The 72,089-nt window shown below is 40.7% G+C and overlaps 4 protein-coding genes across 5 annotated transcripts; all 4 read right to left on the minus strand.

Moving 5' to 3' along the window:
• Positions 1-13,145: 13,145 nt before the first annotated feature.
• LOC131020089 (uncharacterized) lies at positions 13,146-15,218 on the minus strand. Its single transcript, XM_057948745.1, has 3 exons — positions 14,588-15,218; positions 13,645-13,963; positions 13,146-13,563 (listed from the first exon to the last, which is right to left on the minus strand). The coding sequence occupies exons 1-3, from the start codon at positions 15,007-15,009 to the stop codon at positions 13,357-13,359; spliced, it is 948 nt and encodes a 315-aa protein (XP_057804728.1). The 5' UTR covers positions 15,010-15,218; the 3' UTR covers positions 13,146-13,356.
• A 244-nt stretch (positions 15,219-15,462) lies between these two features.
• On the minus strand, positions 15,463-21,269 carry LOC131020091 (probable serine/threonine-protein kinase WNK5). Its single transcript, XM_057948746.1, has 6 exons — positions 20,533-21,269; positions 17,421-17,686; positions 16,965-17,346; positions 16,576-16,897; positions 16,161-16,505; positions 15,463-16,089 (listed from the first exon to the last, which is right to left on the minus strand). Exons 1-6 carry the CDS (start codon positions 20,614-20,616, stop codon positions 15,716-15,718), a joined length of 1,773 nt encoding a protein of 590 aa, XP_057804729.1. The 5' UTR covers positions 20,617-21,269; the 3' UTR covers positions 15,463-15,715.
• Positions 21,270-30,891: 9,622 nt separating this feature from the next.
• On the minus strand, positions 30,892-37,766 carry LOC131021175 (uncharacterized). Of its 2 annotated transcripts, none has more exons than XM_057950265.1 (9): positions 36,923-37,766; positions 34,558-34,743; positions 33,794-33,886; positions 33,481-33,663; positions 33,298-33,400; positions 33,018-33,203; positions 31,876-32,876; positions 31,421-31,797; positions 30,892-31,338 (listed from the first exon to the last, which is right to left on the minus strand). In XM_057950265.1, the coding sequence occupies exons 1-9, from the start codon at positions 37,154-37,156 to the stop codon at positions 31,275-31,277; spliced, it is 2,427 nt and encodes an 808-aa protein (XP_057806248.1). In that variant the 5' UTR covers positions 37,157-37,766; the 3' UTR covers positions 30,892-31,274. The 2 variants fall into 2 exon arrangements, with proteins under 2 accessions (XP_057806248.1, XP_057806249.1); XM_057950266.1 differs by lacking the exon at positions 36,923-37,766 and adding an exon at positions 35,103-36,900.
• Positions 37,767-50,052: 12,286 nt separating this feature from the next.
• On the minus strand, positions 50,053-51,291 carry LOC131023030 (uncharacterized). The gene has a single exon (XM_057952567.1). The coding sequence runs from the start codon at positions 51,289-51,291 to the stop codon at positions 50,053-50,055; it is 1,239 nt and encodes a 412-aa protein (XP_057808550.1).
• Positions 51,292-72,089: the final 20,798 nt, after the last annotated feature.

A 72,089-nucleotide genomic window follows, 5' to 3' on the forward strand; every position in this document is an offset into this window, starting at 1 on the left:
AAGAAGAAACGTGGGTTGCCTCCCACGAAGCGCTCTAGTTAAGGTCGAGAGCTCGACGGTATTAAGCTTGTCAAAACAAAGGGTCGTGGAGTGCTTGGGACTCCACTACGGCGGCAACCACTTCATGCTCCAAGTAGGGCTTCACTCTATGCCCGTTGACGGTAAACGTCTCTTCGTTGTTCTCCTTGCTTAAAATCACAGCGCCATGAGGGAGAATCTCCTTAAGAATGAAAGGGCCACTCCAACGAGACTTGAGCTTGCCTGGGAAAATTTTCAACCTTGAGTTGAACAAAAGAACTTTCATTCCGGGTTGGAGATTCTTTGGCACAACACGGCTATCATGCAACCTCTTGACCTTGTCTTTGTAGATCCTTGCATTCTCGTACGCCTCGTTGCGCAATTCATCGAGTTCTTCCATTTGCAAGGCTCTGTGCTTCCCCGCGGTAGTAATGTCGCAATTGGTGGCCTTGATTGCCCAATAAGCTCGGTGCTCAACCTCCACCAGCAGGTGGCACGCTTTACCGTAGACAAGGCGGTAGGGGCTCATTCCCAGGACTCCCTTGAAGGCGGTGCGGTACGCCCACAAGGCATCATTGAGCTTAAGAGACCAATCCTTCCGGGAAGGTTGGACCGTCTTTTCCAGTATGCCTTTGATTTGCCGATTACTAGTTTCGGCTTGGCCCGAGGTCTGAGGATGATAAGGTGTGGCCACTTTGTGAGTAATGCCGTTTTTCCTCATAAGCTTCTCAAAAAGCTTGTTGCAGAAGTGTTTGCCTCCATCACTGATTATGGCCTTGGGAAATCCAAACCTACATAATATGTTCTCCTGCACAAACTTCAAGACGACATTAGCATCACATGTCCTTGTGGGGATGGCCTCAACCCACTTGGACACATAATCAACGGCAAGCAAGATATATTCATAACCGTAAGACATAGGGAAGGGGCCCATGAAATCTATGCCCCACACATCAAAAATCTCAACCACAAGAATGCTTGTGAGAGGCATTTCATTCCTACGCCCGATGTTACCAACTCTTTGGCACCGATCACAAGCAAGATAAAAAGAATGAGCATCTTTGAAAAGAGTTGGCCAAAACAAACCGGATTGGAGGACCTTATGAGCCGTCTTTTGTCCACCAAAATGCCCACCACAATGGGCTTCATGGCAAAGCTTCAACACTTGTTGTTGCTCCACATCCGGGATGCATCTCCGAATCACCTCGTCCTTTCCCAACTTGAAAAGGTAGGGATCTTCCCAATAGTATTGCCTGCAAGTAGCCAAAAACATTTTCCTCTCTTGGGATGTTAGATCGGGTCTTAATTCCCCACACGCAAGGTAATTGACAATATCAGCAAACCAAGGCACAGAGGCAATTTCATACGTATGCTCAAACGGGAAAGACTCATGTATGACATCTTGACTCGAGTCAACCACATTATTCTCAAGTCTAGACAAGTGATCGGCAACAGAGTTTTCACTCCCCTTCCTATCCTTAATCTCAAGATCAAACTCTTGCAATAATAAAATCCAACGGATAAGGCGTGGCTTAGCTTGGGACTTAGTCAACAAATACCTTAGAGCCGCATGATCACTATGGACAATTACTTTAGAGCCTATGATATAAGCACGAAACTTGTCTAAAGCAAAAACCACAGCAAGCAACTCTTTTTCAGTGGTGGTGTAATTCACTTGTGCACTATTCAAAGTCAAACTAGCATAGTAAATCACACGCAACATTTTGTCAACACGTTGACCAAGAACGGCCCCCACAGCAGAGTTTGAAGCATCGCACATAATTTCAAAAGGCAAAGACCAATCAGGTGCAACAACAACAGGTGCAGTGCTTAACTTGAGCTTCAGCAATTCAAAAGCATGCATACAAGTATCATTAAAATCAAAATCCACATCTTGAGCAAGCAGACGACATAAAGGTTGGGTAATCTTAGAGAAATCCTTAATGAAACGCCGGTAAAACCCGGCATGACCTAGGAAACTCCTAATGCCTTTTACATCAATTGGTGGGGGTAATTTTTCAATCACCTCCACCTTAGCCCTATCAACCTCTATACCATCTTTTGACACCACGTGGCCAAGAACGATGCCACTAGTCACCATGAAGTGACTCTTCTCCCAACTAAGAGTTAACCCACTCTCTATACACCTTTTCAAAACCAAATTAATTTTACCCAAGCAATCACTATACGAATTTCCAAACACGGAAAAGTCATCCATGAAAATTTCAACAAAATCACCTATCATTTCCGCGAAGATCGACATCATGCACCGTTGGAAGGTCCCCGGTGCATTGCACAGCCCAAAAGGCATCCTCTTCCACGCAAAGGTACCAAAAGGGGTTGTGAAAGCCGTCTTGTCCTGGTCCTCCGGCGCGATTGCTATTTGGTAATAACCTGACAAACCATCAAGGAAACAGTAAAAATCATGGCCAGCTAAACGATCCAACATTTGATCAATGAAAGGAAGCGGAAAATGATCCTTCTTTGTGACGGCGTTTAGCTTCCTGTAGTCAATACACATACGCCAACCCGTGACCGGGCGGGTCGGCACCAGCTCCTTGTTGTCATTCAGGACAACCGTGATTCCCCCCTTCTTGGGCACCACATGCACCGGGCTTACCCACTCACTATCGGCGATAGGGTAAATGATCCCTTCCGCTAATAGTTTGAGTACCTCCTTGCGTACTACCTCCATGAGGACGGGGTTGAGTCTTCGTTGACCATCTCTCTTAGGTGTTGCTCCATCCTCGAGGTGAATCCGATGCATGCATGTGGCTGGGCTAATACCACTAATGTCGGCAAGGCCCCAGCCAAATGCCAACTTGTTGCTCCTTAGCACTCCCATCAATGCCATTTCTTGCTCATGCGTGAGCTCGGCGGATATGATCACGGGCTTCTCCTCTCCTTCTTCCAAGTACACGTATTTGAGGTGTTTAGGGAGATCCTTGAGTTCCAACTTGGGCTTTTTGCACTTCGTGGCATCTTCAAGCACCACAGGCTCATCAATGGGGAGTTTGTCTCTTCGTTCTCTCTCTCTTTCCTCGGCTTCCCGAGCAAACTCCTCCATGTCCGCCGATCCTGCAAAGATCTCCACTATTTCTTGTTCCTGCGCAAAAACCATCTCGGCAAGGCCATCAATAGCATCTATATAGGAGCATTCATTAGTGAAAGAAGATGATGGCAAAGCGCGACTATGATGCACAGAAAAAGACACGGACTCTCCTAACACGGTCATTTTTATTGTTCCATTTTTCACATCAATCAACGTGTTAGTGGTGGCCATGAATGGTCTTCCTAGCAGTAAAGTGTGTTCCTTGCCATTCTCATGGACTTCTCCTATCTCAAGCACAACAAAATCGACAGGCACAATCAAACCTCCCACTTTAACTAGGATATCCTCGATAACCCCGCGAGGATACCTAACTGATCTATCTGCCAATTGTAAGCACATTCTAGTGGGTTTTAAATCGCCTAACTCTAATTGCTTAAAAATAGAGTACGGCATCAAATTAATCCCAGCCCCCAAATCAAGCATACCCGAGGCCTCTTTACCGTTCCCCAAAGCAATATTGATAACAAAACTACCTGGATCTCGCTGCTTGGGTGGCAAGGGCTGCTGCATGATGGAATTGGCAACCTCGGACACAAGGATCTTCTCGTTGTCAACAAACTTTCTCTTCTTGGACGCCAGCTCCTTGAAGAACTTCACGTAAGCCGGGACATTTCTGATCACGTCCAGAAGTGGCAGGTTCACGTTCACCTTTGCCAACATGTTGTAGAAATCGGTGAACTGTTGGTCCAGCTTTTCATTCTTCAACCGGCTTGGGTAAGGAACCGGTGGCTTGTATGGCTTGGCAGCCTTGTGGAGCTTCACCTCGGGCTCCTTCTCCTTCTCCTTTTCCTCCTCTCTTGGCTGCAACGGCTCCTTTACTTGCTCTTCCATGCGAGCTTCTTTGGGTGGTTCTTCCACAGGGGCTTCCACTTTGTTATTCACCACCTTTCCATTGCGTAAAACCGTAACTGCTTGGGCTTGGTGGGGCTGCAATCCTTGTCCATGGAGCTTCCCTGGTTGTTGTTGTTGCTGCATCTGATTCAATGTCCCGGAGAGCTGCCCAACGGTTGTCTCGAGACGCTTGATTGTAGCCGACTGGGACTCCATGCTCTGCTTGGTCATCTCCATAAAAGATTGCATTGTGTCCTCGAGAGTCGGCTTCTGTGGTTGGGCTTGCTTCTGAAACTGCTGAGGAGCAGTCTGAAATTGCTGCTGCTGCTGCTGAAAATTCCCCTGCTGCATAGGGAGTTGTTGGTACTGCTGATACTGCGGGGGTTGTTGCTGGTAAGCTTGAGGGTAGTTCTGCTGCTGAGGAAAGGGGAACTGCTGTTGAGGTGGGTAGAACTGCTGCTGGTTCTGATACCCAAATTGCTGAGGAGGACGGCGGAATTGATTTCCTTGATTTGATCCCGACCCTTGGCCAGGCGCTTGGTTCCTCCATCCAGAATTCTGCTGAGTTCTCCACCCCGAGTTGTAATTCTGTTGCCCTTGATTAATCATGGGCCTCTGCTCAAATTGAGGTCTCCCCTGGTATCCTTGGGCAGCGTAGACCTCTGCCTCCCCTTCAGGTGTGAACTCCCCCATTCGGTGGCACTCGTTGGTTCCGTGGCTAAAATCGCCACATATGCCACATCCTTCTGCTGGCGGTGCCTGAGCTGGCGGTGCTTGAGCGGGCGGTGCTTGAACGGTTTGAGGCTCCACCTGATTCATTCTTAGATGCTGAACTTGCCTCATCAGGTCCGCTACTTGCTTCTGCAGCTCGTTGTTTGGGGCTACAGCATTGGCTTCGATCCTCCTTCCTCTGACTGATTTTTGTTGAGAACTCGCGGCAAGAGTGTTGAAGATCTCCTTGAGCTGATCGGCTGTCTTTCGGGCAATGTTGCCCCCAGCGGTACTATCCACCATAAACTGTGCCGTCTGAATCAATCCGTCATAGAAGAACTGCATTAACATGACGGGAGCCAACTGGTGCTGCGGGCACTGGCGGAGAAGCTCTTGGAATCTCTCCCAAGCCTCGTGAAGGGGCTCGTCAGCTCCTTGCATGAAGTTCATTATCTGAGTCCTAATCTCCTGCGTCTTGTGATTAGGGTAGTATTTGAGCATGAACTTCTCACTCGCCTCCGCCCATGTGGTGATGGAGTTTGGCGGCAAGGACAGTAACCACGTTCTAGCCCGGTCCTTGAGTGCATAAGGTAAGCACTTGAGTCTCAACTGATCCTCGGTCAGCTCCAGTAGTGGGAAGGTCTGCACTTGAGTGCAGAAGTCACGGATGAACTGTAAGGCGTCCTCACTCGGCATCCCATAAAAGAGCGGCAGCAGGTTTGAATCGTTGGGCTTCAGATTATAATTCCGGACCGCCGTGGGAAGCACTATCGCTGACGTGCTAGTGGCCCCAATAACTGGCCTGGAAAAATCTCCCATGTACTGGACGTTCTGCTCCGCCATGGTTTCTTGGTCAGGGTTGGGCCGAGCTTCTTCTTCTTCGTCAGAGTGCACGGAAGGTGTATCCTCAATGGCTTCCAGAATGGGGTTGGCAGCGATTCTCTCTTCACGGTCTCCCTCTCGAGACTGTGATTCCTCAAGAATTCTCGAACTGGACTCGGACTCCTCCTCCAGGCTTAGAAGGACCTCCCTAGGTCGATGAATGTTGTCGTAGTAAGGTGCAAGCTTTCTTTTCAAGCTGCGGCGACCTTGCATACACAACACTAGCAAACCAAATCAAACGCACCGGAGGGAGAAAATAACCAAGTCAAAAGAAATAAACAAAAATAAACACGGAAAACAATGCAACACAATCAAATGCCTAAAGCCTTCCCCGGCAACGGCGCCAAAATTTGACTCATCCAAAAACACCTAGCGGATGGACTCGAATTTACACGAGGTCGTCCTAGGGTGGTAATGTGACTCAAGTCGTCTCTCAAGGAAGACTTAGCAGGGCTTCAATTGTGCTACTCACAAGTACAGAAATAAAACCTAAACACTCTAATCGGAAAGTTGGGTCTGGCACTATCTCGCACTCTAATCACCAAAACATAAACGGAAGAAAGCAATAAATATTAACTAATGCAGTAGACATGTAATAACTAAGGACATAGAGATTAAACATTAAGGCAATCAACTAGGGTTTCAATCTAGTACTCTAAACCAAACGATCATAAACTCATGAACATCAACGATTAATTACTACCTAGGCAAGAAACTAAATCAAGCATCCAATTCAAACTTAAGAAAACTTCAAGACCATTAAAAAGATTATTAAACATCCACCAATAAGATATTCTGAAAGCAACAATAATAAACCAACGATTCTAACAATTTAAACGAGATCAAACGTCATCAATCACAAAACATAACATTCACCATCATCACAATCATCAAAGCATTAACTAAGAATTCAAATAAAACCAACGATTCAATTAACTAAGGAAAATGGAGAAGTTCTTACACAACGTAACGATCCAATGAAAAGTAATCCGATGAAGTGATAGTATGAATCACAAACAATCCGATGAATCCGAAAGCGAAAATCAAAGTTTAGAAACTCTAAAAATAATGGGAAATACTGGAAAATCGCCCTAGAGGCTCTGCTGATCGGGAGCCCCTAGAAAAACCCTAAAAATGGGTTTTTATACGAAAATCCGTAACTGCCGGATTTGAACAGGCACGGCGGCGGCCGTGAGACGGCGGCGCCGTGGACGGCGGCCGCCGTGGGACGGCGCCGCCGTGATGGCCTTTCGCAGACTCTCCAAAAAATTGCACGGCTCGCGCCGTGGGGCTGCGGCGCCGTCTAGACGGCGGCCGCCGTGGGACGGCGGCGCCGTATACGGCGGCGGCCGTGGGACGGCGGCGGCCGTGAGCTTTTCCTCTGAAACTGCTCCAAACGAAGCCAACACGCACGGTAACTCCTAATTCCTGCATACGACAGTAACATACCCAAAAGATCATCGAGCACGTGAAATAGAAGGCACAAGTCATGAAAACACGCTCGAAAGCACAGCAGAACATACGCAAAAACTGCCCAAATACGAGGTAAACAATGTCCTGTCTCCTGCTCTTCAAAGTAGCCGTTCTCACCAAATAAGGAACCTCGAAGATTGAAGCATCAGCCCAAGTTCAAATTACTCTCTAATGGAAGAAATCTTGAAGACCATCTCCGCCAACGGATCTATTCAAGACGTCTCCTATAAATTGCGCTCGATGATCACTTCAATCTTCACCGATTCAACAACATAAGCTGAAATGCTACCGAATTCGTTAATCAGCAAAACCAAGCTTCCTCAAAGTTTGAATCGAAGAAGAGAATCACAAAGCCAAAAATCATTCACTGCTGATTACATACATTCTCTTAGAACTTAGACAAATATTGTATATCCAAAGCTTATGTAAAACTGATTGCAAAAAACTTGTTATTTGTGGTTTAGTTGGCAAGTTTTCAAACCTCTTTTCAACGGACCGAATTGAGAGTTTTTGTCGAAAAGGAGTTCAGACCAGTGTTCTGTCTCCGTGAGATCTTAGTGCCCAGTGTGCGCTAAGAGTGAGAAATCCAACCCAGTGTGTTGGTACTGAAGATCCTATCTGAATTGTTTCAGTTTGTTGCGCACCCGCAAGCACACGTTCAGGTTTGATGTGCACCCGTAAGCACATGCATCCGTTTGTTGTGCATCTGTAAGCACATGCCCAGTGAAGTTGTTGGTCTGATCAACCGATCGTGAATGTAGGAAGTGTTTTTCGAACCACGTAAAAATCTCTGTGTTATTTACAGCTTTCAGTATTTACCTTCTTACTTGTACTCTCACTTTCTTAAACTGAAAACTGATTAATTGCAAAGAGAAACTTAACTGCTGACAACTTGATTAAAATCACAGGCTATTTCGAAACAAAAGTTTTCCGTTGCGTGTGTTATCAGTCTAACTGATCTATGTTCAGATACTCAGTAAGATTCATAACATCTCTCTATTTAACAAACTCGACTGAAGCCTTACGTGTATCAGTTAAGGTCTTTGACCTAACTGATAACTCTTTACTTAAGAGTATTCAGTATCAGTCGTCAACCTGTTTTGACAAAACTCTTTCACTAAAAAGGTTGAGTCAGTTTGTATTTAAAGTTTCATTTTCGAAAAATAGCCTATAGGTGTATTCCCCCCCCTATACACCTATTCGAGACCCTCCGGACCTAACATTTGTACATACTGAAATATCTTGCCTCGAACGTGGCCTGGCTCCTATGGTGTTTCTCTTGTTCGCATTACTTGTTTTATCAAGTTCACATTTTTTAATTTGTTCGTCTCTTGCTTTGTAATAGACGAGTAATCTTTTTCCTTAGCCGGTGTTTTCCCACAGGGTTTTCGCTGGTAAGGTTTTGATAAGGCTCGGCCCCTCGTTGGCTTTTCTCGCTTCGTTGGGTTTTTAGGTTTTTTTTCTTTCCTCAATAGAAGTTTAATTCAGCAGTAAAATATCAAACTTAAGATATATCAAATTTTTCAGTAAGGTATGATACCGTACTGAAGATTTACGGTAAGTTAAAGGTATTAGTTTTCCAGATATCGAGGTATACAAATATATACCGATATCGCGATATATATCGAAAAAATCAATAAATACCATATTAAAGGTATATACTAGAAGAATGTATGATATGTTATTACCGGTAAACCAGTGTACACCGGATGTTGCGGTATACCATAATAGGGTGTTATATCATATTAGTGGTATGTACTGCATAACGTTATATACCGCATAACGATATATACCAGTGATGCGGTATCATACCTTATTATAGCATACCGTAATATCTAGTATATACCGGTAATAAGGTATCATATCTTGTTCTGGTATATATTGTTGTCGGTATGTATCGGTATACCAAAACTCATGGTATATACCGTATTAAAATCTATATTTTAAAAATATTGATTAATATTATAGAATGATGTATATAATCTATATGGAGATCATTATATATAAATTACTATAGTTATATACTTATATTGTATATAATCTCTATTAGGATTATTGTATATTTTTTATGTATATATTTTTAAAAGTACTGATCAATATTTATACTATAGTTATATTGTATAATAATTGTTCTACAATAAATTAAATATAATTTATAACATCTACGAAGTTTATTATTCCCCCCGTCCCAACTTTTAGCATCCATTTGAGAGTGACACGAGTTTAATTAAAGTGGTGTGGTGTGGTGTGTTGTGAGTGGAATAAGGGTCTCACTTTTTATGTGAGTGTTAAAATAATTAAAGTGGAGCAAGAGCCCCACTTACTTTATTAAAAATAGAAATGAATACTAAAATATGGGACGATCAAAAAATAAAAATTGGATACTAAAAGTTGGGACAAATGGAGTATATGAATATACAAGTTTGAGAAATATAAATATCATCAAACAATATAAAAAAGAGCTCCCTCTGTCCCAACTAACTTGATCAATATTCATTTTTGAACCGTCCCAACTAATTGATCAATTTTTTTATATGAAACAAATATAAGCAAAGGAAACATCTAATCACTTATTCATTTTATTATCAAAAACACTTAATTTTGTAATTATATTGATTAATTTTTAAAATCTAGTACCGAAAAGAAGTTGATCAAATTAACTGGGACAGATGAAGTATTTTTTAATTATTCAAACTTATATTTGGTTAGATATTACTCCCTCCGTCCCAATAGTAGTGTCCCATAGCTTTTGAGCACGAAGATTAAGAAATGTGTCAAAAGGTAGATAAAGTGGATTGATGAAAATTATTTAAATATTAGGTATAGAGAGAGAATATATTGCCTAAAAGGGAATGTGACATTTGTATTGGGACGTCCATTAAGGAAAGTGAAACATTACTATTGGGATAAAGGGAGTACGAATTAGTTCTAAATTTTGCAGGTCGTGAGATGTTGGAATTTGAAGTTAAAATGGTTGATTATTTGAATTTGCTTTTGTTGAAGTTTAATTATTGAGACTTATGATGTAGACAATGTCAATTTTGTTATGTTGTAGACTTGTACTAGTTTGAAATTGTTGAGACATGAACGAAACTTTGTAGTTTATTTATTTTAGGGTTAATTACGTAAAAAATCATGAACTTTGGACCGATTTCCAAGTTTGCCATGAACTTTTTTTTTATCAAATTTTCCCTGAACTTAAGGGGTTGAACAATTTTTCCATGCTTTTTTGCTCCGGTGAAGCTCCGAGCTGACGTGTCGCTTACGTGGTAATACCAAGCTGACCTGTCGCCTACGTGGTAATACCGAGCTGATGTGGCACGTAGTGGGGGAGTCGGCAGAGCAGAGCAGAGTCTGCAGAGCAGAGCAGAGTTGTAGAGTCGGGCAGAGCTGAGTCGGGCATAGTTGGCAGAGCTGCCTCTGGCAAGGCTTAGTCAGCTCTGAAATTGAAGAATACTTTGCTCTGGAATTGAAGAATACTTAGTCAGCTCTAGAATTGAAGAATTCTGCCGCCGCCCCCTTCGCTCCTCCACCCCCATCACCAGAGCTCCGCCATCGTTGACCACCATCTCCTCCTGCATCGCTATCATCTTCTTCGATGAGCCTGGGGCCTCCATTGAAGGAATCGGTTGGGTGAATTGAAAATTTGTCGATTTGGGGAATGAGTTTCCTTTAATTGTTGGGAAATTTTCGATTTTGATCTTGTGTGTGTATGTGTTAGCGTTGCTAGTGTTGAAAATCAAGCAAATAGACAGAAAATTAGGGCTCTGCGTTGGGGGTGGACCGGATGTAGCCGCTGCCCTCCGATGTAGTCTCTCCGGATTTTTTTTCGACGACGATGGTGGTTGCGTCTTTGGAGGTGGACGAAGAAAGAGCAGTAGACAGAAAATTAGGGCTCTGCAAGACTGAGGGCAGGGGTGGTCCGGTGGGCGGCTCCTCGCTGGAGTTCAGAGAGGAAAAGACGAGGGCTGGAATTTGAGGTAAAATGACGTCGTTTTACCCCCAACTAAACGACATCGTTTTGGTTTCCATCCGGCGGAGTCATGTCATATTTCAGGTGACTGAAAAGTGCCATGTCAGCACTCTATTTGGGGTTTTCTCAAAACCATGGCAAAATTGATCAATTGGTTAAGTTCTGGGAAAATTTGATAAAAAAAAAAAAAAGTTCATGGAAAACTTAGAAATCGGCCCAAAGTTCATGATTTTTCGCATAATTAACCCTTTATTTTGTTGTATTTGAGTTTGATTGTTGACGTTATATATTAATTTGTTAGATATTGCTCATTAGGTAAGCAGATTTAAAAAAAATAATAATAAGTTACCGGTATATCGTACTGAAATTTATCAATTTCAATATATCGATTATTTTGGTATACCGTGAAAGTGCGGTATACCAAAACATGATACGGTATACCGAGATAAAGGTACCGTAATAATAAGATCAATGTATGCGATTTCTTCATATTGGAGACAAGGTACAATATAGTATATTCTCCATATCGTAATTAAGGTATACCATAAGTAAATACTCCCTCCATCCCAATAATGAAGTCCCCTTTCTTTTGGGCACGAGTATTTAGGAGAGTTAAAATAGATGTAAAAACAGTAGGGACCACATAATTAGTGCTTTAATTAATATTATTTTATTTCTTAATTAACACCCACACACATACAATCAATGAGAGAGCAGACGCCTCCTCCGGCAACTCCGCCGCCAGCCTCCCTCTGAAATCCGGCAGCCGCAGCGGTTAGCAAGGCCAACCACCACCGCACGCCCAAAGCCGCCAATCGCCTCCCCATTTCTCCTAACCTTCATCTCTCTAAATCACACTGAAACCCTAGATCTCTAAATCTGCCCCTCCTTCGATTTCCGGCGTCCGCACCTCCGTTCCCTAGCTCCCCCTCCCTCTTCCCATTGTTCGGCCGGACAGCAGCAGCTAATAGCCACCGCCATTGCCGCCCTGACTCCCGACTCTCACCTCTCTCCCCCGACTGACGCTCACACATCAACACCAACAGCACAAGCCAACACAACAACACCTCTCTCCGCGAACCGCCGCTGCTGTGCTCGATTTCCGGCGAGGCAGCAGGACTTCCACCTTCGTCACTCTATCTGGAATTCGCCGCCGCCGCTGCTGAGGGGCCGGCGAGTCGCCGCCCTTATTCCTGCTGAGAGGCGGTGGAGGCAATGGAGAGATTGGAGGCGGCGGCGCCTTGTTGTCACCAGGAGAGGGCAGAGCCCTGGTCGCCAGAAAACGGGCGGCGAGGCAGGGGAGGAAGAGGGCGGAGGGAAATCTAGGGTTTCCAGTGGTGGCGTTGGAGGCGGTGCAAGAGGATAGCGGCAGAGGCGCGAGGCGGTGGAAGGTCGAAGGTGGAGGGATTGGAATTTGGAGGTGGTGAAAGAAGAAGAGGAGAGAGGGGGCAGATGACGATTTGAGAGAGAGGAGAGAAGTGAGGAGAGAGAGAGAGAGAGGAGCACGTGGGTTGGTTTGTGAAAAGAGAGAGAGACATAATTAAATCTATTAATTGTATCCTAATTAATGCTAAAAAAGGAAAGAGGACTTGAATATTGGGACGACCCAAAAAGGAATACGGGACTTGAATATTGAGACGGAGGGAGTATAAGATAAATGATTGCGATTTCTCTATACCGGAAATAATATATTATCTAAAGTTAAGAGATCCATATGTTCCGTTTTCCACCAAAATATATTTATATATAGTTAATATATATAAAATATGAATCTAGTTTACAATTATAGATAAATTAAACCGCCGTGTAGGTGCATTACTATTATGCAGCTGTTTTTTAATTCATTGTAGTGTCTATATATGTTCATTGACTATGAAAAATTGTCAAATAATTAAGGAATTAATTGATGTCCACTTAAAGCAGCAAGCATGTCTAGTTAGAATTGTTTAATGGGCGAGTTACTTACCGAAAGGGAGAAAAGATTTGATTGATCGAAACTTTTTAACCACCAATTCAATCATTATAATTTGTCATTTCTAGCTTTCCCATCTTTTCAATCACTAATTATGAGAATGATATACATGATTAAGAAGTAATTGCCGCAATTAAATCTCACGTGTCGATCCTAAGAAAATCAACCTTAACTAGTGATTAATGATATAATCAATTCATTGCATACATAAAAACTTCCAAAAACAATGCGTCTGACTTGCCTCAATAGTACACATCGCACATACAAATAATGCAGTGCTTTTAGTTTCATATGTCTCATAAAAAAAAAAACGTGGCAAAATCTCATCACGGCAATAGATAGCCCATATTTTCAAGATTGCTATTATTTGAGCATTTAATATATTCAAGAAAATATGTAAGAAACGAACTTATAAAGCAATGCAATAACGAGTAGAATCAAAATCTGTTCCGACAAAGAAATAGCCTTGTCTGATTTCGACTTGGATATTGTCCATTTCTGTCGCAAGGAAAGCGACGCCTTGCTCGTGTGAAGAAGAGGCTTCACCATGAATTTCCCTTCCGCCGATTTAATTTCTCCCACGCTCCATTCCTAAATATATATAAAATAAAAAATAAAAAATTATTCAATTCGATTCGACTCGATTCAATACAATTTAGAGGGGAGGCTCACCTCAATCTGTTTCCCCGTGGTCACAATAAGGGACTCGGGTTTCGTTTCAAATGAGACGAGACTTAAGTCATGTTTGAGGCGGAATTCACCCGACTCTAGGAAAAGATGGAGGCTCAAAGCATAGGGCTCGGATTCTTGCCTTGTTTCACTACTTACGGATGATGAATTTCGATTGGTTCGATTGTACCTCTGAATGCTAAATTTTGACTCTCCAAATTTAATTGTTTCATGATATTGATTTATGCCGCTTTGAGCTATGACGTCAGCCAATTCTTTGGCAATTGCTTCGAGTTTTATTGCTGCATTGTCCATCTTTTGGCTGCGTAGGGGGAAAATATGGCGTAAATAACATCCTTATTACAATAAATTAAGTGACAATTATACTTGTAATGTCCCAAAATATTCTGAATGAATAAAGGGCAACTATGATAAATATGTCTATCCACATAAAGGAAATATTTAATTGAAAATGTGGATTTTTGTTGTTGTATACTTGTATGGATTATTGGGTTTAAAACATACTCCCTCCGTCCCACGAGTCTTGACACGTTTTTCTTTTTGGGCCGTCCCACGAATCTTGACACGTTTCCTTTTTTGGCAATAATTATTACCTTCTCTCTCTTACTTTATCATCTTTATTATATTATCTCACCTACTTTATCACTTTTATTACCTTCTCTCTCCTACTTTATCAATTTTATACTTTATTAATTACATATTTAAAACACTAATCTACAACTCCTTAATTCCCGTGCCGAACCCAAACGTGTCAAGACTCGCGGGACGGAGGGAGTATCTACTGAGGCCCATTTATAATACTATATAAGAAATTTTGGGCTAAAAGCATATTATCGAGGCCCAATTATGATTGTGGCCCAAAGTTGAGAATTTTTCGAATTGCAAAAAATATAAAATGCAAAACCCGAAATTCGAAAATTCTCACCGGAAAATCTGATAATTCTGCTCACCGATCGCCGCCGCAGCCTCTTCAGCAATCCGGCGATCATCGCCGCCCCATTCAATCTGCTCGTGATCTCCATAACTGGTGCGGTACTCGACCGTGAATATCCGATCGCTGTAATTACCCAAAGCGAATCTCAGCTCCTCCGTTGGAATTCCGTGATCGCTGATTCCAACTGCTCCGAAATCCCTCACCGATCTCAATAATCCTCGCACCGATTCATCTTCCCTCGACACAAGCGATTCGTAGCTGATTTCGTCTGGTTTGGATAGAGCGACGTGTTGAGGAAGTTTCAGCTCGGGGATCTGAGCAGCGGATCGGTCTATTTGTTCGGATAGGATCGGATCCGCCGCGGATCGAACGCCTTTGGCGGTGGGGATAGGCGGCGGAATTCTTTCCGCCATTGGAAGAGGGGTAAGCGTTGGCCGCGAGAATTTTGGGGGTGTTTAAAGTGCATGGCCGTGGTGCGGTGCACGTACGTACAAGTCGTAAGATGCACGTTCTATGGCATGCATTGCACTACTTGTACCATTTATTATTTCCGAATTCAATTTGATTCTATAATAATTTTACCCTTTTCTTGCAGAAGGACGATCAAATAATTCTCAATCACGGTGTAAGACAACATGCTAGCTTGAATAATGAAATACGAGTTGCAATATAATTGGTGATGATATTGATAGAAAAATCATATTGCTAGCTCGAGTCTCTTATTAAATTTAAATTTACATCTTTATTACTTATAAGATGCATTAATGAAGATGCAATATCAAACCTTGTTTTGTGACAAGATTGAATCTTGCATTGAATTTATATATCTATAAAATATATTGTTCGATCTTGAATAACTGCAGCAGTTATATAAATTTAGATTCACCTCTCATTATGAGTCAAAACAAATATGTGTATATACATGTGTATCTTACATGAACTTTTATTGCAAACTCTTACATTTTGCCAGCATGCCATCTTCCTATAAATGTCTGGAAACATGCTTTACAGCAGAGGAAAAGGTTCAAAAATGAACAGATCACACACCAAAGAAGACAGAAAAAACTTTAAAATCTCCAAATTGGGAATCATCTGGTTGTTGGCGAGATATTGCACCATTCAAGCTCTTCTCCTATCCACTGATTTCCCACTCCTGGCTTGACAATCCGGCTGCTTATACCCGATGTGGTCGAGCGCCCCGACAGTGTTGAACATGCGGCGCTTGTTTACCTCCTCCACAAGCGTCCTGTGCAGCAACTGGCTGCGTATGTCCACCAGCGACGCCGTCCTTGGCATCATCCTCTGTGGAGGCCTTGAGCTGCAGTCGTACATGTTTAGGCCGTTGATGGTGCTCCCTTCAGGTCCAAATCTTGTGCACTTTTGATTACTCCTTGAGATTATCAGACATTCGTCGTCATTTGCAGAGAAGTACTTGAGATTGTTGTACTTGTCCGAGCAGGAGGAGCTCACAGAACTTGTGTCATCACCTTCATCTGCATCAAATTGACGTCTTGTGTTACAACATCACCATGTTTGATTACAGTTTGTGACTATGTATGCATACCGTGAAGCCAACCGCTAAGAGATTTTGCTTCGTAGAGCTCTGGGAGGGAAGCTTGTGAGGAGGAATGGGAGGAGCTGGTGTAGAAAGGGTGGTGGGGACTATTATCGTCATTGTCTTCTTCATCTTGCTCGTCGTCGTAGTTGATGAAGCTCTGCTTCTGAGGGATTCGACAGGGGCTGCAGCTCTTCCACGACGGCACCAAACGAGTGATTTCTTTATGGATCATGCCGGCAATCTCAGACGGCTCCCAATCCGTTATCTCGAGCTCCTTCACCATCTCCGTTGCAACGTCAAGGGCAGTGTCGCTCGTGATCTCGAAAGGGAAGAAGATGTTTCTTGCAGGGCCTGAAGAACTCTCATCAGAGTGGGAACAGAGCTTTGAAATTAGACAAGATTGATTAGTTGAACTCCATACCATTTTTATCAGAGATTTGTACTTTGAGAAAGATGGTGTCATCCTCCGGCTTCATAGTCCCTGTGATGGTCATGTTGGTGCTCGGCATGGGACCCGCAGGCGACGGCGAGGAGGGCTTCAGAGACGGAGCATTGGGCTTGTGAGGTGAAGACATGATCTTGGTGGAAGCAAATCCTTGAGCATCTTCTTCTTCAATGGATAGAAATGGATCCTTCAATAGCTCGGTAGCTGATGGCCTATTGGGAGCTTTCTGCAAGCATCTCCCTATGAATCTTCGAGCTTCTTCATCTTCAATCATGTCAAACGACTTTGGCAGCTTCCCCTGTTTCGATCACCAAATTAGGTACAGTTTGAACTCAGAGTTTCGAGACAATGATGATATATCTCACCGAGGTTACTTTCTTGTAGATTTGAGCAGGATTTGAGCACTCGTTGTAAGGATACTCAGATGTGAGCATTTCAAGAACACACATCCCGAATGAGTAGACGTCGACCAGCTCGTCGTACTCCTCCTCGTACAGCTCCGGCGCCATGAACTCCGGCGTGCCTATGACACTATGCGCGTGATGGGATCCGCGAAGAACGGCTGCTAGTCCCAGATCGCCGATCTTAACCTGGCCGAGATGGCCGTTGACGAAGATGTTGTCGCACTTGAGATCACGGTGGATCACGGGAGGGTCGTGGCCGTGCAGATACTCGAGCCCCTCGAGTATCTGCCTCGCCCAATTCTTGATGGCCCCGAGGCTCACGCGCTTGTGCCGCCTCCGGTACCTAATTAAGACAACATCGTCGTCAGAGATGTGTGTACGTAAGACGGTCTGACGGGTCAAGATTCGATTACGTACTCTCTTAGGGTGCCCGAGGTGAACATCTCGGTGATGAAGTTGAAGGTTCGTCGATGGGGATCGATCCACGAGGCACGAAACTTGATGATGGATTGGTGATTGAGAGTTTTGAGCAAGTGAACCTCGGAGTAGAGGCGTTGGAGGTCTTCGGGGGAGTTGAGAATGTTGTCGAGTTTCACTTGATTCCATGCCACTTCCATTCCCAAAACCTCGTCGAAGCCTCTATACACCGTCTTCATCGCCCCTTTGCCAAGAACATCTTTCAACTACACATATCAATTCACTACAATTACTAAATATACGCGTAATGATGAAGAGAAACGTAGGTGATAATTTAGACCATGTTTATCGGCCAAAAAAAGAGGGACCTGGTCGACCTCTTGGGAAAAAAAAAAAAAAACAATTCAAAGTAAAAATGGAGAGGTGGTCGACCATGGAAAAAATCGGACCTCCCTTGGTCTCTCTCTCTCTCTTCAAATTTAATGCATTGATTCATGACACTTGTCATTATATTATTGGTTGAGTGGATTTTATTTAGATAATTGATAAAAATCATTATATCTTTTATATAAAATATTTAAAAAATAAAAAAATTATACCAAAATTTATATTTTTTCATTCTCTATAAATAGAGACCACTCTTGGTATATTTCAATACACCTTCAAATTCTCTCATTTATCCTCTCCACATATAACTTCTATTATTTGTTTCTCTATTTTTCAATGGATGGAGACAATAATTCTTTCTTCAACTTTCTGCAAAAGTTTGGAGATGATAATTAAATGCGTAGTATGTATTATTTTTTTTCTATTTCGAGTTTGGATTGTTGTAATTTATATTTTTAGTTTGTCGTAATTTAAAATTTTGTTATTTTGTTATTTTTTTAATTTTTTTATAATATTTTAATTTATATTTAATATTATTAAAATTATTACGATTAAAAATAATAATAAAATAATTATAAAATTATGTTGTGGTTGAGTGGTTGGATGGTTGGGGTGGTCATTGATAAATGAATAAAAATAGAGGTGGTTGGGTTGGATGAATATTAGTGATGTGGAAGAGAGAGAAAATAATTAAATATTAAAGATGGTTGGATGGTTGGGTGGTTGGATGGTTGCTGATAAAGATGGTCTTAGGGTATGTGTGTTACTTTTTGTTGTAAGTTTATCGTAAGAAAGAGAGCCCAAAGTTTTTTTAGGCCCATAATTTTGACTGTTTTGTAAATGTAGGACAAATTTTTTTCGGGCTTGCAATTGTAGGACAAATTTTCAAAAATTAAGCATAAATAGGACAAATTGAGCCCGAAAAATCAATTTGTCCTGCAATTGCAAGCCCAATTTTTTTTGTCCTATATTTGCAAAATGATCAAAGTTACGGGGCTAAAAAAAACGAGAGAGAAGATAGATTTTTTTTTAAATTTTTAATCTTTAAATAAAATAACTTTTACAATTCAAATCAAATATTTACATAAAATATGTCGAATTAAAGCTCTTATTGTGATCTTTAAATTTGATATGCATATTACATATTTTATAATTTAGTTGAATTTTACAATTTTAGAAAGAAATAAAATAAAATAATTAAAAGATAAAAAAAAATAAAAAATATAGTTTATAAATAAACCTTGAATTTTATTATAACTCCAAATTTCCCACTCAAATTGAAATCTTGTCTTTTAAGGGTTATTTTATTTTCTTTTTTCTTCGATCCCCTATATTTTCTTTTCTTGCGTGGCAAAAAATTTAATATCTTGCCACTCCAAAATTGCCACTCAAAATATTTAATATGCATATCTAATTGAAGATCACAATAAGAGCTTTAATTTGATATATTTTATGTAAATATTTGATTTGAAATGTAAAAGTTATATTTATTTAAAGATTAAAATTTTTAAAAAATTCTTTCTTCTCTCTTGTTTTTAGGACCGTAACTTTGGTCATTTTGCAAATGTATGACAAAAATTTTGGGGCTTGCAATTGTAGGACAAATTGAGCGGGACAAATTGATTTTTCGGACTCAATTTGTCCTACTTATGCTCAATTTTTGAAAATTTGTCTTACAATTGCAAGCCCGAAAAAATTGTCCTACATTTGCAGAACAGTCAAAATTATGGACTTAAAAAAAAAATTTGGGCTCTAAGAAAGATGTGAAAATTTTATCACATTTTAGTGGTCCCCACCTTTTTGTTAGCCAAAGTTTTTTAGGGTGAAGAAATATGATGAGAACATATTATCCAAAAAATTTATCACATCTTGTTGTTCCTACCTTTTTTTAGCCAGTGGAAAAATATTGAAGAATATATATTATGAAATCAATATCCATGATAATTTTATCAAGAATTTGAGTGAAAATGAGAGGAAAATAATTTTATTCAATCCGATGAAAATTATTCATCTTACAAGCATAAGTGAAGAGTGAAAAAATGGTGAAAATATATGTCCTAATCATCTATTTTGATTCTATGATTTTCGCGACAAAGCTCTTTCTCGTTCGATCTATATATCTTTTACATATTATTCTAAAGCAAATTTATGCTCAACAAACCAGTTTAATTTCTTGCACAGTTGATCAGATCAAAGTGTATTTTAGATAAATGTATAGTCGAATTGTCTATTTTGTTTGATTGTATAATATATATAAATATAATAATATATATGTAGTTCTTACCAACCGCGAACGAAAGGTGTCACGCGTGAACAATTTTATGGAGTATATTTTTTTCTTATTTAGCCACCAGATATATATAAACCGATAAATTAAAGTCAATCAACGGAAGGATTCATCCACCACCTAGCTAGCTAGTTGCTGCAATATGATATTAACGATAGAGAGAGAAAGAGAGAGAGAGAGATTCGACAACTTTAGTTAGTTTTAAGCTTCTTTTGTCAATGGTGATGAAGAGTAGTATGGTTAATTTATTGTCAACTAGCTCTCATGTCCATAACTAGCTTTCTTCATAAATCCAGTTTATTTTTATTGATGGAAGATCTATAAGGAACGCTTCTAATTTAATTAATACTACAAATCAGATCCAAAACAAGAAATTTTTTTGTCATGCAAAACCCTAAAATATATACTGCAAAAACACAAGATTAGAAATAAACTTACACGACCATATCTCTCAGACGGATCCATCTCCACGTACAGCTTCCCTCCATCATCCATGGCTTCCATACCTCGACTTTTATACATAATTCACCAATATATATATAATATAGAAAAAACAATTAAAATGAAACAAAACACACTTGGATTAATATTGTAGGTAGGTAGGTAGTAGTAAGAAATAAAGGGGAGATTTTTGCTAGAAAATCCGAGGTTTTCCTTCGTGATTCTCGTAGGAGAAGACGCCGAACAAGAGCCAGAAGAGGCGCGAGTAGTCTATGCGCAGCATAATCCAACCCATTCCCAATACTTGATGTGAAAATTCGTAACAATTCATTTGCTTCCTTCACAAAAACAGAAGAAATCCACACCCCAATAAATATAGAGGGCAAAGTTGAAAGCTAGCAACAAACACTGTTGAAGGTGGAAGATGCGCTACTTTTTAATAATAATAATAAAAGAAATTCAAAAGCGGAAATGATCGAAAAGTGGGGCTTTTAAGGAAACGGGGCTCCTGAATTTGAAGAATCTGTGGCGACGATTTTGCAGCACCATTTGTGGTTGAGAGAGAGAGAAGGTGGTGTTGTAGGAGAAGACTACTGTGTGTTAGCAAAAATCTGCAATGGAGAATTGGAGGCAGAAAAATGGGATAAGATGGATGGGATATTATATTGTCAAGGGAAAATTGATTAATGCAGTTTATAATTAATACTAATTCAATCTTGCATTAATTAATTTATAAGTTAAATAGGAAATGAAATAGGCTACTGGCTGAATTGGGCAGACAGAGTCAGATTAATAATCATACGTTAACAGTTTCGAGTGTTGTGCGCCACGTTGATAATTTGGAATTTTCGATCATTTTTTTTTTTTTAAATAGAGATTAATTTTAAATTCTCAATAATTGAGGGGGCCTGCATTGATATAATATTAATGGAGAATATTATTAGCCGGATAAGAAAAGATACAATTACACACGTAGTAATTACTTATTTAAAATATCTGCAATTTGTGAAAACGGTTTTGAAGGAATGTATAGTTCATGATTAGATTTTTAATGGAGATATCATTCTCGAGAATTTTAAAATTTATAGCACGAAGTCATTGATGATAGTTGTCTTATTTTCATTTACAGACAAAATCACTAAATGTTTAATGTTTTTTTTTAATTATAAATGTTGATTGAGTACCTGTTGGAAATTGGTTGTGAGTAACCAATCTTTGAGAATTTTTCGAGTACCGAAAACATTTAATTTAGCATAATTAAATGGGACAGGATCGATCTACGTTCCGAGTAGATGATCGTAGTATATTTATTTACTCAAAACCGATTTCCGGTGAGTGAGAAATAATTGTTTAAAGTTGGGTACTTGAAACATTGAGCTGTGGGAAAAGATAAGCATTAAATAAGATTTAATGCTTATCCCACATCGGAATGTGGATAACATTTATTACAGTATAAAAGCTATTACATCATAGGATGTAATAAAACTGTGTGCACACGTGACGGGTTGCACAGCCCACACGCGCGCGCCGCCGCCGCCGCCGCCCGCCCGGCCCCGGCCCCGTCGCCCGTCGCCCGGCCCCGGCCCCGGCCCCGTCGCCCGACGCCCGGCGCCCGGCCCCGGCCCCGGCCCCGTCGCCCGACGCCCGGCGCCCGGCCCCGGCCCCGGCCCCGGTCCCGGTCCCGTCCCGTCCCCGTCACCCGACGCGCGGCCGTGGACTTGGATCTTGGCAATTGGTCTTTGGGTGGTCTTTGGGCTGGTCTTTGGGCCTACCCTAGGCCCACACCGATTATTATCTTTTTGGACCAACGAAAACTTGGGACGAGGCCCAACTCGGTTGGGCCTACGCGCATGCACACGAAGCCCGCTCGGGCTTGGCCCGGGAGGACCCTTGGTCTCCCAGGAAGCTTCCACATTACTGCAGAGCCGTTACTTCTGTAACCGCTGTCGGAGAATTCATGGCAAATTCAAACAGCAGGGCTGTTACGTCCGTTTCTGTCTGTAACTCCCGACACACTTAAATACCATCAATGGTATTAACTCCCCCTATTGATGTGGACTGTGCCCTATAAATAGGACAGCCTCCATGCATCATAGCACAACACCTGAAAACAAGCATTACACTCTTACTCTGCTGCACTCTGCATCGTAAAGTTCTGTTCTCGCCTCGTTCCAGTTCGCCGGAGCTCGTTGGTGTGCGGTGCTGCTACCTACGAGACGAAGCCGTTTCATCTTTGGGGACGACACGCCAAACCGAGAGCACTACCGGGGCGTATCTCGTCTTGCGGACAGAGGACCCTCCTCGACTCGGCTGCCTTTCTGGTTTTATTAGATTGTAATTTCAAATACAGTTTTTCCCTTGTATTCTCATCTCCTACATTTCTGTGTTAAATTGTACTACGCCCGCAAGCTTATATTCCAACAATCGCAAGACGAGATAGCTTGCAACGTGGGAGTTTTTGAACTTGTAATTGAACATAATATTTTCGAAACTTAAACACCTTTGCTGGAGATGTCGACCGGTCCTGCGAACTCCACCGAGGCTGCCAACGCCGTTGCCGCTGCCAACGCTGCTGCCGCTGCTTCAGCCGCCACTGCTGCCGCCGCCTCCGCCGCGGCCGCATCAACCGTGGCACCCGCCACCTCTGCCGCTGCTGCCTCCACCTTTAGTGGTGGACATTTTGGTGGTTCAACACCACTTCCTTTCATGTTTGGTGCTAACCAAACCACACTTGGAGGAGATAGTTCCGTGCAAGGAACGGTTGGCCAAACCTCGTTTGGGTCAACGATTGGTTCCACTTCGAGTGGTTCCATGGGGTCCACTTTTGGACGAACGATTGGGGCCTTCGGGACCAACGTGGTGAGCCATGGCAACATGGCGGGATCGGTGCCAACGCAGCCCCCGAGGGCAAATGCGATAGCCGAAAAGCCACCTAAGTTTGGTGGGTCACACTTCAAAATGTGGCAGCACAAGATGATGTTCTACATCACGACTTTGGGCTTGGTCGATTTCCTGTGGGAAGACGAGCCACCTGCGCCGGCGGACAACGAGACCAATTTTTGGGTGCATGCCGCATATGACGATTGGCGCTATGGCGACTATCTTTGTAAACATTTTATTTTAGAAGGTTTAGAAGATAGTTTATACAATGTATACGCCAATGTAAAGACCTCCAAACCACTTTGGCAGGCACTAGAGAACAAGTACTGTAGTGATGATGTAATAGCTAAGTTCTTAGACTTTAAGATGGTCGATGGTAGATCGATCATGGATCAAGTGCAAGAATTCCAACTTATCTTGCATGAGTTGGAATCCGAAGGGATGAAAATGCCCGAAGCTTTCATCACTGCGGCGGTCATTGAGATGCTACCGCCAAGCTGGATTGACTTCAAGAGCTACCTTATGCAAAACAAAGAGGAGATGACTCTTGAAGATCTCATGGTCAAGCTGCGCCTAGAATTTGATGTGAGGGAATGTATGACCAAGGTCGAAAACTCACCTCAAATCAAAGGCAACTTGTTGGAGAAAGGCGGTCCCTCCAACAACAAGCGTGCTCGCCCAAATGCCAAGGACAAGGGCAAAGCAAAAATGAAGGATTGCTACAACTGTGGCAAACCGGGCCACTTGGCAAAGGATTGCTACAACCTCAAAAGGAAGAAGGCGAGACGTGATATCATTATCATCGAGTAGAAGTTGATCAAGACAACTTGGCGGCTTAGACTAGAGTTTGAGTCCAAGTTGTAATAATCGTTGTTTAGATAGCACTTTGGTAGAGCATAGCCAATGAGCTTGTCTAACTCAATAATAATAAGAATGAGTTTATTTCTTATCTATTTGAGTGTTGTGATTTATAGCATTGTAGACATGTGAATCTAAATGCTATAAAAAGATTGGTAAATATGGATTTACTAAAAATAAACGAGCTTAACACTCAAAACAAATGTCAAGTTTGTGTTGAAGCAAAAATGACAAAGTCTTCGTTTCATTATGTGGAAAGGAGCACTAAACCTTTAGAACTAATCCACACCGACGTGTGTGATCTAAAGTTTGTGCAAACTCGAGGTGGTAAGAAGTACTTTATCACTTTTATTGATGACTGCACAAGGTATTTGCTATCTTTATCTTCTAAGAAGTAAAGATGAGGCTATTGAAGCTTTCTAGAACTTCAAAACAGAAGCCGAGAATCAACTTGGTAGTCGAATTAAGATGGTTCGAAGTGATAGAGGGAGAGAATATGTTGCTCCGTTTGAGGAATTATGCAACGCTAGTGGTATAATACATCAAACAACTGCTCCATATTCACCTCAATCTAATGGTGTTGCTGAACGCAAGAATCGAACTCTTAAGGAGATGATGAATGCCATGTTGATTAGTTATGGGTTACCCCAGAACATGTGGGGGGAGGCTGTTCTATCAGCCAACTATATCCTCAATAAAATACCACTCAAGGGAAGGGACGTCACTCCCTATGAGTTGTGGAAAGGCAGAAAGCCCTCATACAAATACCTTAAAGTGTGGGGGTGTCTAGCCAAGGTGCAAGTGCCTCCACCCAAACAAGTCACAATCGGTCCTAAAACAATTGATTGTATCTTTATTGGGTATGCACTAAACAGCAATGCACATCGTTTTTTGGTTCACAAGTCAGACATTCCAACAATGACTGTAGGAATGACGATGGAATCAAATAACGCTGTTTACTTTGAGAATATCTTTCCTTGTAAAGACAAGGGAAAAGAAGAAGCTAGTACAAGCAACGATACTAGAGAAGAAGCTACTAGTTCTGAACCTGTTGAGACAGTGCCCGAATCGCGAAAGCGACCAGGCCCTGACCTTGAAGTGTCAGAACCAAGACGTAGTAAACGAGGCAGGATAGCCAAGGACTTTGGTCCAGAATATATCGCCTTCATGCTAGATGAAGAACCTTCATCTATCAAAGTGGCATTCTCTAGACCAGACAGACTACTCTGGAGGGAAGCAGTCCAGAGTGAAATTGATTCAATCATGCAAAACCACACTTGGGTGTTGGTTGTTTTACCTGAAGGTTGTAAACCTTTAGGATGTAAATGGATCCTAAAAAGGAAATATAAAGCTGATGGATCAATAGACAAATATAAGGCGCGCTTAGTCGTTAAAGGATTTAAGCAGCGTGAGGGGTACGATTTTTTCGATACCTATTCACCAGTGACGAGGATTACATCTATTCGAGTGCTTCTCGCGATTGCTGCTCTGCACAATCTTGAGATTCATCAAATGGATGTTAAAACAGCGTTCTTAAACGGTGATCTAGAAGAAGAAGTCTATATGGAACAACCTGAAGGGTTTGTAGTACCTGGACAAGAGAAAAAGGTATGCAAACTAGTAAAGTCTCTCTATGGACTGAAACAAGCGCCGCTGCAATGGCACTTGAAATTTGACAATGTCATGTTGTCAAATGGCTTCAAAATCAACGAATGTGACAAATGTGTCTACATCAAGAGCACTAGTAATGGGTACGTTATGGTGTGTCTCTATGTAGACGACATGTTGATTATGGGAAGCAACAATCGTATCATTGTTGATACAAAGAACATGTTAAAAAGAAATTTTGACATGAAAGACATGGGGTTAGCTGACGTGATCCTTGGAATGAAAATTCTCAGAACCACCGATGGAATAACTTTGACACAATCTCATTACATTGAGAAAGTGCTCAAAAGGTTTAATGCGTTTGACAAATCGCCTGTAAAAACCCCATTAGAACTCAACGTTCACATGAAAAAGAACACGGGTGAACCTGTTGCACAGGAAGAATATGCAAGAATCATTGGGTGCCTTATGTATATTACAAATTGCACTCGACCTGATCTTGCATGCCCAGTGAACAAATTGAGTCGCTATACAAGCAATCCAAGTAAAGAACATTGGAAAGCACTTGAGAGAGTTTTGAGATACTTAAAGTATACTCTAAATTTTGGAATACACTACACGAGATACCCCCCGGTACTTGAAGGGTACTGTGATGCTAACTGGATATCCGACGCGAAAGACTCGTTATCAACGAGTGGTTACGTGTTCACTATAGGGGGAGGAGCAATCTCGTGGAGGTCTACAAAACAGACATGTATTGCTAGATCAACTATGGAATCAGAGTTCATCGCTTTAGACAAAGCAGGTGAAGAAGCCGAATGGCTATGAAACTTTTTGGAAGATATTCCATGTTGGTCAAAACCCGTGCCGCCTGTCATGATAAACTGCGACAACCAAGCAGCTATTGGGAGGGCGAAAAGTGGGTTGTACAACGGTAAGTCTCGACACATACGTCGACGACATAATACCGTAAGACATTTGATCGAAAGTGGAGTTATCTCAATTGACTATATAAAGTCAATAGATAATCTGGCCGATCCGCTCACTAAAGCTTTGAATCGAGATCAAATGTATAAATTGCTAAAGGGAATGGGTGTCAAATCCACAATATAAGGATGATTATAGTGGTAACCCAACCATGATGACTGGAGATCCCAAGAACGTGGTTCAATGGGAAAACTAAGCTATAAGACTCCAAGTAGAACACTCAAACTACTTGCATTCCCTAGAGAGCAACTGAGTGTTGAAACCTGCTTAGTGGTAAGGTTAAGTCATTGACTTTTAATGATTCCTAAACACCTCAGGGAGGTTGAGTATAGCAGGATACTCGGAAAAGAATCACCTATATAAGTGAGATGTGGGGGCCGCATCGACCTAACGCTTATGAATCCAAAGAGCTGTCCAAGGCCCGCAAAGGACAAAAACGTGAGAACGAAATGAGGTTGAGGCGTTAGTGTGTTAATACTGTTGTCTCGGTATACACGAAGGAGAAATGGTTCAAAGACATCAAGTTCTACCAATTCACCAGTATATCCGATAGTATTAACTAAGGATGGTTCAAGGCCGCAAACCACCTATTCTAATGCACTAAGGTCTCTTGAGAACAGAGCTTGTGTCTGCATTTGCATTTGGCTATTTCCACTCATGTGGGGGATTGTTGGAAATTGGTTGTGAGTAACCAATCTTTGAGAATTTTTCGAGTACCGAAAACATTTAATTTAGCATAATTAAATGGGACAGGATCGATCTACGTTCCGAGTAGATGATCGTAGTATATTTATTTACTCAAAACCGATTTCCGGTGAGTGAGAAATAATTGTTTAAAGTTGGGTACTTGAAACATTGAGCTGTGGGAAAAGATAAGCATTAAATAAGATTTAATGCTTATCCCACATCGGAATGTGGATAACATTTATTACAGTATAAAAGCTATTACATCATAGGATGTAATAAAACTGTGTGCACACGTGACGGGTTGCACAGCCCACACGCGCGCGCCGCCGCCGCCGCCGCCCGCCCGGCCCCGGCCCCGTCGCCCGTCGCCCGGCCCCGGCCCCGGCCCCGTCGCCCGACGCCCGGCGCCCGGCCCCGGCCCCGGCCCCGTCGCCCGACGCCCGGCGCCCGGCCCCGGCCCCGGCCCCGGTCCCGGTCCCGTCCCGTCCCCGTCACCCGACGCGCGGCCGTGGACTTGGATCTTGGCAATTGGTCTTTGGGTGGTCTTTGGGCTGGTCTTTGGGCCTACCCTAGGCCCACACCGATTATTATCTTTTTGGACCAACGAAAACTTGGGACGAGGCCCAACTCGGTTGGGCCTACGCGCATGCACACGAAGCCCGCTCGGGCTTGGCCCGGGAGGACCCTTGGTCTCCCAGGAAGCTTCCACATTACTGCAGAGCCGTTACTTCTGTAACCGCTGTCGGAGAATTCATGGCAAATTCAAACAGCAGGGCTGTTACGTCCGTTTCTGTCTGTAACTCCCGACACACTTAAATACCATCAATGGTATTAACTCCCCCTATTGATGTGGACTGTGCCCTATAAATAGGACAGCCTCCATGCATCATAGCACAACACCTGAAAACAAGCATTACACTCTTACTCTGCTGCACTCTGCATCGTAAAGTTCTGTTCTCGCCTCGTTCCAGTTCGCCGGAGCTCGTTGGTGTGCGGTGCTGCTACCTACGAGACGAAGCCGTTTCATCTTTGGGGACGACACGCCAAACCGAGAGCACTACCGGGGCGTATCTCGTCTTGCGGACAGAGGACCCTCCTCGACTCGGCTGCCTTTCTGGTTTTATTAGATTGTAATTTCAAATACAGTTTTTCCCTTGTATTCTCATCTCCTACATTTCTGTGTTAAATTGTACTACGCCCGCAAGCTTATATTCCAACAGTACCATTTATAATTACTAAATTGATTTTCTTTATAAAAAATAGTTTAATTAGCACAGTTAAGAAATACACATTTTTCTTTGTTAACACAATTGCAAATTGTTATGGTATATATTCAGACTTTTAATTAACTACAAATACAAGAAACAAAATTATAGTAATAATGCAATGTCATGAAAACTAAAAATAGCAAATTGTTTTATGTCACGATGACAAAGACGGCTAACCCCTCAAACATGCCAACTCTCATAATAATACAAGTAATTTATATTGAAATCACTTAAAAATAATAATTCGAAAATGACACTGTGTTTGACTTTAAAACCTAAAGAGATCTAGGTGTCGCCTCCTGAATTTACTAATAAATTTTCTGCAAATCTATGATGTCTCAACTAAAGTATTCATGAAATTATAAACAAATAACGTCACTCTACAGATGCAATTTCCATGCTTTTCAAAAACTAGGGATAACTATTAACCACATATACGTGCGTGACTTTTATTCTTTAATAAAAGTTAATAATAGTAAATAAAACAATATTTATTCAAATTTGTAATACACATAAATTAATGTATTTGCGTGGGTGTGTGTGAGAGAGAGAGTATCAATATCTCATACAGTTTAGAACTGTTGGAAGTGCTCAGAAGTCAGAACATTTCTATTATGAGAATTTCTATAATTTCAGCAAAAGAGAATATTCACCAACATTTGACATAAAGTTAATTCAATAACACAATATTTATTCAAATTTATAATTCACATAATATGTTTGTGTGTGTGTGAGAGAGAGAGAGAGCATGTCCTTCTAAACTGTTGGAAGTGCTTAAAACATTTCGAGGTGGTCTTGGGTACACCTGGTGTATCGTACACCCGAATTGACCCGTACTCAGATCCTAATCCGTATTCTGATTCAAATTCGCATCATAACTCAAATAGTGTAAATGACACTATTCGATTATACAAATGACACTGCTTGTAATTAACAATATTATGTTATACAAATGACACTATAACATTGTAAATGACACTGTGTATAATTGACACTATTCAGAAATATAAATAACACTTCCTGTAATTAACACTATAAAATTGTGAATGATACTATAATATTTTAAATAACACTATAAGATTGAAACTGACACTATAACATTTTAAAATATTACAATATCATTTATATAATTGAATAATGTCAGTTATAAATAATGTCATTTGTATAACTGAATAATGTTATTTACACGATTTGGGTCAAGATGCAAATTTGAATTAGCATACGAGTCAGAATCTGATTACGGGTCAACCCGGGTGTACTACAGGAGATTTTGTGAAACATTTCTGTCCAATATCGCACACTATGTTGCATAGGTACGGGGGTGCGGATGCGGGGGCGATACGATACGAGTACGGGGATACGGATTTTTAAAAATTATAGGGTGCGATTCGGCAATGATACATCTAATTATTAAAATTTTATGATATATAATGCTTATAAATTATATACAATTTAAATTTTCTTAAATTAATTCTATGTAATTTATATTTTATTTTACTTAAAAGTTAAACATTTTCAATTATATAAGTTAATTGAGCAACAATATAACGATTCAAATATTATTAGTCCAATATATATAAGTTATAACAGAAAATAAAATTATCAAAATAACCTTGTGTAGGCCTTTCGTGCACGTGATACGTGAATTTCGCCTATGGAATTTGCGAATCCGGTTTATTTTTATAAATTGTTTTAATAGATACGCCACGTGGCGAATCGGGTGCGAATCCGACGAGAATCCGAGAGAATCGCACCCTAAAAGAATCCAATTCGCCGTACATGCTGATTTTTGAAGAATCCGTGCATCATAGATCGCACACAAGCACACAATTGGACAGAGAATTATATCTCTTCAGCAACATTTGACATAAAGTTAATTATAGTAAATAACACAATATTCATTCAAATTTGTAATTCACATGAGAGAGAGAGAGAGAGAGAGAGAGAGAGAGAGCATATCATATCATATCATACAGTTTAGAACTGTTGGAAGTGCTCAGAGCATTTCTATCCAGTTATCACTTATCACACAATTGTAGAGAGAGACAGAGAATTATGGGAGTTTCTATAGAGACAATTATGAAAATTTCTATAATTTCAGTGAAAGAGAATATTCATTCTCTTGAGCAAGATTTGACATCTTCAACAACAATGGCGATGACTAAACTACACAAAATATGATGTAAAAGAAAAAAAGTTGAGGATGAAGATCTGTAACTGTTTCTATGCAAAAACCTTAAATTGAACCTATGTTGTTGCCAAAACAGTTGCCACAATATGCAGGCACTAAAAAGAAACACAAAACCTTTAAGGTTACAACAGTTTCACAAGGCCGAACACACACAACATTTGGGAAGACGACGCCACAGAAGCTCAAGCCTCGGGCATACCGGTTTTCCTTTGGAAGAAAATCGACAAGAGAACAAATAACAGAGTTCTTGTTACCGTTTCTCAGCTCGATAACGGAGGGAAGTCGTCTTCATCTTTGAGTCGGTATGAAGACCTCAGCGACATCCTACAAGTACGGAGGGAGCAAAAATCGCTCAAATACATATCATTGTCAACCCAAAGATGAATTGGGAGTGGACTTTGCTTACCTATCCTGCTCTCTGCTTAGTGCAGTTTGGGTTTTGTGCGCCCCTGATGGAGTTCTCGGTGACGATGAGACTGTTCTTTGTGGCCGACTGTTTTCTGACACGGGTGGATGTCCAACCAACTCAACTTCAATGCTCTCGCGATGGATGGACACGCCATTCACTTTAGGATGCCCGTTTTGATGAGGAGGAAACGTGGGGTAGCTGTCAGACGAGCTAGCGCTAGCACCCAGAGTTTTGTCAACGGGCTGTGAGAGCTCATGGAGCATATTTGGGTCGTGAAAGGTCATGTTTCGCCCATTGTGATGACGCATGGATCTTGATGGCGCCTGATTCCTTCCTTTCGTACCCGGAGACCTATTACCATGAGGGGACATATTCTGCCAAAATAACAAAGCAAAAGGGCGATTATTACGCAAAGATCATCAGGACCCGACAAATCGGCCTAATTGGCATACCGTATTTGGCAAATATGTTCCTGTCCCGCGGTGTTTTGGCACGTCGTCCCATGCAAACGGAACGGCTGGCAGAAGGACGGGTTGCATGCCGTAGATTGCTGGACTAGGATGAAAGCCGTTATGATGATGGGAGAAACCGTTCTGCTTATAATGTAATATTGGGAGGAGACCTTCCCATGGGTAGGGAGCGCTTGGCAATGGGGCCACGGGCAGAGGATGCATACCTAAGCCGTATTCATAGCACCGTCGACCATGCTGCAGATGTTGAATGTAGCAATCGTAATCCCCCGTGAGATCCGTTGAATCCAAAGATTCGGCCAATCCACTCATTCTTGCGCGGCTCTGGTCCATATCCACATGATTTGAATCCCCCGACATGGAGGGCGACTTTTGATCCCAAAACGCATCCCTAAGTTCGGTTGAAAGCACTGCGTGGCCGGCTTTGCCAACTAGCACGTTTTCTTGACGACTACCAACAATAGAAACTCCTCCTTCGTCACTTCCTGACAGGGCCGACAAAGAAGCACTCTTTTCACACTTATCTGAATCTTCGCTTCCATTGACACTCTCTTCTGCACTTGGAGTTCGAGATACGCATGCATCTGCAGAAATTTTATTGCCGTCAAGAGCAGAGATGGTATTCTGCTCCCGATTTTCTGTGTCTAATTTTCTTTCAAACCCCTGAGACGAATCTTCAGACAGCTTACCCGAGCTAGACTGCCAATCTGCAGTTGAAATGGCATACTCATCCATATATTCATCAAAATTATCAGTTCTACAAAACCCAGCGTTTGGAAAGGGAGCAACAGATACGGGTCTGTTGCTTATTAACAATTTGTCGAAATCCTGAACATCGGGCCTTTGTCCACCTCCATGCCTTGCCATGGTGTTTGCGAAGAATTTTTGAAGCTCGTCAGCAATGGAATCTTGAGGCTGTAGTAGTATCCGTGCAAGTTTTCTAGCCCCATAAGAAAAGGCACTGCGTATGCGGTAGAAGTTCCCTGCACAAAACACAGAAATTTTAAAAAAAGAGACGTTGAATTCAATGCAGCGAAGCTTATACATTAAAACAGTAAACAGTGTATTCTAGACAAATAAAAAGGGTATCTTTCAATCCAAGTGCAGTAATAAACGATTTATACCTTTGCTGACACTACGTCCAAGATTATTGATTTCTTTCAGCGGATCAACTATGTTAAGATGCTTCCTTGGAAACACGCGTGGAGTTTTGTCACCGACTCTAGAAGGAACTGAAAACATGTCGACACAATTATTCAGGAAATCATTGCTCAGCAGTAAATCTTTGTCGCTATCTTCTGGGATCTCAACTGTAAAACAGATAACAAAATAATCAGTTAAATTTCAGCCCGTAGCATCTTAATTATGAAACTATGTGATCCCGACTAATAAAAAGACTCTCACCAACAAAAGATGGCAGTGAGGAAAGGCGGACTACTCCATTTAAGCTAACACAGTAGGCATCCCAATCAAATTTGCTGAAATAGTCCAGAAACTTGTATAGAACCTAAAGTGAAAAATACGGATTGTTAGGTATATTAAGTCAAGGCAAAATGAAGAAAATGGATTGTACTTAGGAGGACTCACGGCTAAAGGTCCGTCTAATGCTGAGTGATATAGATGGAAAATGTACAGCACGAGTGTCTCCAAGGCATAGGTAGAAATTAGCCCATGATGAGCTCCAAGAATACGACTTTCGTAGTAGCACCACGCCTTGATCAAGATAATACTGCGCTTGAACAGATGGTCTCGGCCAATCAGGCGATCAACCTGAAAAGGAAAGAAAGTGCATCATAGTTGTCGCATCAAGATACTATGAGGCAGCTATCAAGAATTCTGATCAAGGAATAAAATAAATCTATTAACAGTCGTGTACTTCAGTCTTTAAAACATAAGTTACCTGCTCGAGGAAGCATAAAGTACAAAGCCCCCCAATTTGATTAAACGATATGTCAACTACGATATCCTGAACAATACATTTCACAAGCTTAACCTGCCACATACAAACGCTGTTTCAGCAAGCCAGGTTTCACACACTTCCATAAATTTCAAGCCCTTGGATTAATATCCAACTTTTGTCAGCAAGAAGTGACGAAGAACACATGAAAATGCAGCATTCATGGCCAATGACTTAAGATAGAAAAATCTTGAATAAAATAAATATAAGTAGCCACAATGTCGGGAAAGGATGGCTTGACATCAGAGGACTAAGTAATTTAAATATTACGCGCGTATCATCCCGTCTCTCCACCTATCAGAGTAGCCCTCACTCATGTGAAAGGGGGCTGAGTGTAGAGCACCACATAAAGATTAAGCTTCTTAGTAAAGCTTCATTATATCTCGAAGCTTGCTACATGAATCCTTTTCTTCCACTCAGCTACTCTATGGTCACCTCCATCTCCGGAGCTACACCACTAAGCCCTAAGTTATCACTGGACCATCTCACTCAAAACGATTAGATTAACTAGAATTTACAGGTTTTTCACAAGACCAGTTCGATGACTTCTCTGAAACATCTATCAGCCTTAACCTACTATTCATGCATGCCGTAGAACAAGGTGATGAAACCAGAATCTTCTTAATTCTGAAATATACAGTATATATTATCTAAAACCAAGCATGTCGGATTACGCATCTTTACTCGTAAAAAATAAGCATGCATACCTCGGCGCGGATGAGTTGGACATCCTTTACTACAAATTCGGCGCCTATATTTCTCTCTTCTTCTTCTAATACAGATTTCATTTCATCAGCCAAAGTATCTTCAACATTTGCACCACCAAAGGCGGTTAAATCAATGTCTCCGTCCGGAAGATAAGTTTTCAGTGGCACAGATCCATAGGGGAAGACCTGCAAAAAGTCAAAACTTTGATCCAACAAATAGAAATGTAAGGTTTGGGGCGAAAAAGAAAGAATACTAAGCCCTACGTGTCAGAACCAAAAAGTTACAAGCATCAGCGACTTCTTGCAAAGTATAAGCAAGCACCAGTAGAGAAAATACTTGGTGGGAATTACTTTCAACGATCTCATTCCACTTTATACAAATATTATATAACTTACACTCATTATAACGTGAAGTAAGAGAATGGCCATTTTTTTTGGCTTGAACTATATTTTAGAGAATGGAAGTAAACATGAGATATAATCCTCGTATTTAATACTAGAAGATAAAGTGTTGGTGAAGACAACATCAGAGTTCCTTGTCCTACCATTTAGGAAAGTTAAATAGCAACGAGAAGCAATAGGTTATGAAGCAAAGGATGAGGCAGGAGTTTCCAAGGCCCTGCAACTCCATAAGGTTATAACTATGAGATATTTTAAAAGGAACAAACTTTATTTACAAAGTTATTAAATGGTTATTATTATTATTGTTATTATTTTCTAACGAAACATTAGTCATATATGCTAACATCTCCGAAGTAAACTTATAACGAACAGAAATTCCAACACGGGGGCAATATATTGAGAAAGGGTGGAATATAGATTTTTGATTATTCATATAGTTAATCATGTGGTATAATATAAGTTCATAAAAGGCAATAGCTTTATCGACAAATGCATATAATGACAAAGTTATGCGAATTTATAATAGCCTTAATAGCAACCAAATAACAGAAAAACCCTATCACATGATATTAATTACGATTTTGCCAATTATCTCTAAACACCATATCCAAATGAACGACGTGTGGACCAATTTGATACAATTAACAAAGAACTAATTTCTAGATATCAAACACGCCCACATCACCCTGCACCATTTCCACGTGTCACGAAACAACACTTTATTTATCTCATATCGCCAATTTTCTTCCATACATAATTGTTCAGCATTTTACGCAATGGCTTTATCGATAAATGCATGTAACGAAAAAGTTATGCGAATTTAGAATAGCCTTAATAGCAACTAAACAACAGAAAAACTCACCAAGTCATATTAATTACATATTTTGTCAATCATCCCTAAGCCCTAAACACAACAAGTTTTCCATATCCAAATGAGCGACACGTGGACCAATTTGATAAATCTTCTTTATGTCTGATACAATAAACAAAGAACTACTTCCTACATATCAAACACCCGCACATTACCATTTCCATGTGTCATGAAAACAACTCTTTATCTCATATCGCCAACTTTCTTCCATATACACATCGTTCAACATTAATGACGCAATAGCTTTATCGATAAATGCATGTAACGACAAAGTTATGTGAATTTAGAATAGCCTTAATAGCAACTAAAACAACAGAAAAACCTATCAAATCATATTAACTACATATTTTGTCAATCATCCCTAAGCCCTAAACACAACAAGTCACCCACATCCAAATGAACGGCACGTGGACCAATTTGATCAACCTTTTCTATGAATCTATGTCCGATACAATAAACAAAGAACTACTTCCTAGATATCAAACACCCCCACATTACCATTTCCACGTGTCACGAAAAGAACTCTTTATCTCATATGCCAACTTTCTTCGTTAGACACATTGCTCAGCATTAATTACGCAAAAGAATAATCCAGAATGAGCGCACCTACATTTACCATAAAAGCTATCCTCGTATACAAATCAAATTATAACCATGCATACAAACCAAATTATAACATCACCGAATGCATGGTAAAAACTCCAGTGATCCACACTACAATTCACACAAACACCACAAAGTCTATAACACGTCATTTAGAGTGTCGCTATCTGCCATCACCAAATGCAAGATTCCATCAGGCGATCAGTGTAAGTCGATAGAATAGCACATAGAGAGAGCCGTTACCTACCATTCTTAACGCAAGGTTTCTCATCAAGCAATCACCATAAGTCGATAACATAGCATATAGCGAGTGCCACTATCTATCTAACATCTCTAGATGCAAGAATCCTCATCAGACAATCACCATAAGTGCATAACAATGCATATAGATTTCTCAAACCAGTAGCAAAACATAGCATAAAATGCATGAAGGAGTAAAAATCTGTCAAAAAAGATAAACACAAAAAAAGAAAACTTAAAATTTTTCACCTCAGCACCAACACAATCCCTGATTAATCTCTGAATATAATCAACCACTTCTTTTCTCCTCTCCTCTGATACAGGAGTGGGCTGTACCTTCCTGATTATCTCAGCCGCCGCTCTCTCAGCCGCCGCCCAATTTCCTGCCCCAATCTCCAACCGGCTCGGCTCAGCGAATGGCGGCGAATGTGAAGCCACAGGATTCATCTCCGCCGGTCCGCCGCCAACCGGGAGATCACCCATTTCAATTCAAATTTAACTTAATCTCTTCACTTCAGCAATTCATACACACGCAATTATTTGAACCCAATACACACATATCACAACATAAACACCATTCGATCAGGAAAAAAGCACACACATACACACACACAAGACGAATTAAAATCGAAAAAAATTGCGATAAAATAGCAAAAAGCGTGAAAAGCACCGAAAGATGCTGCCTTTTCCACACAGTTAGCAAAATGGGGAAAAGGGTTTGGGGCTGAAAGGGCGGAAAAAGATGCCCAAAAACTGATGGGAGTTTTTTCGGAGAGTTTAAAGAAAGACAAGAGTGATTATCATTAGTTTACAAGGTGTTCGATTATATGTTCCTGTTGTGTTAGGTCCGAGCAAGAAACAAGAAACAGCAGAGACGAAAAAACGCGAAAATCTGTGTGAATTTGGTTTTGGATTTTCCGAATTTATATAAACAAATGACATAAATATTATACTACCAACTGCAGATGATTGCAACACGAATTACATTAATTTTTCATTATTATTTACCGCCGATTACGATGCTCTTAATTTTTTTCCCTCTCTTCTCTTACACATGATTTTGTGTTAAAGGGAATTTACTATTACTAACCCTAGTTTGATGGGTCCAAGTTTTCAAGTTCAACCTATACTATGCAATCACTTATTATTTCATTTTGCCTTATTTACATCACTTTCAATTTTCATTATCTACTTGTTGTCTTTATGCCAATCTTTTGAGTTTTTCATTTATTAGATTAGATTGTAAGGGATGGATAAATGAAGTAAGGTTAGTAAAATAGGCTGCAATCGTGTGCGTAATGTTGGCTTAGCAATAGGTGATTGGTACCCAAAGCTTGAGGTTTTGGGGTCGAGCCCATCATTATGCGATCTTTAAATTTTTTTATTTACTTATGTAATTTATTAAAAAAATAATAGACGGCAATCTATGATAGTCAATAAAATAGCAAATTGTGTAAATTTGTAATAGCATGATAATATATATACATATATACTCCCTCCGTCCCACTTGCCTTTTTTGTTTGTTCTACTTCAATTGACACTTTTCAAAAATAATATGTGGTTCCTACCTTCTCTACACACATTAAACAAATGGTCCACACACACTTTACACACTCAACCCTTTATTCTTAATCTTTGTGGCCAAAGTAAAAGTGTCAATTGAAGTGGGACGGAGGGAGTATAATATAATAACAATTTTTTACTTTAATATCTTTACATGAAAAAATGATAGTTACACGAAATATTTAGTGTAAATTCGTGTAACGATGTTTTTTATATTATTATACGAATTTTGGTGATACAAAAACTTCGTGTAAATTGTGTAAACGTGTAAGGATATTATTTTGTAATTTTTGTCTATATAATAAAATTATTTTTTACTATATGAGAAAGGCTAAAATTGAATATTGCGACTTAGTAGAAGAGGTATCTAGCTTCTCAATATGGTGCTCAAATGAGCTTGCTCTTCTTTTTCTGTAACTGTTACAGTCCTGATAAAAAAGAAAAAGAAAAAGTAGAAGAGGTATCTCTTAAAGTAATCTATGCATTTTAAATTGTGTTGGTATAATTCGAAACAATGGAATGATATATGTAAATTCGAGTGTTGCATGTAAAACTTGTTGACATTCTTGTCTGAATGCGTTTAGCAAATTATGTTAGGTGGGTTGACTAATTACCTGTTTTATTTAGTTAAGGGGGTTTATTTTTTTTAATTCTTTTTTGACTATTAAGGGAAAATTTTTAATGCTGGGATGGGGAGTTGTAAGTAATTAGTTGGCAGTGCTATGAAAATTTAAATTTTGAAAATGACATATTTGTTGAATTGGACTTCAATCGGACAAATTATTAGTAGTTGTATCAATTGATGCTTGGAACATTAATATGCAACAGTCTGTTTTATTTATTTAATTTAATGGCTCTATATATCCTTTTGTGTTCACATTGAGATGACATCTAATTAATTGTACAAAGGGTTTCAATTAAAATCGTTGTTCAACATAAAATAGTAGTATATGTTAACTTGCTGAAATCATTATTCGAAACAACAATGTAGCCAGTAGCCAGTAGCCAGTAGTCAAAATATATATATATATATATATATATATATATAGGGTTGGAATCTTGTAGTATCAAAGTTTATGGTAGATCCGTAGTCCAAATCTAGACCACACATTTGTGACATGTGACATATCAAGATTGTGACACGTGGCAAGGAGCTTCCAAGCATTTCAAGGTAAAATCTGCACAGGGGTAAAATCGAAATATATTTTTCAAAATAAAAAAAAAATTATATTTTTTGAAAATAGACATATTTTAGGTGCATAAAGTTTCACATAAAATGCATAAAGTATCATATAAAAAATGCATAAAATTTCACATAAAATGCATTTATCTTTACAAATTAAGTATTTTTGCCACCCCACCCCACACCACCCCCCCAATTCCCATACCCCACCACCACTCCCACCCCCCAAAAACTGACATGTTTTACATGTATATACTTTAACATAAAAATGCATAATGTCTCACACAAATAATGCATAACTTTGAACATAAAAATGCATTACATTTTTACAAATTATGTATTTTCACTACCCCACCCCACCCCCTACCCCCAAGTCAATTTTTTTTTCTTCAAAAAATTGATTTTTTGATCGCTGACTCACCCCCACCCCCAAGCCAAATTTTTTTTTTCACAAAATTGATAAATCCAAAATATTTAATTTTTTTTGTCTAGGGTGGGGGTGGGGGTGGGTGGGGGCTGGCGGGGGCAGCGATCAAAAATCAGATTTGCAAAAAAAAAAATAAAAAAAAAATTGGTTGGGGGTGGCAGGGGGCAGCGGTCAAAAAATCAATTTTTTTTTAAATAATTTTTTTTTGACTTTGGGAGTGTGGGGGGGGGGGGGGGGGTGAGGGCTGGCAAGGTAGGGTGGCGAAAATATTAGATTTGTAAAAATGAAATGCATTTTTTGCTTAATTTAATGTATTTTTATGTGAAAACTTTATGCATTTTTGTGTGATTTTATATGCATGCGAAACATGTCTATTTTTTTTTGGGAGGGGGGGTGGGGTGGTGGGGAGGGTTGGGGGTGGTGTGGGGGGGGTGGGGTGGCGAAAATACCAAACTTGTAAAAATGAAATGCAATTTCTGTTCAAAGTTATGCATTTTTATGTGAAAACTTTGTGCATCTTGTGTGAAACTTTATGCATCTAAAATATGTCCATTTTGATAAAATCTAATCTTTTTTTTTTTTTAATTTCGAAAATATATTCCAACCCTCTACGGATTTTGCCTTGGAATGCTTGGAAGCTCATTGCCACGTGCCATAATCTTGATGTGCTACATGTCACAAATATGTGGTCTAAATTTGAACCTACGGATCTAGCATAAGCTTGGTACTATATGATCATATTCCTATATATATATATATATATATATATATATATATATATATATATATATATATAGGGGTGGGCTACCGTGAGAGCACATCTTAAAATAAGAAATAAGAGCAATTTTTAATGTATGAATTTTATGTAGAACACGTATGAATTCGTTGTATAAAGGTATGAATTGTAAAAAATAAATTTTTGCTACCTTTGGGATTCGAACTCAGGACCATAAATCCATCCAACAAGATTACGAATCAACCGTAGATCTTGATGATCTAAGGGCTGAAAATGATTCTTATTTTATATCTTAAGAAATGCTCTTATTTTAGCCCTCCCCTATATATATATATATATATATATATATATATTATGCAGCATAAATTTTAGTACTCCCTCCGTCCACGAAATGAGTACCCATATTTCCTTTTTCGTCCGTCCACGAAATGAGTACCCATTTCCCTTTTTGGCAAGGGTACCCCACACATCTCTTTAATTAATACACTCAAAAAGTGGGACCCTTAAACTATTTACACTACACTCCATACATTTCTTAAAACCTGTGCCGTCCACAAATGGGTACTCATTTCGTGGACGGAGGGAGTATTAATTATTGGGTGATATAATTAAATCATCACAGTGTGGATGATAGAATTTTTTTTTCCTCAAAAAAATAATTCTATTTGAGTTATTATGCTAAAGAAGTAATACAAAATCTTATATAATGCCGTGATAAAACCCAAAAGTAAATCTAGATTCATTACGAAAGGAATTATTCTAGGATTGCGATGGGCTGATGGCCAACAATTTGGAATTGGATTGACGTGAGTGAATTACCATTAAATATTCCAAACACCTTTTTACCCCACGATAATTGGTCCAATATTTTACGTTACGACAATGTATTTAATTTGTAACGTAAGTCCACTACTACCCCTAATTGGGCTTCGTTTATTTAGTTTGGGCTTGATTAACTGTTCAATATAATTTTGACTGATTCTATTTACTGCCCCTATTTTATTCAATATAGTATATTAGTCTCTTTATGTAAAATAATAATAAAAAATATTTATAAATTCATAATTTTATCCTATAATTCATATAGCCTTATATTAATAATTTTTTTATAATCAAATTAACATTCAATTTTTGTATAACACAGAGAGTTTTACGTGGTTCGGAAAACACTTTCCTACATCCAAGGTCGGTTGATCAGACCAACAATCCACTCCGCAAGTGCTTAACTGGTGCACTGCAAATCGAACCGTGTGCTTGCCGGGTACACACAACCGTTTCACTGAAGAGACCTTACTTCAGTACCCACGCTTCACTCGCGTCGGATTTCTCACTCCTAGCACGACCTTGCACTAGGATCTCACGGAGTCAGAGTACCTTCCTGAACTCCTTTTCACTCAAACACTCGGTTTCTTTCTTATGAAATGAGGTTTGAAAAACTTGCCAACTAGACTTCAAAGAACAAGTTCTTTGGAGCAAGTTTTGACCTGGGCTTCTGGGTAAACAGATATATGCCTAAGGTCTAAGAGAATGTGTGTAATCAGTAGTGCCTGATTTTGGCTTTGGAATTCTCTTCTTCGATTCAAGCTTTGGGGAGATTAAGCTTTGGGCTGAGTAGCAATTTCGGCAGAGCTTCAGCTTAGGTCGTTGAATCGGTGAAGACTGAAGTTGATCCTCGAGCGCTATTTATTGGAGAGGTCTTGAATAGATCCGTTGGCGGAGAACGTCTTCAAGATTTCTTCCGTTGGAGAGCATTTCGAATTTGGGATGAGGCTTCAATCTTCGAGGTTCCTTGTTTGGTGGAAACGACTCTCTTGAGGGACAGGAGATGTGACGTCTCTGATAAAGTAGCCACCAAATAGGAATGACCTCTGCAGAGAGGGATGATCATGAGATCTCTGCATTTAATGCGGATGTACTGTATAAGCATGTGGCTTCCTTTGAACGTTGGAAGTTCAGTTCGAGGAAGAATGTTTAACTGATACTTGACTTTAGTATCAGTCTGCTGAGTCCTCGAAGCACGCATTAAGTAATCAGTTCTGAACTGATTCTTCAACTGATACTTCAGTTGGTATCTTCAGTCTTCAGTCTTCAGAACTGCTAACTAAACTAGAAACGAACTCTAACACTTGAGTTCAAAACAGTTCTAGTCTATTACAAATTAAACCTAAGGATTTTGGTATCATCAAAATAAAACCTGATATTCCATGGGGTTCCCAACAGTGCTATAACTATATATATGTACAACTCTATAAGCAGACAAAATTTGTATATCTTGCAAAAGTTGGTTCTCTATTTTGGCCGTTGTTGTTGGTCGACAACACCGACGGCGGTTCTGCTCGCCGAAAATCGAGGGAGAAAGCGATGGCAAAATTGGGGATCTAAAGTTTCATAAAGAGATTAGGGGCGTGAGTCAAAGAATGAGAGGTGAGGAGGCTGTTTAGTTCTATTGGAAAATTAATGAAATATCCGTGTCCTTGTTTTGATGATACTAGAACCCTTAGATTTCTTCTTCTAGACTAGAACTCTTTTTAAATTAAAGTGTTAGAGTTCAGTTTTCTAGCTAGACTGAAGAATGAAGACTGAAGACCACTGGACTGAAGATTGATGGACTGAAGACGCTTGATTGAAGATCGAAACTGAAAGGCTAAAGTCAAAAGACTGAAGTATTTGAAGGACGAAATATCACTGAAGCTTCAGTTATTACTGAATACTAGTACTTGCCACGTGGACAAAGCGGACTCATACTTAAATCAAGTATCAGTGAAGATTCTGAAAGACATTCTTTCTCGGACTCAAGACTCAAGTTTAAAACAATACACGTATATCAGTCAAGTACAACCGCATTAAATGCGAATGATACGAAGATCGTCCTCTCCTGAATAGAGTTTCCTAATTCGTGCTATCTTTTTAGAAGCACCATGCTCCTACTGCTAAGGATACCCGATCCTCAACCAATCATGAGCCTTGAAGATTGAAGCCTTAGTCGAAGATTCAAATTTGTCTCACAACGACATAATTCTTGAAAATCATCTCTCCAACGGATCTATTCAAGACTCCGCCTATAAATAGAGCTCGAGGATCACCTTCAATCTTCGCCGATTCAAATACATACGCTAAAGCTCTGTCGAACTTCTTAGCCAGCAGTATTTACTTAGCCAAAAATATTTGAATCAAAGAAAAGAGTAATCCTTGCAACTATCAGTTAATCTGATAACATAACCTCTTAGATATTTCTAGGCATAAACTGATCCATCCTAAGCCTATAACCCTGATTACTCGAGAGCCCATTTTCAGTAATCTTAGTTGGAAGATTTCAAACCTCTCATTCCTTCAAGTGTTTAGAGTGGTTATTGAGAGAGAGTTTAGAACAATTGTTCCACCTCAGAGTTCTTAACCTCCGCAAGCTAGACGTGTTGCCTTAGCAACTGCGAGGTGAGAAGGAGACGAGAAGTCCGATCCAGTGTATTGGCACTGAAACCTTGTTGTTTCAGTTTAAGGTTTGCTGTGCTCTCGTAATGTCGCAGCCCGCTGCCTAGCCATTGATAGCGTAGACCGGGTATCGATACGACTAAATGAAAGTAGGAAACGAAGGCTGGAAAACTAATCTCGTCTTTGTGCGGAAGCGTAAACAACTCGTAACAATTTTAACATTCTTCTAGATTATAAACATTGGCATTTCTATAAAGGTCAAGCATCGAAATTTTGGGTTAAAATAAACAAAAGGTCGTAGTTCAAACATGTACAAGGATTCTAATATATACAGAGTTACACAACAAAAGGTGATCGAACTATATGTATGGAGACATATAGCCGAGAGTATATTTCTTAACTAAGCCAAGGATGACTTCAAAAACATCATGCCGCCATAGAGGCAGAAAAGCATCAAAAGGTGATCACTCGAAACAACGATCCCTGCCAACACCATGCCATCCTCCGACCATGCTTAACCTGCACATTTAGAAATATATGCAGGGCGTGGGTACATAATACTCAGTGGGCAGGCGCCGAAAGACAAGAAAAGTGCTCTTAGAGCTATATGTTTGAAGCTTGCCATAACATCAGCAATACACAGAAAAATTAAGTTAACGTCAAAGAGGCTGTGTATGCAGTTTTCATAATCAAACATCGTATAAAAGTGTCTGCAGACAAAAATCAACAAGTATGTACCGCATCTACAAATTATCATCATCAAGGTACTGAGAAGTAGGCCTCCTTCTCAAGCACCGTGACCGGCCGACCCGAAGACGGCTCACAGTCACCTCTGTGTACACAACCCCGCTTGTGGCAGGATCCGAATTCGTCTCATCAGTAGAGGGTAACACACAAGTTCATCATTAGAAATATGGCAAGTCAAACAGTTCATAAACATCATTTTAACTCAACATTTGATAAGCTCATAACATCAATAATTCATTTTAGGAAACTCGGTGATTTCATACTCAACATATTCTCAACATACTGCCCACCTGTAGGAACTTGGCGTAGCGCAGGTGGTACCTCGGAAAGATCTTTATTTACGTCCTCGGCTGGTCTCTGTAGTTGCGAGGAATATGTTAGAAACTTCTTCACAAAAAGCTTAACCTTTATCCTATAAAACACTCCTCATATCTATTCTCCAGCTTATCTCCGTCTAATCACTCGACTCTATGATAAACAAATTCTAATCTTATTCACAAACATAACATGCAAGGCTAGATTAAAAGCAATCAAGCACATAAGCATGCATAAACACTTAACAAAACGAGTCATAAGTGAACAGACAAGTTGACTCGGTGACCAGAGCAGAGGAATGCTCGGTGGTCAGAGTGGAAAAACTCAGTCTAGTAGAGCGGGGTAGCTCGGCGAAACAGCGGAGAAATGCTTGCCAGGGCAGAGGAATCAACTTGCCCGGGCAGCGAAAACATGAACTCTCTGGCAGAGCAGCGGAGAAATGCCAGAGGAATGGCGAACTCTCTGTCGCCAGAGGAATCGATCGTCAGAGGAAATCGAACTCCAGAGGAATCAAACTCCAGAGGAATCGCGCTCAGAGGAATCACACTCAGAGGAATCACGCTCAGAGGAATCGAACTCCAGAGGAATCAAACTCCAGAGGAATTGCGCTCAGAGGAATCACACTCAGAGGAATCACGCTCAGAGGAATCGAACTCTGAGGAAAAGGACTCGCTGGCAGGGCAGCGAGGAAATGAATTCTCTGTGATACCCCGGAAAAACATCTTCCCTTGCAAACTTGGGAAAACGATTTCTCTGGCATGCCAGCGGGAAAACGAATTCTCTGGCATGCCCGAGAAATGACTTCTCGGTTCGAGAACAAAGCTCAAGGCAGAATAGTGCCCTAAAGAGCAACTCGAAAAACTCGTCAACTTTGTCATCCTCAAAAATCATCAAACACTCAAAAACATCAAAACTTAGCATGCATCAACATAACTTACTCAAGAACTCTACAAGCTCAAAATCATCAAAAACATTTACTCCTTCATACATCCTTACTCCACACCAAAACATCATACAAGACTTCACTAACAGATTTTTCCCAAAATCACATATCAAACTCATTTTGTAAAAACTCCATCTCCAGACTCAGTTTTGTAAAAACTCCATCTCCAGACTCAGTTTTGCAAAAAAACTCATGCTCAAGACTAAATTTTGTAAAACACATGCTAATCACTTCAAAACATCACATAACACACAGAACAACACATATAACACATTTCATCTCGGTTTTAAGAAAAGAAGGATTTTTTTTTACAGGGGATGAACCCAGTTTTTCGAAAGTGAAGAGAAAGGGAAGAAGGGAAAGTTTCTCATGCTTAAAACATCTTAAAACTCACATAAATCACCACATACTTCTCACACAAGTCTAGACTCCAAAAACAGAACACTTACGCAAAGTGTTTCAAGAAAAAGACGTCTTTTCTCGATTTCTTCCGGTTAGAATTCAACAAATCTTCTTGAAACAAACGTGGAAAGTGTTTAATGCTCGATTTAGCGGAGTATTTGGTCTCAGTTGTGACTGGTGAAGCCTCGAGCTTAGTCTCCAATGGAGGAGAGAGAAAAATCGTGAGAGAGAGAAGAAGTTGAAGGGCTGAGACTGATGAGAAATGACGGAGAGAGAGTCGCTTCGGTTTTAACAATATTCTTATCCCAAAGGATTAGAAGCATTAAATGCGTGAATAGTGAATTGTCTCCCCTTAATCAGCAAGTCTCATCCGGCTAATCACACATGTGGGGAAAGGAATTATAAATAAGATTGTGAGTGTAGGGGTGTGCGACGGCAATAAAATCATATAAGCCAAGATTTTGAAAATCATACTGACTCAAATAACATAAGTGCGCACATAACATCTAAATCATATAACATCAAACAGATAACTCACAAATTATCATATTAAAAACAGATCATCACTCGCCATTAATCTAATGGTCATTCTAGCTTAATCCTCTCTATAGAAATTCTCAATTATCTTAACATCTCTATCTTACTCATATCACCATCCATCGATAACTTCCTCACGACTATAGTTCGTTAGTCTTTAACTCTCGATAGTATTTCGATACTATTGTAAGGTAACTAAATACGGGGTGTTACATCCTACCCCCCTTAAGAAAATTTCATCCCGAAATTTGTGGTACTCACATTCGGGAAAAAGCTCGGGGTATTTCTCCTTCATCTTTTCCTCAAGTTCCCATGTTGCTTCTTCTCTGTCGTGATGTCTCCATTGTACTTTCACTAGGGAGATTGCTTTGCTTCGTAGTTGTTGAATCTTCTTGTCCAGAATGGCTTCGGGTCTCTCTTCATAGCTCAAGTCTGGTTCAAGAGATACTTCTTCCTGGTGGATGACATGTCTGGGATCAAACACATACTTCCTCAATTGCGAAACATGGAAAACGTCGTGGACATTCGCGATACTCGGTGGTAAAGCAAGTCTATAGGCTACAGGGCCTACTTTCTCTAATATATCATATGGTCCAATATACCTCGGTTTCAGTTTCCCTTTGACTCCAAAACGGTGTACTCCTCGGGATGGGGAAACTTTAAGAAAAACTTTATCACCCACATCGAAATAAATCTCTGTTATCCTGATGTCCGCATAAGACTTCTGTCGGTCTTGTGCTTCTTTAATCCTCTGCCGAATTTGTCGGACTATGGCGATCATCTCATCTATGGCCTCGGGGCCGAGTATCTTCCTTTCTCCAACTTCGTCCCAATACAGTGGGGATCTACACTTTCTTCCATAAAGGGCTTCGTATGGAGCCATGTTGATAGTTGATTGGAAGCTGTTGTTGTAGGCAAACTCAATTAGGGGCAAAACTTGCTCCCATTGGACTCCTCGGTCCAACACAACAGTTCGAAGCATATCCTCTAAGATTTGTATGGTTCTCTCTGATTGTCCATCCGTTTGCGGATGAAACGCCGTACTAAAATTCAATTTAGTACCCAACTCTTTCTGCATGCTCATCCAGAATCTCGATGTGAACTTCGAATCTCTATCCGACGTGATCGTCATCGGTACTCCATGCAATCGCACTATCTCGCGAATATAGATCTGGGCTAGCTTGTCAGATCCATAGGTGATCGGAATTGGGATGAAATGTGCACTCTTTGTCAATCTATCAATGATCACCCAAATAGCTGTATTCCATCTTTTCGACTTCGGTAATCCAGTCACAAAATCCATAGCAATATGGTCCCATTTCCACTCGGGAATCTCTAGTGGATGCAATTTGCCATAGGGTCGTTGGTGAAGTGCCTTCACCTGTTGACATGCTAAACATTTCTCAACAAAGGATGCTATCTCTCGCTTCATGCCCTCCCACCAAAACTTTGTTCTCAAGTCTTGGTACATCTTTGTACTTCCCGGGTGTGCAACGTAGGGTGTGTCATGAGCTTCGCTCATGATTTCATTCTTTAACACTTCTATACTAGGCACACACAATCGCCCCTCGAACATGATGGCGTTATCGACCGTTTCATGATATCCATCTACTCTCTCGGTTCGGATCTTCGATCGTAGCTTCTCAAACTTCTCATCTTCCCTTTGCGCTGTGAATATCCTCGATCGTAGGTCGGGGGTAATACTTAGCATAGCAATCATGCTTTCTGCCGTCTGGGGTGGCATTACTACCTCTAATTTCATCTTCTCGAACTCTTTGATCAAGCTCCTCTCTTGAGTAAGGAGAAATCCTAACTCCACTTGATTTTTCCTGCTCAACACGTCGGCGACGATATTGGCTTTTCCTGGGTGGTAATTGATTCCACAATCGTAATCTTTTACCAACTCCAGCCATCTTCTTTGTCGCATGTTCAGATCCTTTTGCTCAAAGAAATATTTGAGACTCTTGTGAGCTGTGTAAATCTCACACCTAACTCCATAGAGGTGGTGTCTCCAAATCTTCAAAGCGTGTACTACTGCTGCAAGCTCTAGATCATGCGTCGGGTAATTCATCTCATGCGGTCTTAGTTGTTGTGAAGCATAGGCTATCACTTTTCCTTCTTGCATAAGCACGCATCCTAAACCACTCTTCGACGCGTCCGTGTAAACGGCATACTCCTTATCTGCCTTGGGTACGGCTAACACTGGGGCAGTAGTAAGTCTCTTTTTCAGCTCCTGAAAACTTCGTTCACAATCATCCGTCCACTCGAACTTAACTTCCTTCTTTAGCAGATGCGTCAATGGCTTGGCAATTTTTGAAAAGCCCTCAATGAATCGTCGATAATAACCTGCCAATCCTAGGAAACTTCGGATCTCATGTGGCGTAGTCGGCGATCTCCATTCTTGTACTGCTTGTACTTTCGCCGGATCTACCTCAATCCCTCTCGCCGAAACGATATGGCCGAGAAAATTGACTTCTTCGAGCCAAAACGCGCATTTGCTGAACTTAGCATAAAGCTTTTCAGCTTGCAGTCTCTCCAAGACAATCTTCAGATGCTCCTCATGCTCTTGTTTACTCCTCGAGTAAATCAGGATATCGTCTATGAACACTAGCACGAACTTATCCAAGTATTCGTGAAAGACTCTGTTCATAAGATCCATAAATACTGCAGGGGCATTCATCAGTCCGAAAGGCATAACCGTGAACTCATAATGTCCATATCTCGTGCGAAAAGCCGTCTTCGGAATATCTTCTGCTCGTACTTTCAATTGATGGTATCCCGTTCTCAAATCGATTTTTGAAAACGTGCATGCTCCTTGAAGTTGGTCGAATAAATCGTCGATCCGGGGCAACGGATATTTATTCTTCAACGTCACTTTGTTTAGCTCTCGGTAGTCGATGCACAACCTTAAGCTGCCGTCTTTCTTCTTGACGAAAAGGACCGGCGCTCCCCACGGGAAAACACTAGGTCGAATGAAACCCATGTCTAAAAGTTCTTGGAGTTGCAGCTTCAATTCTTGCAACTCAGCTGGGGCCATCCTGTATGGTGCTTTTGACATCGGTGCGACTCCAGGTTCGAGATCTATCGTAAACTCGAGCTATCGATCAGGTGGTAAACCTGGCAAAGTTTCAGGGAAAACGTCTTTGTATTCTCGCACTATTGGCACGTCATCAATATCCGCTTGGGATTCTTCCTTCTGGTTCAAATACACGACATACGCAGTCATGTCCTTCTTTTGCAAAAGCTTCTTGGCTCCCAAAGCCGAGATAATCGGCGTCTTCTTCCATTTTCCTTCAATGCCAATGAAGGCAGTAGGCTCTTGGTCAGGTGGCTGGAATGATATTTGTCTCTCCTTGCATTGTATCTTTGCATGGTTCTCTTCCAACCAGTCCATTCCCAAAATTATATCTAAGTGCCACATAGGCATCACCCTCAGATTCTTGGCCTCGAGCTTCAACGTTCCTAACACAAATTCTACGTTAGGACAAACGTGTGATACCGTAGTAGTTCTGCCTATGGGTGTAAACACTTTCAGGCATTGTGGAGCAGACTCTACTTTCAGTTCTAAAGTATCTACACACGTGTGAGAGATAAAAGAATGCGACGCTCCAGTGTCGAACAAAACTACTATGGATACGCCTTTCATCTCGCCTATACCTGTCAAATTTCCCCGATTCTGGTCTTGAGCTTTCTGATTGATCGCGAACATTCTTTGATGATGTTGCTGTTGATTCGCCTGCGGCCCAGCTGGTTGTCTTCCCGGCTGCTGTTGTCGGTGCATTGGCTGCTGGCGTACTGGCTGTGGTAGCGGTAGGACTCCTTCCATGGCCTTGAGCTGCGGCTGGAACGGTCTCGGTCTTCCACCGGTTCCACTTTGCTGTCGGTTCGGGCATTGGTTGGAATAATGCCCGGCCCTTCCACAGGTGAAACAGTTATTTGTTCCCATTCTGCACTCCCCCAAATGTAACTTATTGCATTTTGGGCAGGGAGGTATTGCTCTTGGCCCTTGTGATGCTGCCGCTGGGGCTGCATAAGATCGTTTATCCTTGCCTTGAGAAAAAGGTGGCGCATTCTGACCTTGCCACGGTTTCTCGGGACCTTGGTTTCTCTCGTCCCACTTCCTTTTTCCCTTAGGACCTTGTCCATAAAAGGATTGACTCCCCGATTGAACATTCGGGTTTGATTGGGGAGCAGAGGGTTGACTCGTCTTCTCTGGCTGCATTGCCAGCTCCATGTCCAGAGCTCTGTTTAGTGCTTCGGCATACGTGAGTGCGCTCTGACTTGCTAAGACAACTCGAAATTCTTGCTTTAAACCGGCACAAAACAATTCTGACATCTTCTCATCCGTATCCACTCGATATGGTGCATATCGAGCCAAGTCACAGAAACAACGGTCATATTCAGCTACCGTTTTATTTCCTTGCTTCAAACTTGCAAACTCCATTTCTTTCCTTCTGCTATAGCTACGCGGTATATATTTCTCGCAAAGAGCTGTTTTGAATTGCTCCCACGTAAGCTCATCTATTTGCTCTGGGGTCAAAGTCTTCTGTTTGGCCTCCCACCAAAAATCTGCAGACCCCTTAAGCTGGTAAGTCATGCACATAAGGCGCTCAGCGTCATTGAATCTAAGGAACCTAAAGATCCTTTCCATACTTCTGATCTATTCCTCTGTTTCAGCGGGGTCTCCGACTCCACTGAAAGTAGGTGGGTTCTGTCGGAGGAAGAGCTCTTCTACTCTCCTCTCTTGTTGTGGAGGAGGTGGAGGTGGTGGTGTAGGATCTCTCTGTTCTTCCTCCTCCTCTTCTACTCGATTTCGATTCTGCCTTCTCGGAGGCATGCTAAAAGGAAGAAAAAATTCATATCAACCTCGGAACCAAACTCTCAATGTTGCAGTGCAGTGCAGAGAAACGATTTACATAAAAAAAAAAAATCAGAGGGGGCATGGTCCATCAGAGAAAACGACATATTGGAGCAGAGGAATCCCTCCTCAGAGGAATCACTCATCAGCGGAATCGCTCAACAGCGGGATCGCTAGTCGGTACAGCGAAATCAAAAAGCCGGAGGAACGGTCTCGCCAGAGGAATCACTTCTCTAGAGGATTCGTTTCGCCTGCGGAATCGCCTCTGCTCTGGCGTAGAAATCTCAGTGCTCTCATCTCATCTTACTTCCTCTTTCAACGTAAACTCTCCTTACCTCTACTCTATCGTTTTCTCATCATCTAAAAACTCTCATTTGTTGGTCACTCATTTCTATTATCACTCATCATGTCAAGCAACATCAACATCAAGTAAAACATATATATACATAGAAAATTGCCTCTTTGAGGTCTTTTCACAAAAATGGGGATCTATTTACATCCAAAACAATCCCTATCTCTACAATGATGCCCCATCTATACAGGCATCATTATACCAAGCATTTACAAATGCGTACTTCTATACTATTTCGTCCATGTTCATCATCAAGCATCACAAAAGACATAATAGCTTCTATGCTAAACAGCACAATCATCGCCCACCATCAGCTCCGGGCGCTCCACTCTCTGCTTCATCACCTTGCCTGCCCTCCCTCGGCTCAGCCTCTCCATCCTCATATTCATCAGTTAAGTGAAAAACGCTATCATCGTCCGTCTCATCTTCCACGTCAGTATCCATCATTGGCCTGTACACAGGTATCTCGGGAACAGGCACCCACATCTCTTCGCCAGTAGCGGCAGTCTTCAGCTGCAGTGGCCGAGTCCGACCGTAGCCAACCGTCATCGCAGGAGTTTCCTCCTCGGATTCGTCCTCATCACTATCAAGTCGGGCAGGGCGTGATCCTCCCTCCTGGGCATCTCGAGATGGCGAAAATAGAATCGCGTGCATCATCGTCTGAAAAGCCAAGGTGCCCGGCTCAGGCAAAGGAGCAACCCTTGGATATGGATTGAAAGGCATAATCTCAATCGGCTCAGTGGAAACAATCGGCTGCTCAGCAACCACAACAGACGGTGCTGTTTCAGAGGGCGGTAATGGCAAAGGTGCCGTCACCGAAGAAAAATCCCATGATGGGAAATTTGCACTGGGAAATGGCATGAGTGTTAAAGACGCAAATGGATCATGATTTCTTTCAGAGGAATAAGTTTCAAAGTCAATCGGCTCTGAGGCAACAGGCTCAGAGGTAATTGGAATAGAACCAATTGGAGGTGGAGGAATAATTGGATAAGGCTCTGTTGGCAGAGGAGGTGCTTCTTCTGCTCCTCCTTGCGCTGGTCCATTTAAGTTTCCGTATGGCGATGAAGGTGGATCGCCGAAAGCAAAATAGCGATAACTAATCATCGCAATGAATCCTCGGAAATCGGCGCCCAAGTAGCGTCCATAGTGAAGGAATATTAAATTGAATTAATACTCGATTGCCCGATGATCGTTTCTTGGATTATTATTAATTCATCATACAACGATTAATTCCTAACATGCTCCTATGAATTTAACAGCTGCACATAGGTGTTAGGAAATACTTACTTGAGAATTGGATGCACAGATGGTTGATGATCGTGTCGAATGATTCAGACTCCAGCTCTGATCTTCTCGACTGTATCCCGCTCAATTCCCAACGTTGGATGGACAACGAACTATGAGAACTCCCAAGACAGAAAGCCAATCACGTTCCTGCGCCTCCCTCTGCTCTCAAAACCCTAATTTTTATCAGTGTATTTTCCTGAGAGCTGACAGCTGTATTTAATAATACACAAAGAAGGAGGAGGCGCCACTTTTGGTGAGAGGGCCGATTTTACTGTCTTCTAGGGCTTGGAGACATTGGGCCAACCCAGGGACCAGATACAAGGAATAAAGATGGGCCTCAAATAAATTAATTTATCCATGGTCAGCCCAGACCATAATTAATTTATAAATATCAGTTCATTCCACTAGAGAACCGATACTGACTTACCCCTTTATTGCCGGTGATGAGTCGGGGCTTGTATTTAGACTTATTAAATCTCCGTATTTAAAATATCCGACATCCATTAATTAATTAGAGCTCTGACAGCTTAAATTAATTAATCTCTTAATAATTCCTTAAGCAGTACCACTCAAACTTTATTATTACGCCTGAACTTAATCAACCTGCAGGGTTTAGCGTAATAAACCTTATTGAGCTCCTTAAGGGGATGTCATTATCCTATACCGGATACGGGTACTAATACAGATAATCAAATATCATATATTAACCGCTATCACCCAAGATACAGAGTACTCGAGTTAGTATATAACTTTCACCCATAGTAAGTCAAAGTGATATACGAGTTAACATATATATCTGAATACTTATTAGTATTAAGATTTATAAGTCACCGAGATCTTGATTCTTCACTTAAGTCAGATAGAAGAATACATCTCAAACTGTGGTCCTATCAATACGTAAAGACGTACCAGTATAGACAAGTAGCCAAGACAAACTACTTCCATCTATACTGCAGCCTAAACCAATAACTTGTCCTAGAGTTATTTCGGCTGTGATCATATTATATCTCTTAAGGTTATTCCAATTATATGGTCTTCTGTGATCTACAACACACCATATAATCTACTTATACAGAGATAAAGAACATACATATGCAATCATGAACACAATCAGATAGGAGATAAGAATAGTGAAAAACAGGAATCATTGTATACAAGCATAAAGTTCTTGCTTTCAGTATACAAATCCAACAATCTCCCACTTATACTAAAGCAAAACTTTTAGTATACAATGTGTCTAAATACTAGCTATTACAAAAAACTTCACTTCATCTCTCCCACTTATACTGAAAGTTTTTCTCTAAGTGGGTGGCATCAACCGCAATCCCATCCCTCGAGCATGCTTCTCATAGGTCTTTTGCGGTAAGCTTTTCGTGAAAGGATCAGCTAGGTTCTCCAATGTATCAATCTTTTCTACTAGCACATCTCCTCTGTTTACGATTTCTCGTATGATGTGGTACTTTCTCTCTATGTGTTTTGACGCCTTGTGGCTTCTGGGTTCCTTAGAATTTGCCACTGCACCCGAGTTATCACAATAAATTATGATACTCTTAGGCAAATTAGGGACCACTCCTAGATCCAAGAGGTAGTTCCGGAACCATACAGCCTCTTTAGCAGCTTCCGAAGCAGCTACATACTCGGTTTCCATGGTGGAGTCTGTAATGCACTTCTGCTTTGCACTCCGCCACGATACGGCTCCACCTCCCAAGGTAAACACATAACCAGAGGTAGATCTCTTCTCATCCCGGTCAGCCTGGAAATTCGAATCGGTGTAACCCAAAGGAAATAGACTGTCTGACTGGTAAACTAGCCTATAATCTCGAGTCCGTTTCAGGTACTTGAGAATATGCTTTACCGCAGTCCAGTGTCCTGGTCCAGGGTTCGACTGATATCTTGCAACCATGCCAACGACATAGCAAATATCAGGTCTCGTGCATAACATCGCATACATGAGGCTACCTACGGCGTAAAACATAGGGTATCTTCCTCATCTCCTCAACCTCACTAGGCGTCTTAGGACACATGTCCTTAGACAGAGGAATGCCATGTCTAAAAGGTAGCAAGCCTTTCTTGGCATTTTGCATGCTAAAACGAGCAATCACAGTATCAATGTAAGACGCTTGAGATAAGCTCAACATCCTTTTCTGGCGATCACGAACGACCTTGATCCCCAGGATGTACGCTGCATCTCCTAAGTCTTTCATTTGAAACTGTTCGGATAACCACTTCTTTATGTCCGATAATAGCTCAACATTGTTGCCAATGAGGAGGATATCATCTACATAAAGTGCAAGGAAAACCACGTCACCATTGGCATCTAAACGGTACACGCAACTTTCGTTCTCACAACGAGTAAATCCATAGGATTTAATGACCTCGTCAAAACGTTTGTTCCATGACCTGACCTCGTCAAAACGTTTGTTCCATGACCTCGAAGCTTGCTTAAGTCCATAAATGGACTTCTTAAGCTTCCACACAAGATGCTCTTCGCCCTTCTTCACAAACCCTTCATGTTGCTGTATATAGATGTCCCTTCCTTCTTCAAGGAAACCGTTTAGGAAAGCGGTCTTGACATCCATTTGCCAAATCTCAAGGTTCATGTGGGCTGCTATGGCAAGGAGTATTCGGATAGACTTGAGCATGGCAACCGGCGAGAAGGTCTCATCATAATCTATACCCTGTTCCTGGGTATAACCTTTCGCCACCAGTCTAGCTTTAAAAGCTGCGATTTCGGCATCCGAATCTCTCTTTCTCTTGTATACCCACCTACTACCTATAGCTAAGAAGCCATCTGGTAGTTCGGTCTTCTCGTATACATCCATAGCGCCCATGGATTCTATTTCAGAAACCATGGCCTCGTACCAAGAATCTGCATCTTGATCTTTCATCGCTTGTCTAAAGTTGTCAGGGTCGATATCCTTTTGTTCATCAACAGGGAGAAGATTCGAAGATTCTCCCAAGAACATAAATCGATCGGGTTGAACTACAACCCTCCCACTACGACGAAGCGGTGGTGGTACAGTTGTGACAATGGTTTGTGCAGTGTCTTGTGGTGCATTCACTTGCACACTTGGCTGGGGTGATGGAATCGCCTGTCCATTGCCTTCGATTTCTTGAAGGACAATCTCGGACTTAGACTTGTGATTATTTATAAAATCCTGTTCCAAGTATCGTGCGTTGGTGCTAACAACCACTTTCTGATCCTTAGGATTATAAAAATAACCACCTTTTGTTTCTTTTGGATATCCTACAAACAACATTACCTCGCATCTAGGATCCAACTTTCTTGCCTCTTTGTCAAGCACGTATGCAGGACAACCCCATATCCTCACATGGCTCAGGCTAGGTATTCGACCTGACCATAGTTCAATGGGAGTCTTAGGCACAGATTTGGACGGTACTAGATTCAGCATGTAAGCCGCTGTTTCCAAGGCATATCCCCAAAACGAAATAGGCAACGATGCATAACTCATCATAGATCGCACCATTTCCAAAAGAGTTCTATTTCTTCTCTCCGCTACACCATTCTGTTGGGGAGTACCAGGTGCAGTCAATTGGGATGTAATCCCAGAATCTGACAAGTATTTCAAGAATTCGTTTCCGAGGTATTCGCCACCGCGATCAGACCGCAATGACTTGATAGATTTACCCAACTTCTTCTCCACTTCCGCCTTGAATTCTTTGAATTTCTCAAAGCATTCAGACTTGTAGCGAAGTAGGTAAACATACCCATATCTTGAATAATCGTCAATGAAAGTGACGAAATACTCATACCCTCCACGAGCCTTTGTGGACATCGGTCCACACAAGTCAGAATGAATCAATTCTAACACATGCGATGCCCTATTCCCCTTGGCCTTAAAAGGCCTTGCCGTCATCTTTCCTTCTATACAGGATTCGCAGGTTCTAAATGGAACAGCTTGAAAGTCTTTCAAGATTCCATTTGAAACGAGCCTTTGGATCCTGTTTAGATTGATGTGGCCTAACCTTAGGTGCCACGCATGCGTATATTGTTCATGAGAATAATACTTCCTCTTATTCGGATTAGGACAGATTTGTGATGTAGATGCAACATGGACAGAATTCTTTATTGGACATGTAATAGTATAGAGAGAGTTGTTCAAAATTCCAGAACAAATAATCTTGTTATCTCTCATGATAGAGACACCCCCATCAAAAGTAACAGAATATCCATTCAAAAACAACTTTGAAACAGAAATTATGTTCCGCCGAAACTCCGGCACATATAAAATATCTCTCAAAACTAAAATGTCATCACCAAAACATAAAGATAAATCTCCAATGGCAACAGCTGCGACCTTCGACGCATTGCCCATGGAGATGGTGATCTCATCACTTTCCAGCTGCCTTGTCGGCTTGAAGCCCTGCAAGGTGTAACAAACATGATCAGTTGCCCCCGTATCCACTACCCATGAATGAGTAGAAAACGAAGCTAAACATGTCTCAGTTACTAGAACTTGTGACGTACCTTATCCCTTTGCCTTGAGCACTGGACAATCTTTCTTCCAATGCCCAACCTTGCCGCACTTGAAGCACTTTCCCTTGGCCGTTGGCTTGTTCACGCCGCCGCTAGGGCCATCAACTTTGGCTTTACCGCTCCCACTAGCCTCATGGTCATGCTTGCCCTTTGGACCTTTCCACTTCTTTTTCCCGCCTTTCGACGAAGAAGTAGATCTCTTGGCAGCAACAAGGACCTCTTTCCCATTGCGCGTGCCCATGACTCCCTCCGCCGAAACTAGAGCATTCAATAACTCATTGAGAGTATAGTTGGCCTTGCTCATAACGACGTTGAGTCGGAAGTTCTCATAGGTTTTGGGGAGAGTGTTGAGGATGATATCGACCTTGGCTTCGCCTTCGATACCCCCTCCTAGCAGATCAAGCCTGTCAAACAAATTTGTCATATGCATGACATGATCGTGCACCGAGCTGCCCTCGCTCATCTTACAAGATAAGATTTCTCTCATCAAGTTAAAACGAGCAGACCTCTCGGACTCCCCATAAACCTCCTTGAGGTTTAACATGATTTCATCCGCGTCATTCATGACCTGATGCTGGAGTTGCAAAGTTTGTGACATAGTCATCATAATATAGCACTTGGCCATATTATTTGACTTGTGCCACCTTTTATGCGCCTCACGTTCCGCATCAGTCGACTCATCAGTTAAGGCCGCGGGACGTGGAGTAGTAAGCACAAAACTGTGCTCATCAGCGTCAAGTATGTACATAATATGGCGTTTCCATTCGGTATAATTAGGACCGATGAGAGGATTGTTTGCTAGAATGTTAATGATCAGAGACATAGACATATCTGAAAGTAAACAAATAAACATGTAAGAACATGAAACGCATATAATTCGTAACAATAATATTGTAACCTTTTGATAAAACAATATTAGTGAAACCTCCAACTGCCCAAGAAAACTCACGAGTAAGCCACGTTAGGGTGGTCGTTTACACATGATTTCCTCAACCAGACTATTTACCTAGTCATTTAATTTCCATCCATGTCAACTTGACCTTTTGACAAAGGAAATTAATTGTTGGACTTTAACTAGACCATATCATATTCAAGAAGGGACTCCGTTGGGGAGTTGTACATTGTACTTGAAATGATATCTAAGCAGCGACCACAATTTAACCTTGAGCATTAAATTCTTAAAATTGGCATACTCTCTAGGACCATACCGCTTTCAATTTAATCTCTTGGTTATCTTATTTAAAATCCATCCTCTAAAGTACTTATGAAAATCATACGAGTAAGCCACGTTAGGGTGGTCGTTTACCGCATAACTCCCACTACTTAAATGGATCTAAATATTTTAATAGAAATCTCAACTTGACAAACTCGTGAAATCAAATATAAAGTAAGCCACGTTAGGGTGGTCATTTACTCATATTCTCAATCACTTCGTCTTGAGACCGCATGTGGAGGTCTAAAATAACTTTTAAGTACTATAAAAATTATTAAACAGCTTAGTCTTTTTCTTTCAAAAGGTTTGTTCATGCTCAAGCACATAAACCTAAACATGCTTCTCTAGAACGCAACATGTAAATCATGCTCGCAGAATTCTAAAACATGCTTAAGAAAACGGCAAACCTACTATCATGCTCGTCTAAGCGCAATTAATAAACAAATATTAACAAGCAAAGACGTGCAAAAGTAGGTAAAGAGCATAAGGGATTAACAACCACGACATGCAAAGAACAGTAATGAAAGAATTAAAATTCTTCGTGATCCATTCGTGGAAACCCAACATCTATTCTATTACAAAATAAAATAGAAAAACAAGCCCAAAAACTAAAAAAAAAAAAAAAAAAAGGCCCAAAAACTTCAAGCCCGTCGTTGGAATTAGGGTTTGGGCCCCCTAGGGTTTGAGACGCAGCTAGGGTTTGGAAACCCTAGCCGCCGCCGCCCTTTGCATCCTCCACCGCCGCACAGCAGCCCTCGGTGCCGCCCAGCAGCACGCCGGTGCAGCAGCAACCAAGGCGCGCGTAGCGTCCCGGCGCTGGCAGCAGCACCGTCCGGCACTCGGTGCTTCCGGCGGTCCTCGCGCACAGCGGCAGCAGACGCGCGCAGCCACCAGCAACCGATCGGCAGCCTCCAGCAACAGCAGCAACAGGCGCTCGGCGGCAGCAGCTCCAGCGGACGACAACAGCAGCGGCAGCAGCGGCAGCGCGCCGCCCGCCGGGCGCGCAACGCGCAGAGCGCGCAGACACAGCCCCGGGCGCGCACCGCCCCTGCCCGCTGGTTCCAGCCGTTCGCCCAGCCCTAGCCGAGCCCGCCTCGCCATTAGCGCGTGTCCAGACCAGGGAGCAGCAGCGGCCGCGCGGTCGCCTGCCTGGGCGCGCTGCGCGCGGTGTGCACGCACCCGCGCGCGCGCTGCCCTTCGGCGCCCGCGGCCCCTCGCTCTCGATCACCCGCGCCTCGCCATGATCCGGCAGCCCGTGCCACACTCCTCACACCGTTCTTCGTTTATTGATTCGTCGTCATCCTCGTTTCGTTTCTCGGTTTTACAGATTTACAACGGAAAAACAAATACAATTGAAATCCTAATCTAACCACGGATTTTCTCGTGGTGAAAAATGATTACAACGTCAAACGACATATTCCACGAATTAACAAATCACGAAGAACAACGGCAGTTAAAAACAACGCATATTATTAATCGTACACAAATTAATAATAGAGCCAAGAAATTAAACCGGGCTCTGATACCAATTGAAGGAATATTAAATTGAATTAATACTCAATTGCCCGATGATCGTTTCTTGGATTATTATTAATTCATCATACAACGATTAATTCCTAACATGCTCCTATGAATTTAACAGCTGCACACAGGTGTTAGGAAATACTTACTTGAGAATCGGATGCACAAGCTGTTGATGATCGCGTCGAATGATTCAGACTCCAGCTCTGATCTTCTCGACTGTATCCCGCTCAATTCCCAACGTTGGATGGACAACGAACTATGAGAACTCCCAAGACAGAAAGCCAATCACGTTCCTGCGCCTCCCTCTGCTCTCAAAACCCTAATTTTTATCAGTGTATTTTCCTGAGAGCTGACAGCTGTATTTAATAATACACAAAGAAGGAGGAGGCGCCACTTTTGGTGAGAGGGCCGATTTTACTGTCTTCTAGGGCTTGGAGACATTGGGCCAGCCCAGGGACCAGATACAAGGAATAAAGATGGGCCTCAAATAAATTAATTTATCCATGGTCAGCCCAGACCATAATTAATTTATAAATATCAGTTCATTCCACTAGAGAACCGATACTGACTTACCCCTTTATTGCCGGTGATGAGTCGGGGCTTGTATTTAGACTTATTAAATCTCCGTATTTAAAATATCCGACATCCATTAATTAATTAGAGCTCTGACAGCTTAAATTAATTAATCTCTTAATAATTCCTTAAGCAGTACCACTCAAACTTTATTATTACGCCTGAACTTAATCAACCTGCAGGGTTTAGCGTAATAAACCTTATTGAGCTCCTTAAGGGGATGTCATTATCCTATACCGGATACGGGTACTAATACAGATAATCAAATATCATATATTAACCGCTATCACCCAAGATACAGAGTACTCGAGTTAGTATATAACTTTCACCCATAGTAAGTCAAAGTGATATACGAGTTAACATATATATCTGAATACTTATTAGTATTAAGATTTATAAGTCACCGAGATCTTGATTCTTCACTTAAGTCAGATAGAAGAATACATCTCAAACTGTGGTCCTATCAATACGTAAAGACGTACCAGTATAGACAAGTAGCCAAGACAAACTACATCCATCTATACTGCAGCCTAAACCAATAACTTGTCCTAGAGTTATTTCGGCTGTGATCATATTATATCTCTTAAGGTTATTCCAATTATATGGTCTTCTGTGATCTACAACACACCATATAATCTACTTATACAGAGATAAAGAACATACATATGCAATCATGAACACAATCAGATAGGAGATAAGAATAGTGAAAAACAGGAATCATTGTATACAAGCATAAAGTTCTTGCTTTCAGTATACAAATCCAACACATAGTCAGTCCGTAAAATGTAGTGTGATACCAGCGAAGTTGCCCATTCTTGCCACTCCAAAGGGAGCTGCGGAATCAAGTGCGTAATGGCCTCAGCCTCGCCGATGCCGCAAGATCTAGCCTCCATCCAGCGACTATGGTAACGCGCAAGGAATTCTCCAAGCGTATCACCCTCTTGAGGCCCAGTAGTCCTGAACCAATTGCGCATCGCCTCGCGATATTGCCTTTGCGTCGCTGTATCCTCTCGACTCTGCATCCTGTAATATTAACATCGTGTTCATCAAAAGTGAACGTAGCACCTGCCTGGTATTCCTCAATCAACAACATACTCGTTCTCTTTTGGTACGGTGGTGCCACGGCTATACTAGCCTCAAAATCTCCCCATAAAAGGGACAAGTGTTGCCTCAAGTCATACTCCATCTCCTCAAGCATTTCCATCATTAAGCCAAAACATCACATATCAAAGTCATTTTGTAAAAACTCCATCTCCAGACTCAGTTTTGTAAAAACTCCATCTCCAGACTCAGTTTTGCAAAAAAACTCATGCTCAAGACTAAATTTTGTAAAACACATGCTAATCACTTCAAAACATCACATAACACACAGAACAACACATATAACACATTTCATCTCGGTTTTAAGAAAAGAAGGATTTTTTTTTTACAGGGGATGAACCCAGTTTTTCGAAAGTGAAGAGAAAGGGAAGAAGGGGAAGTTTCTCATGCTTAAAACATCTTAAAACTCACATAAATCACCACATACTTCTCACACAAGTCTAGACTCCAAAAACAGAACACTTACGCAAAGAGTTTCAAGAAAAAGACGTCTTTTCTCGATTTCTTCCGGTTAGAATTCAACAAATCTTCTTGAAACAAACGTGGAAAGTGTTTAATGCTCGATTTAGCGGAGTATTTGGTCTCAGTTGTGACTGGTGAAGCCTCGAGCTTAGTCTCCAATGGAGGAGAGAGAAAAATCGTGAGAGAGAGAAGAAGTTGAAGGGCTGAGACTGATGAGAAATGACGGAGAGAGAGTCGCTTCGGTTTTAACAATATTCTTATCCCAAAGGATTAGAAGCATTAAATGCATGAATAGTGAATTGTCTCCCCTTAATCAGCAAGTCTCATCCGGCTAATCACACATGTGGGGAAAGGAATTATAAATAAGATTGTGAGTGTAGGGGTGTGCGATGGCAATAAAATCATATAAGCCAAGATTTTGAAAATCATACTGACTCAAATAACATAAGTGCGCACATAACATCTAAATCATATAACATCAAACAGATAACTCACAAATTATCATATTAAAAACAGATCATCACTCGCCATTAATCTAATGGTCATTCTAGCTTAATCCTCTCTATAGAAATTCTCAATTATCTTAACATCTCTATCTTACTCATATCACCATCCATCGATAACTTCCTCACGACTATAGTCCGTTAGTCTTTAACTCTCGATAGTATTTCGATACTATTGTAAGGTAACTAAATACGGGGTGTTACACGTAAGCACAAGCCCAGAGTGATTGTCAATTTGATTAACTGACCGTGAACGTAGGAACTCGTTTTCCGAACCACATAAAAATTCTTGTGTTATTTATCGCTTTCAGTACTTTCCTTTCTTATGTTGTGCTCAAACTCCATATCTAACTGAAACTGATAAACTGAAAAGAGAAATCTAAAATTGACAAAGTGTTTATCATAAAGGCTATTTCTTAAAAGTTTATTTTCGCTGCAGGTGTAATAAGTTTAACTGACAAATCCTTAGATAGTCAGTAAGATTTATAACACTTATCTGATCTCAAAATTCTAGACTTAAGCCTTACGTGGATTGTCAGTTTATCGACCCGTTCCTAACTAAAATCAAATACTGAAACATTTTCAGTATCAGTCTAAACCCTTTCTAAAACTAAAAACTCTTTGACTGATAACTTCAGTCTACTCCTTTTGTATCAGTCGATACTAACTTCAGTTTTGAAAAGAATTTTTTAAATAGCCTACTGGTGTATTTCCCCTCCCCTCCCCTCCAATACACCAGTTCAGTAACCCTCCAGGACCCAACAAGTCTTTTTTTGTGATGATTCTATGGGTGTTTAGGTGCGTTATGAGTTTATATTTTTGTCTCGTTCACTCAGTAGTTGATTGATTTGAGCTTATGTGCTTATTTTTTTGTTCCAAGATTTAATGCTCTAAGTGATTAATTAGTGGACATATATGGAGTTCGAATTTGTTTGATTGGTCTTAAGAAGAATTGTATCTCGTCTCGATACGAGTTCGTAAGCAAAAACGGATTCAAAATCTGACTTGTAACGAGGGAGAATGGGCCAAAACAAAAACATCGTGCAGTGTAGTCCGCGCGTGAGCGATCCAGCGGCCGCTGGCTTTTCAGCCGGCGCTGAATTTGTAGGAACCATATTTTGACATATGATTCATATGTCCGTGATCCATTTCGAATATCAAACGAATACATACAAAAATCACGTGCCTACAACAAGAGAATATAATGTTATTTGTAAATCCGACAATGATCGACTCCTGAGTTGATCTTCCGACTTGTTCCCATGGTAAGACTTGATGTTGGATGGCAATGATCTTCAAGTCCTCTCCCACATCTAGGAACGCCGCCTCCTCTACTTTCTGTGCTCTCACATATTTCTCTCTTTTACGTAATGTCACAACTAATTAGGTTTTGGGTTCTCTTATTATTTATACTAAGTATTAATCATACCTAAATAATAAGCCCATAAACCAATTAAACCAAACTAAGCCCAAAGGCCTAAAGAGAATAAGAAAAGCGGACGCCCCATATGGAGTGAAGCCTTTATTGGGCCAAGCGGGGATCTACTAGCTCGAATAAAGTTTGGCCTCCCACTGCTCGATTTTCTTATTCAGTCCAGAATAAAATCGAGACACAAGTATTAATTTATTGCACTAGAAAATTAATACTGAATTACATCTTTATTCTTTACGTGAGTCGGGGCTAGTATTAGACTTAATTAATCCTCGTGTTTAAGATATCCAATATCCATTAATTAATTAATTCATCTGACAATCAATTAATTAATTAATCAGTCATTTAATTATAAGTGACATCTCGAGTGCTACCACTTAAACATATTATCGTATCGGAACTAATTCCACCTGCAGGATTTAATAGGATAAACTTATTAAGTTCCTCGAAAGGATATTATCATCCTGTTATTAGGAGGACACAGATCTTTATTGCAATGTAATCGCATGTCGAATAATAATTGCTATCACCTAAAATATCGAGTATATTGAGCTTCAACAGAACTCTCACCCTTGATAAATCAAAGCAATAGTCAATTAATTATTCACACCGATTAATTCAATTAAGGTTAAGACTATTTAAGTCACCGAGATATTTATTCTTAATTAGTCAGAATATAAGAATTCATGTCACGATGATCCTGTTCAATACACGAAGGTACTAGCATAAATAAATAGTCAAGACAAACTATTTATCCATTTATGCTACAATCTAAACTAGCAGCTCGTCCATAGTTGCCTCGATTTTGAACTCAATTTATATCTCAACTTTTTCCAATTATATGATCTTCTGTGATCTAAAACACACCATATAATTTATAGTATGAGATAAATTGGACTATAATAGGATTATACAATAACAATATTTCAGATAGAAGAATCGCAGTGAACTAAGGAATCCATGTATACAAGCATAAAAGTCTTGCTATCAGTATACAACCCTTCAATTCTCCCACTTATACTATAGGAAACTTTTAGTATACACTGTGACTGATAAATTGATAATATCCTCTAGCTATTACAAAATATCTCCCACTTATATAAAATTTAATTTAGTATAAGGAGGTTACGAATTCCAAGGCTCCAACATGCTTATTGAATACCACACCAGGAATACTCTTTGTAAAGATATCAGCCAGATTATCAACTCCCACAATATGCATCAATGCAACATCACCATACTTGACCACATACCGAATGTAATGATACTTGCCATTGACTCAACCTAAACACTACTCTAGATTGACTCATAATAGTACGAGATCTATTGTAACGTGTAAGTTAACCCTAAGTCGTCTCACAAGGAAAGTCTTTAAGGGCTTCTAGTAGTATAGTAGGAAAAAACAATAAAAGAAAGCAGTAAAGCGTTTGATTATTAAACTAAAACTTAGAATTGGAAACGGAATTAAAAACCGAATTTTAGAATTACTAGGCGAAATAAATTAATAACCTTAGGCAAGATTAAAACAACTTAAATTAAATCTAACTTAAGAAAATTAAATACTTGTGAATTAAAAACCAACTAATCTAGGCGTGAAACTAAAGTGCATAATCTAAATTGCATAATGGAAAAGAAAGCATAAACATGAACGAAAAACATAAACATGATTAAACAAAATAAATAGAATTGAATTACGAAATACCAAAACGTCACGAGGATTGGAATCTGTCACGTGATTACACCTTCGACAAAAACTAAAGAACGAATTTAAAAAGAAACTAGAACTAAAACTCGAAATCTTGAAGAACTATGAAAGCAATAAAATTCCTAAGTATCGGATGCCAATAAATCTCAAAGGCGTCTAAAACTAGGGCAAAAGGTTAATTTTACAATAAAAACTAAACCCTATTTATAGACCTCAAATTTTCCCTAGATCACCATGGAAGTTGCTGATTTATGCTTAATTTACTCTATTTTTAAGGGTTTGTATGTACATGTTTTAAGATAATCTGCTGGAAATTGGTGCGTTTATGGTATATTTTATGCTTTGCAGGAGATTTAGGCTTTCGAGATAGAAGAATGCAGTTTTGGAGAATTTTGGATGAATTTGGCGCTTTCTAGGTGTTCTGGTCTCCAGAGCAGAGGAACCGAAGTCTCCAGAGCAGAGAAATGATCATTCATCTGGAGTCAGAGAGAACAAAGACCTCAAGTCTCCAGTGCAGCAGAATCAATCGCCAGAGAAATCACCATTTCTCTGGAGTCAGCGAAGTCAAGAAGCCAGTGTAGCGAAGTCATCACCAGAGGAGTCAATAATCAGAGCAGAGGGGAGAGAAGCCATTACAGCGGAATCGCAAAAGTCCATTACAGCGGAATCGAGAAGCCAGAGAAATCACCGTTCCTCTAGCGATAGCAGAGAAATCATCATTCCGCCGGCGACCCATTCCGCTGGCAAATCATTCCGCTGGCGACCCATTCCGATGTGCGAGGTCAGAGAAATCATTCATTCCTCTGGCGTGACCCGTTACCCTGGTGACATCCATTCCTCTGGCGAGAGTTGTGAATTCGGCGAGAGTAGGAGTATTTTCCGGAGTGCGCATCCAGCTGGAGAGTTGCCTTATTTCACACGATTCTATTACCTTTAGAATTCTACTTTGCATGGCAACTTCTATGGTGATCCGAAGGAAATCTGAAATCTATAAATAGGTCCTCTTTTAACCTATTGACGGACACCTGACCACCCGAACCATAGCAAGCATACTTTAGTTTTATAGCTTTAGAATTTTATTGTTTTCTAGTTTTCAAGGCTTGGATCAAGATTGAAGATTCAAGTTGCTACTTCAGTTTTTATTCGGTTTTTATATAATTCATTTTTACAATTGCGTTCAATTTAATTATGTTTATGTTTTATTTTGCTATGTCTAGCTAGTTTCCTTTAGCTGATTCTAGGGTTTGTAAATAGTTGATTGAATTTATATGATTTATTTGTTAATACCTTTGTGCCTTCCAGTTTATGATTCATAATTCCTGGTGCTTGAATTCTTGTGAATTATTTGGCCAATAGTTTGCATGTTTAGCTATTCGGTTTGAGACCTAGCGGAGATAACTGTTTAGCAGATTCAGGAATGTATGATATGATTTTAACCTTGAGACCTAGCGGAGATAGGTGGATCATAGGGAGCTATTCTTAGGAGCTATTGGGAGTTAGTAGATTTTCTTGAGACCTAACGGAGATAGAGAATTTACTAATCTACGATCGTTGCTGCTCTAGCGAGAGTAATTGATTAATTAAGTGATATCTCATCATAACTGGATTAAATTGGTACATAGGATTAATAGATTAATTACATAGATTTAGTTAATGAATTTACTACCCTAGGATCAGTTGTCTTTCATATTTGATTTTTCTACGTGTGTTTATTTATTATTATTTGCGCTTTAGTTAATCAATCAAATCTCTACGTTCTGTTGCCTGTCTACTACTTAAGTTTGTTTAGGAGATAGCTAAAGTAGTTTCGTTGTGTCAGTCCCTGTGGATACGATACTTGGTTACTTATAATTTGTGCTACAATTGCACCGTGTTAGTTGCGGTAATTTGTTGCTAATAATTTAGTGATCAACTTTTTGGCGCCGTTGCCAGGGATTGATAAGAAGTTACTTTAATATTTCCGATAGGACTTTATAGTACTTCAGGCTTTTTTTTGTTTTTATTTTTTCTGTTCTAATTTTTTTTAGTGTGGTTTTGTAGGGTGCACATGAACACTAGATCTCACGGAAATCCTCTTTTTGAGTTGGACCTTGAAATCAACAAGACTTTGCGCGATCTTAAGAATCAGAATAATCAAGTTGAGACAAACACGATGGCTACTCCTGAGCAAATCCAAATTCAAATGCGAGCTCTGCAAGAGCAATTGAAGAAGTTGATTGATAAATCGGAGGTTGAAGAGGGTCAGAAGCAACCAGCCATCAATGAAGCATTCATACCACAGTATGTGTATCAGGAGCCTCCACGAGTGAACGTCAACAACTTTGAGCTGAAAACGGGCTTGATCACGATGGTCCAACAGAGCCAATATGGTGGACAAGCGATCGAAGACCCTAATGCGCACCTGGCGCATTTCCTGGAGCTGTGTGGCACGGTGAAGATGAATGGTGTCCCCGATGACATTATCCGTCTTCGTCTTTTTCCCTTCTCACTGCGGGATAAGGCGAAGTCGTGGTATCATACGTTGCAGCTGGGAGATAATATCGTGTGGGAGGATTTGGCTCATGCATTCCTACGCAAGTTCCATCCGCCTGGCCTTACGTTGAAATTGAAGATGGACATCGTGCAGTTTCAACAGTACGATGGAGAAAAGCTAGCGGAGACTTGGGAGCGGTATCAGGAGAAGCTCAGAAAGTGCCCAAGCCATGGTTTTGATGAAGGCACGCTTGTGATAATGTTCTACAATGCCTGCGGGGAGCGTACAAGGATGCACATGGATACAGCTGCATACTCGGCTTCCATAGTGGATAGTTGTTGGGAACTTAATGAAATATTCTAATCCTAGTTTTGATGATACCAAAATCAATAGGTTTCACTTGTAATAGACTAGAACTGTTCGAACTCAAGTGTTAGAGTTTTTTTTTTTCTAGTTTAATTGTTGTTCTGAAGACTGAAGACTGAAGAACGAAGGACTAAAGACTGAAGACTGAAGACACCGACTGATGTAACGATTAAGGCAAAGTCAAATACTGATATTTGACTTATCAGTCGAAAGATCAGTTTTAACTGATTACTTAATGTGCGCTACGTGGATTCAACGGACTGATACTAAGGTCAAGTATCATTTAAACATTCTTGCTCGGACTGAATCTTCTATGTTCAAAGGAAGCCACGCACTCCAGAAGTACAGCCGCATTAAATGCAGAGATCTCAGGATCGTCCTTTCTCTGCAGAGGCCATTCCCTTTTGGTGATTACCTTTTCAGAGATGTCTCATCTCCTGCTCTTCAAAGTAGCCGTTCTCACCAAACAAGGAACCTCGAAGATTGAAGCCTCAGCCCAAGTTCTAGTTACTCTTTAACGGAAAAAATCTTGATGACCATCTCTGCCAACGGATCTATTCAAGACGTCTCCTATAAATTATGCTCGAGGATCACTTTAATCTTCACCGATTCAACAACATAAGCTGAAACGCTGCCGAATTCGTCACTCAGCAAAACCAAGCCTCCCCAAAGTTTGAATCGAAGAAGAGAATTACAAAGCAAAAAATCAGTCACTGCTGATTACATACATTCTCTTAGAACTTAGACAAATATTGTATATCCAAAACCTAGGTAAAACTGACTGCAAAGAACTTGTTCTTTGTGGTTTAGTTTGCAAGTTTTTAAACCTCTTTTCATCGAACCGAATTGAGAGTTTGTGTCGAAAAGGAGCTCAGACCAGTGTACTGTCTCCGTGAGATCTTAGTGCCCAGTGTGCGCTAGGAGTGAGAAATCCAACCCAGTGTGTTGGTACTGAAGATAGGCTCTTCAATTGTCTCAGTTTGTTGTGCACCCGCAAGCACACGTTCAGGTTTGCTGTGCCCCCGTAAGCACACACATCAGTTTGCTGTGCACCCGTAAGCACATGCCCAGTGAAGTTGTTGGTCTGATCAACCGACCGTGGATGTAGAAAGTATTTTCCGAACCACGTAAAAATCTCTGTGTTATTTACAGCTTTCAGTATTTACCTTCTTCTTGTGCTTCTGCTTTCCTAAACTGAAAACTGATTAATTGCAAAGAGAAACTTAACTGCTAACAACGTGATTAATATCACAGGCTATTTCGAAACAAAATTTTTTCGCTGCTCGTGTTATCAGTCTAACTGATCTATCTTCTGATAGTCTGTAAGATTCATAACATCTCTCTGTTTATCAAACTCGACTGAAGCCTTACGTGTATCAGTTAAAGTCTTTTTGTATTTAAAGTTTCATTTTTAAAATTAGCCTATAGGTGTATTCTCCCCCCCCATACACCTATTCGAGACCCTCAGGACCTAACAATTGGTGTAAGAGCAGGCTGTTCGCAAGAACAATTTTGCTTTGATTAGGTTCTACTGAACTAGATCTTTTTCCTCAAAGGTCTCGAAATCTTTTCTTTTTTAAACAGTGCTTAATGCTTTTCTTATCTGTTGTTTTCTGTTTTCTTTTTCTATGGAAACTAACCACAACAGAGAATCCTCACTACCTATGTTTAGTATTGAAAAATACGACATATGGAAGTTTCGACTTGAAAGTTTCCTCACCGCCCAACATTGTCGAATGTGGGAAGTCAATACCATCATCATCACGGAGGTGATCAAAAGGGTTCCTCTAGACACAACCAGAGATCTTTTTTATGAAGTCCAGATCAAATCAAAGGCTGGCTTCACCACAGAAGAAAGGAAGCAAGATGAGCTCGACAACCTCGTTAAAAGCATCATCTCCAGCACAGTTCCAGACAAGCACGTCACCAAGATCATCAAGTGTAGAACTGCAAAGGAAATATGGGACATTCTAGAAGGAATGTGCATCGGATCAGAGGAGATAAAGGAGAACAAGTTATCAATAGCTTATAAAAAATTCGACTCCTTCCTCATGCTAAAAAACGAATCTATCGACGAGATGGAACTCAGATTCAACCAGATCCTGAACGAAGTTCAATCCATCTCGAAGGACAAATACACTCAACGAGAGATCAATCTAAAGATTCTATGAGCACTTCCGTGAGGAGATTGACAGATCTACGCAGTTACTCATCAGAACAAGCCAGGATTCAACCAGCTCCCAACGAACAAGCTTTTTTCTCTGATCTCGTGGCGAATGAGTTCGACATTCAGAGAAATCTTGAAACAAAGAAAGCTGGAGGATCAGATGAAGATGCTCCATCAGCCTCAAAAGGAGCAGCGCTGAAAGTTTCAGCAAAGGAAAATAAGAAACAGTCAAAGGAACCAACAGAACTCAAACCAGAAGACTTCTTCAGTCAATATGCCCTATTGACTGAAAGGTTCAACAAGATGGAATCCAAATTCCGCAAGTACAGGAAGTTCCACAAACAGCACTACAAAGGAAAAGAGAGAGAAAGCAAGTCCAGATATTCCACTGATAGAAGCAGAGAAAGGAGGTCAACCGCTATTGATCTAAAAGATGTGGAATGCTATGGATGCAAGAAGAAAGGGCACTATCGATCTGAATGCCCTCTGAGCGCAAAGAGATGAAAGCTAAAAGAGAACGCAAATATGCGAAAAAGAAAGCGATGGTTGCTGACGATGCAGGATCTTTCGAATATGCATCAGAATCATCTGCCTTCAACTCCACCAGCTCAGATGATGAG

This window comes from Salvia miltiorrhiza, chromosome 4 (assembly GCF_028751815.1).
Source record: "Salvia miltiorrhiza cultivar Shanhuang (shh) chromosome 4, IMPLAD_Smil_shh, whole genome shotgun sequence".
NCBI lineage: Eukaryota > Viridiplantae > Streptophyta > Magnoliopsida > Lamiales > Lamiaceae > Salvia > Salvia miltiorrhiza.

Coding starts and splice junctions, on each gene's coding strand:
- LOC131023030 (XM_057952567.1), bottom strand. CDS start 51,291: ATGTCAGAATTGTTTTGTGCCGGTTTAAAGCAAGAATTTCGAGTTGTC.
- LOC131021175 (XM_057950265.1), bottom strand. CDS start 37,156: ATGGGTGATCTCCCGGTTGGCGGCGGACCGGCGGAGATGAATCCTGTG. Junction 33,887..34,557: donor TCCAACTCATCCGCGCCGAG/GTATGCATGCTT, acceptor TGTATGTGGCAG/GTTAAGCTTGTGAAATGTAT. Junction 33,664..33,793: donor CTTTATGCTTCCTCGAGCAG/GTAACTTATGTT, acceptor TTTCCTTTTCAG/GTTGATCGCCTGATTGGCCG.
- LOC131020089 (XM_057948745.1), bottom strand. CDS start 15,009: ATGGCGGAAAGAATTCCGCCGCCTATCCCCACCGCCAAAGGCGTTCGA. Junction 13,964..14,587: donor CAGAATTATCAGATTTTCCG/GTGAGAATTTTC, acceptor CCCCCTACGCAG/CCAAAAGATGGACAATGCAG. Junction 13,564..13,644: donor CCACGGGGAAACAGATTGAG/GTGAGCCTCCCC, acceptor ATATATATTTAG/GAATGGAGCGTGGGAGAAAT.
- LOC131020091 (XM_057948746.1), bottom strand. CDS start 20,616: ATGTATAAAAGTCGAGGTATGGAAGCCATGGATGATGGAGGGAAGCTG. Junction 17,687..20,532: donor CGTCTGAGAGATATGGTCGT/GTAAGTTTATTT, acceptor TGATATGTGTAG/TTGAAAGATGTTCTTGGCAA. Junction 16,090..16,160: donor TCTTAGCGGTTGGCTTCACG/GTATGCATACAT, acceptor AATTTGATGCAG/ATGAAGGTGATGACACAAGT.